The 72,089-nt window shown below is 33.6% G+C and overlaps 7 protein-coding genes across 7 annotated transcripts; 5 read left to right on the forward strand and 2 right to left on the reverse strand.

The window, feature by feature from the left end:
- Window positions 1-1,088: 1,088 nt before the first annotated feature.
- On the forward strand, window positions 1,089-3,626 carry LOC114176617 (probable serine/threonine-protein kinase PBL25). Its single transcript, XM_028061712.1, has 7 exons — window positions 1,089-1,261; window positions 1,345-1,560; window positions 1,809-1,877; window positions 2,273-2,341; window positions 2,541-2,600; window positions 2,691-3,013; window positions 3,122-3,626. The coding sequence occupies exons 1-7, from the start codon at window positions 1,150-1,152 to the stop codon at window positions 3,560-3,562; spliced, it is 1,290 nt and encodes a 429-aa protein (XP_027917513.1). The 5' UTR covers window positions 1,089-1,149; the 3' UTR covers window positions 3,563-3,626.
- Window positions 3,627-4,447: 821 nt separating this feature from the next.
- On the reverse strand, window positions 4,448-10,582 carry LOC114176618 (probable protein phosphatase 2C 46). Its single transcript, XM_028061713.1, has 5 exons — window positions 10,230-10,582; window positions 9,588-10,123; window positions 8,757-9,124; window positions 5,655-5,891; window positions 4,448-5,223 (listed from the first exon to the last, which is right to left on the reverse strand). Exons 2-5 carry the CDS (start codon window positions 9,898-9,900, stop codon window positions 4,963-4,965), a joined length of 1,179 nt encoding a protein of 392 aa, XP_027917514.1. The 5' UTR covers window positions 9,901-10,123; window positions 10,230-10,582; the 3' UTR covers window positions 4,448-4,962.
- Window positions 10,583-11,846: 1,264 nt separating this feature from the next.
- On the forward strand, window positions 11,847-14,986 carry LOC114177989 (CSC1-like protein At4g35870). The gene has a single exon (XM_028063633.1). It carries the CDS (start codon window positions 12,097-12,099, stop codon window positions 14,503-14,505), a length of 2,409 nt encoding a protein of 802 aa, XP_027919434.1. The 5' UTR covers window positions 11,847-12,096; the 3' UTR covers window positions 14,506-14,986.
- An 8,891-nt stretch (window positions 14,987-23,877) lies between these two features.
- Window positions 23,878-27,541, forward strand: LOC114175336 (aspartyl protease family protein 1). The gene is made up of 10 exons (XM_028060116.1): window positions 23,878-24,425; window positions 24,893-25,040; window positions 25,449-25,684; window positions 25,779-26,003; window positions 26,110-26,245; window positions 26,340-26,413; window positions 26,499-26,598; window positions 26,709-26,766; window positions 26,971-27,042; window positions 27,148-27,541. The coding sequence occupies exons 1-10, from the start codon at window positions 23,911-23,913 to the stop codon at window positions 27,378-27,380; spliced, it is 1,797 nt and encodes a 598-aa protein (XP_027915917.1). The 5' UTR covers window positions 23,878-23,910; the 3' UTR covers window positions 27,381-27,541.
- A 16,607-nt stretch (window positions 27,542-44,148) lies between these two features.
- Window positions 44,149-48,742, forward strand: LOC114177251 (aspartyl protease family protein 1-like). The gene is made up of 10 exons (XM_028062525.1): window positions 44,149-44,656; window positions 45,178-45,310; window positions 45,479-45,717; window positions 45,870-46,094; window positions 46,183-46,318; window positions 46,396-46,481; window positions 46,564-46,660; window positions 46,746-46,806; window positions 48,158-48,229; window positions 48,324-48,742. Exons 1-10 carry the CDS (start codon window positions 44,358-44,360, stop codon window positions 48,524-48,526), a joined length of 1,551 nt encoding a protein of 516 aa, XP_027918326.1. The 5' UTR covers window positions 44,149-44,357; the 3' UTR covers window positions 48,527-48,742.
- A 160-nt stretch (window positions 48,743-48,902) lies between these two features.
- On the reverse strand, window positions 48,903-55,241 carry LOC114177250 (pre-rRNA-processing protein ESF1). Its single transcript, XM_028062524.1, has 8 exons — window positions 55,022-55,241; window positions 53,465-54,028; window positions 53,293-53,364; window positions 52,985-53,208; window positions 51,419-51,581; window positions 51,099-51,227; window positions 49,603-50,285; window positions 48,903-49,362 (listed from the first exon to the last, which is right to left on the reverse strand). Exons 2-8 carry the CDS (start codon window positions 54,008-54,010, stop codon window positions 49,062-49,064), a joined length of 2,118 nt encoding a protein of 705 aa, XP_027918325.1. The 5' UTR covers window positions 54,011-54,028; window positions 55,022-55,241; the 3' UTR covers window positions 48,903-49,061.
- A 13,787-nt stretch (window positions 55,242-69,028) lies between these two features.
- On the forward strand, window positions 69,029-71,235 carry LOC114176248. Its single transcript, XM_028061222.1, has 5 exons — window positions 69,029-69,352; window positions 69,431-69,549; window positions 69,664-69,721; window positions 70,167-70,244; window positions 70,804-71,235. Exons 1-5 carry the CDS (start codon window positions 69,175-69,177, stop codon window positions 70,995-70,997), a joined length of 627 nt encoding a protein of 208 aa, XP_027917023.1. The 5' UTR covers window positions 69,029-69,174; the 3' UTR covers window positions 70,998-71,235.
- Window positions 71,236-72,089: the final 854 nt, after the last annotated feature.

Consider the following 72,089-nt stretch of genomic DNA (forward strand, 5'->3'; position numbering starts at 1 on the left):
AAATAGTAATAGTACCTGTACTTAGTGTTAGCCGGTCGGATATATATATATATATATATATATATATATATATATATATATATATATATATATATATATATATGTATATATATATATATATATGCTTCTCCTTCAAAATTCAAAGTATATAACGAATATAGTTAGACTCAAATTAATTGAGGCTAAATCAATCCATCTATGGAAGGTTAACCCGGCTGGAATGGAATCAAATTCTGGAAGATGGGATAGAAAAAAGAGTTAATCCAAAAAAGAGTAAACGGGGCCAATATACAAGATCCATGGATGTTTTAATTAAGGACAAACCAATACTATGTAGACATTATTGGTTTTTTTGGTGCGTTTATAATATTTTTATTCCTGGCAGGGGTTTTCCCCAAATTCATTAGGCCAAATCTTATTTATACATTTATACTTAATCATAGTAGTAGGTTTGTAATCACTCAATAAAGAATTTAAACAAGATCAGTTACTGCAAAAACACAAAAACAAAAGTATGATAATAACATCGATCACGCCATCGCAATAATTAAGCTAACAAATGAGCGAAATATGCGGGCCAAACCAAACACTAAAGGACGTTAGCAAATTGCTATCAAACAAACTTTACCTGGTCACTCCTTAAAACATGGGACACTTACGTTGAAGTCTGTCCGGCAACTCTATTCAACTATGAAAGTATGCAAAAGAACACAATATTAATTCTTGAATAGTACTACAATACTATTGTATTTATGATCCCACGTTGCTTCTTATTAAAAAAATAACAAGCTGCTACACTCATTTTTGTAGCAAATAATAGCTTATTTGTTCTGCTCTCTGTTCGGAAGTGCTGAAAATGGATATGTTTTATGATATGTTCTTCATTATTGTACAATGGATAAATGTCTTGGCTTATATGCCGTCCCAAGATATGACCAAGTAAGCTGAATTGAGAGTGCCCTTTAATAAACAAGAACATGTAACAATATCCTATGTAACATGTTACATGATGGGTCCCACTAGAAGCTAGCAAAAGACATAAATATTAAGGTTGCAAGTTTTGATGTTTACCTCTGTTTGCTAGAGACTTCACCACCTGAAATTTTCTCACAACCACCTTTGGGAAACAGGAGTAGATTTGTTCGTAAGATGTCGCTGGAGTTTATCGCAGGCATTTTCTCAGCAATGGTAGTGGCCTTACTCTACTGGCTCTTCAGGAAAAAGGTCATTCCATTTCTTAAGCAACGTAAGACTTTGAAAGGTGAGTGAACAAACTAACAAATCCAAGTAATTTAAGTAGTGAACAAATCCAAGTGTTTGAAGGCTTTTACATTGTTGCTGCAGGACGGGAACATAAAAGCCTTGAACATGATGCAATATCATTGAGGTGTTTTGATTTTAAGGAACTAGAGAAAGCAACAGCAAATTTTAGCCAAGATTGCTTGCTGGGTTCTGGTGCATTTGGAAATGTCTACAAAGGAACCTTTGAGTTAGAAGGAACACTAGCCATTAAGAGAGCTCATTTTGAATCATTCACGAGTGTGGATGAATTCAGAAATGGTTAGCCTCATTCAAGATAATTCTGCCTGTTTAACTCATGTCAATTCTCATCAAAACTCTCATCATGGTTTTGAAGTTGCAACCGTGGTCGCAAATATATTGCTCCTTTTTGGTCTCCAATCATAATGCAACATCATGTATCTGCAATTTTGATAACTGCAACCACAACTGCAATTCAAAACCATGACTCCCCCAGAAAAGAAAATTCAATTTATTATTCTTGACTAGTATTTCTTTGTTCATGGCAGAAGTTAGGCTCCTTTCAGCAGTTAGGCACAGGAATCTTATTGGTCTGGTTGGATATTGTGAAGAACCAGGTGACTATGACTGACAAAAATTCCCTCTTGATTGTGTAGTAAAAGTTGATGTTCTTAACATCGTGATGATATTTATGGTAAAAGCACATTGCTTTGGTAGTTTATATTCCTTGACAGTACTCAGTGTTGTGAGGGAGTTATTCCCACACAATTTTTTGCTAACTTGGCCTAATTATTGTTAGAATAATAGTTAGAATACAAGATGAAGGGGTGAAAGTTAAGGAGCATTATTCTTATACTGTCATTTAGTCTTTAAATTGAAAAGTCATTAAGGACTTTGGGTTACTTTACTGTCCATACTGCATTAAATCATGTAACATAAGTGTCAAATACGATAAAATGTCTTGTATTTTCTCTAGTCACCTCTATGTTTCTAACAATCATGTCTTGGTCAGAACAAGATGGAGCCAAAATACTGGTCTATGAATATGTTCCAAACGGTTCACTGCTTGAGTACATCATGGGTAAGTTTTCTGTTTATCCTTCTTAAACAACACAATAGTCAAGGATTTTCTTTCAGTTCTAACGTGTTTCTTAACTTGAACATCGTATCAGAAGTACAGAAGACAGATAGAATTAAAACATAGACCAAATTTGATTAAAAGCTTCTACTGTTTATTCGGAAACCACAAATGCATGGCTAAGAATATTAGCTTTATGTAGGAAGCAGAATGAGCTTAACTTGGAGGCGAAGAGTGAAAATAGCAATAGGAGCAGCAAGAGGTTTATCCTTTAAATAAATAATAGTCCCCAGTTGATTTAACAAGAAATCCTTGAATTAACTAAGAATTGCTTTGTTGGTACCTTTTACAGGCATAGCTTATTTGCATGAAGGTGTGAAACCAAGCATAATCCACCGTGACATAAAACCAAGTAACATCCTATTAGGGGAAGGTTTTGAGGCTAAGGTTTCGGATTTTGGGTTAGTAAAATCAGGTCCAACTGGTGATCAGTCACATGTGAGCAGCCAGATTAAAGGGACACCAGGGTACCTTGACCCTGCCTATTGTTCAAGCTTTCATTTGACCAAATTCAGTGATGTTTATAGCTTTGGTGTCATACTTTTGCAACTTGTTTCAGCTAGACCTGTGGTGGATTCCACTGAAAAACAAAGCAATCAACATATCATTGACTGGGTAAGCAAGCAATGCATAATGCCCTTAATCTTCCAATGCAAAGTTTTGTTATTATTGTATCATCATAGTTCATTACTCATTACAACAGATTGGTACATCATGATGCAGGCAAGGCCAAGCATAGAAAAGGGAAGTGTTGAAGAAATCATAGATGCAAATCTACTATGTCAGAGTGAACCCTGCAATATGGAAGTTATGCTGAAGATGGGGCAACTTGGTTTAAGATGTGTGGTTGAAGAACCAAAACATCGCCCAACAATGACTCAGGTGTGTCAAGAACTTGAGCGAGCCCTCAGCTCAGCTGATAGCTTCAACAGCAACAAACAGTTTTCAAAGGGATTCTTTACACCAATTGGCTTATCCCAGCAATCTCCCAAGTCTGAGACTCGGGGATCAGTTGAATCAAATGATTATTCACAGAGCTTTGTTAGTATTGATGGTGTTGGATTTCAGAAATTCCATGTTGATATGGATAGTTTCTCCTTTAAGAGCACTAACTTAAGGTGCCTAGAAAATAATAGTATTAGTATTGACATGAATAGAATGTAATGGTACCAGGTTTTGTATTCATAACAATTTGGAAAGACTGAGATTTCTTCAACAGAATGACAAAAACTCATCACTCTTTTCCTATATTGTCTCATCATTGGTCCAATTGGTAAACACAGAGATGTTCATTCAAATCTCGTTGTCAACGTACGTCTATATGTATCCGTGGATCCAGTTCAGAGGTCTGGAAGTAACTCTCTTTTTACATGTATATATTTGATAGTTCTTTTTCTCTCTCACTGCTACCTTACCAGAAAATTTTAATAAATAAAATAAATGTTAAAAACTACAAGAAATTAAAGAGACAGACAACTTCTAATTTTGCAACTTTAGACGTTTGTAGAAGTTCAGATATTTTAACTTTTCTATAATAACATTATGTGTTTCTAAAAATTTTGCAATATTTTTCATCTGTAAAAATATTATAAACTATTTATTCAGCGCATTATAGAAAATTTTGAAATATGTTAGCTATGTATAGATACTTTGAGGCTCTCCGTAACTTAAAACATTACAACCATAAATCTTTTATTTTTAATACTTTTATTTATTTTTTTTTTTACATTAACTCTTTAAAATATATGTCCTTTTAATACTTAATATTTGATTGTTATGTTTTTTTTTACAAAGTAATTTAACTATTATTTAAAACTTAAATTGTGAATACTTAACCACTTATTAGGAGCTCTTTACTTACGATTGCGACAAGAGCCCAATTTATTTTTCTATCCAGATATTCTTTTACTTCTCTTAAGTCGTATCATACAACGCATTCTTCACCTTAAATTCAAGTCAAGATTAATGCAATTATCAAATTCGATAATAGAAAATCACAATAAGAAAACATTATAAATTATGAAAAATAAAAGATACACAAACATAATGTTACAGAAACATTTGATACTTGAATATAAAATTGCAAAGATAGCATAGTCATCACTTCCGTACCTAGAACTAGATCCAAAATCCATATTCACCATCCTTTTTGTATCAGACATAACCCAAAAGAAATAAGGATAACAAGCAATATGAACTTTGGATACTTATTTAGTTTTCCCATTGAGTGCGATAAACTAACTATGCATTCAAAGGAGTGCACGAACAACTTACAGAAATCACTCCCCATTGGATGAGAAAAATATGAGATGCAACATGATTGCCTCTTAATGATCAAATATTGAAGGTTACCTTTGGCTTTGGTACTCTACTTCCATGATGCTTTACTCACGCAAGCTACATACCCCAAGTCACTTGTTACATTGTACTAAATGAGCGAAAGTTTTTTCAATCTCTGTTAAATTGGATATACAATCTGGTGGTTACCAGAGCTCAATGTCTGCTAAGGATACAACACTACATACAAGCATAACAGATCATACAGCCAGCTTCATCAACCTGAACTAAGTTTCCATCGGTGCAGCACAGGGAGCCAAAGTTCTAGAAGGAAGGGGAACACCACCTCCTCTCACCGATAAAGGAGGACCTCTTACTGAGCTGGCTCTGCTGACAAGATTGGAGTCAAGAAATACAACTACAACTGTGATGTCATCGTGGAAATGCCTGCGGACACCACGATCAATTTTTTTCAAATCAGAGTACCTCATTTCTCTCTTTTTAGCTGCTTCCTGCAAAGCAACTTTGATGAGCCTTCGAGCAATTCCCTGCAAAACATAAACCAGGTAATGCCAGCATCTATCTTTCAATCTTTGGTTCTACTATCAAGTGTTTGAATCTCTTAAGATATCCTCTTTCATTCAAAATTGTGCATTGTAAGTAATTTAAGTCGCAGCTTTTGTTCATATACAAAATGCATCCTATCGATTTTAAAATCCAAGACTGCAAGCAGTAGCATTTACATGAGAGCAAGTTGGCATGATCGTAATCTAAATGAAAACAGCGATGACATAATAGTGCATGGAAACCATGGTAAGAAAATCAAGCACTAAATGCTCCAACAGAGTACATGAATCAACTATTTGAAACTTAATGAAATAATTAGGGGCATGTAAGTTATGACTGGACAAAATCACAGTAACTAAGGAATGAAAACATAAAACAAAATAGAAACGACCATATTGTACATTTATCTTACATTGTGTGGGTTGTTTTGAACTATATCAACGGCATCTTGATTGCTAAGGTGTTCCCAAAGACCATCAGAAGCAAATATGAGAAATTGATCATGCGATTGAAGTTCATGAACAGAAATTGATGGGTCGGAGCTCAAAATTGGCCTCTTAAAACCATCCCGTACACGAAACTTGGCATACAGTGGTTCCTTGTTGAATTCAGCCTTTTTTAGGTATACATCGCCAATGGATCTAGAAATCTGCAACATAAAAATTTCATAACTAAGTTGTATTACACATGATAAGTATATGGTAATGTTTGGTCTAGCTCTTCTCATTATAAGAAGAAAATACGCAAACACATTTTCCAGAAATCTCTTACAAGATCAAGTAGCTTAATTTTATAAAGGAAAAGGAAAACAAGTAGCATTTTAATTGCATGATCAGGTGGGCAGCTTTGGTGTAAGCTGTTTGTACACTGCACGGAATTCCCTAAAATAGGCAGCCTTTCGTCTGCTTATTTATTGTAGAGATTTCGAAGGTTGATAGTTTTTTTTCTACAGAAAAAAATAAAAAGTATTTTTGAAACGTTCACTTGCTATATTTTTGTTTATTGCACTGCAGTATGATTCTAGAATTTTAGCAATAACTACATTCTCCACAACTTTATGCAATGAGATTATTCTGTTCACGGATATTTCCAATGTGTTCCTAGGTCAGACTTGTGTTGATTCAAGACTTGTGGACAAGTATTTGATGGATCAACACATGCAATGAGGATAAATTCCTGGGCTTAGTTTAGTTTTCTATTTGTTGTAGTACGAGTTGGTTTGATGATCAATCTTGTTTAGTCATAAATTGCCCATGATAGAAATATTAATTGGAAGTGTGATCACAGCTTCTTAACACCTAAACAGAACCAAGCACATTTTGTGTCTTAGTATGTTAATCTGTTCTTTATCATTTCGAAAAGCTAAGAAGATTCGTTTAAATAATTAAATTGAGTTTTAAGATATTAAATCAAGTATCTTATTTTGTTTCAATCGATTAAACTTAATATCAATTCATTAAATTGTCCTTGTTAAAAACCTAGAATAGGAGAGAAATAATTTAATGATTAATAATCGATTAAATCAGAAAAGTAATTGATTAATATTTGAAATAATCTTATTTACCTTTTAGGACATGACTTCACTTCAAGACAATTTTTTTCAAGGATACTCAGGACAAAACTTGAGAGATAATTTTTTTGTTTACAGAATCAACAAGTTAGTAATCATTGTGTTGTGGAGTCTTTCATCTCAAGATAAATAAGTCATCAACACCAACTCGTGTAGCTAAATCTTATCAGTTACAAATTCAAGAAATCAGCAGAAGTTGACCTTAAATTTTTGCTTTTATCTTTGAAGGTTTTGTAATTATCAAGATAGGGTGTCTCAAGGTTCTCGTAGCAAGCTTCTACAAAGAGGGTTATCAACTCATCTCGTAGAGCTCAAGAGATTTGGATGTCATTGTTTCTTTTTGTGAACATTGAAAATTAGTGTGAACTAGTGTATATTCTTACTTTTATCCCATCTCATCTTAAAATTACTGCAACCAATAGAATTGAAAATTCATTCATTGCGTAATTACATATTAGATAGGAGAGCTGTTATAGGAGAGCTGTTGAAGGCTACTAGATCTTAATATAGACAATGCTTATTTTTTAACGAAAACGTTTGCAAGAATTTGAAAAAAGGGTTGAAATCTTGTTTCAAATCTAGCTACACAGCAGGCAGCAGCAGAATAGTGATGATATCAGGTCAAGGAGGATGATAGAACTCTAACACCAAGTTGAAATTACAGGGGGTTCGTTTGATATAAAAGAAGAGACAAAAAAGTATATATCCAATTGATATTCATATGACATGATAGGTTAGTGGTCCCTCCTGCTTTATCTTATCCAACAACCATAAAATTGATTTTTTTTTTTAAACTGGCAGAATTCTATCAAAATTTTGATGATTTTTTAAAGTTTTGTAGCATTAATTTATTAGGGGGTCGGGGAGAATCAACAATCCCTAATTATATTACTAGCCTAAGTGAAGTGTTCGTGTAGCACAAGCCCTGCCAAGAACATACTAATATAACAAAACTCAGTAACACAATATATATTGTAACATACTATATATATATATATATATATATATATAGACACACACACATATAAGTGTACAGGCAATATTTCTACCAAAAGAAGATCATAGGTGATGCTTTCATTTCTTAGCTACTGTAATACTATGACAATTCTTCATACCAGTGAATGGGCTGCACATGGCTACCATATAAACTATGATTAAAACAAAGCATATTACTTCAACCTCTCATTTAATTGGTTAAAATTTCAAGAACATTTTTAAGTCCTAGCAAAAAAGGAAAAAAAAAAAACTACTCGTACCTTTAATTTATAAATAATTTAATATCCTAACTAATCTAGTAAAAATAGATTCATTCGCATAGAGGAAAATATATTATTAGTGCTTATACCTCAATAAAAATAATTTAACTAATGAAAGGATATGCTTATACCCAAAGATTAAAATCTATTTTTCCAGTTATTACATGATTTAGGGTATTGCCTTTAGGTAAATCAACTTTTCAATCTCATCTGTAAATTAAAAATGCATTTTAAAAAAACAAAGAAAAATGACTTAAAATGTTATTAAAAAATGAGACCATAACTCGTACACAGGACAGCAAAGCCTATGCAATAGGACCAACTGTGAAGAGTCAGTCTACATATTGCATAATCCAAAAACTTACAAAGAGTCATCATAATCACAGATGACACAATTTAGATATGCATATCTAAAAAGGTACAGGAAAAATGCAATGTATTATTAATAAGTCACATCAGTTTTTTAATAGACCGCAGACAATAAATTAAATTTTCATTTAAAAAACAAAAGGATGGAAGAATTTGGGAAATAAACCGCAGGCAATTAAATAAACTGCAGGCAATTATTAATAAGTCACATCAGTTTTTTAATAGACCGCAGGCAATTAAATTTTTAATTGCCTTGTTTTATAAAATAAAAATAAAAATAAAAATAAACTAATCACCAAGATTCACATGTGAAACTTACCTGTATGAGACCCTTCACCCGCCATACGTTGTGCTTTAGAACCACAATTTTTGAGTCATCAGGATGCAAAGAATGCATCTCCTGTCTCACAGATTCTATGCCCACATTATGCTCAGACGAAAGCTGGATGGCCAAAACTTCCCCAGTCGCTCTGACAACCCGCCCAAGCACAGCACGGGAATCACCAAGGTTAGCAATGTAGAGGATACCACCACAAATCACACCAACCAAACAACAAGATCCCACCGCAGCAATTTGGGGATTCATAGGCCACTGTTTGGTAACCACTGACAAAAAACCTTCTTCGGTGGCTTGGTATGCCTTCCGAATAACCTCCACTGACATGGACTTCTGCTCGGACGCAAATCCTTAAAAAATATGCACAGGTCAACACAAATGTTCACAAGCAACATTGAGTAATGACTTGAACTGAAAGGACAAAACTTATACACACTTTTACTGTTCTCCAATTAAAATTAGATTTTCACCTCCGAAATTTGCATAATCCTTTTAGTGCAAACTTTTATTACGCATATTATCAAGGTGAACCTCTAATTCTATTTGGAGAAAAACAAGAACACCACCAACAGAACATTTTATCTAAGTTTTGTCCAAACAGAAATTCATAGATGCTCCGAGAGCAAGACAATATTCTTGCTTCATGCTATTGAAAATGTATCACATCAATTTATGGGGCCATCAACATCACCACTTTAACTACATTCTATCTGCTATATCCAACAATCTGATGAGATACACATTCAACGGCGTTGAGCACCTGTGAATCTGACTAAAAAATGGAGAGTGAGCATAAAAACTAAAAACCATTACGTTTAAGATGTTGGAAAAGATGATCACAAACGAAGCGCGATGTCTCAGGTCCACCGTGGCCATCATACACACCAACAAAGGTACCATAAGGGCCAGTCTCAAGCAAGCTAAGAGGACCAGACTCAATCTGGCTCTGATCCTCAAGCAAGTTGTTGGCCTGAACAACAGCCATTGAGTATTCACCAAACAAGTGCTGCCCGGCATCCTTGTACCACAGCAGCCCGTCCTTCCGCCCCGTAACCTCGGAACCCTTGCCGTCGGAGGATCTTCGCCGCCAGCAGGCAGTCAGAAAGTCCATCAACCTTGATAGCATCCCTCATTTCACCCCAAAACAACCTCCAATTCCTTCACATCCACAAACGGATGCTCCAATCCCACCCCCCACAAACCCTGCCTCACCTATGTTATATAAATAATATTAAAAATAACAAATAACAACAACAATAATAATATATCTATGCTATGGCTACCACTGAATTTCAAACCCAAACATCAAAATCCGAGAAATTCAACCGCTGAATTTCACAGGAACCCCTGGAAACACAAATACAAGAAACATAAGTGAGCAATAAAGAAGAAAGAAGTGAATAAAGAAATAAAAAAATAAAAGAAGAGCATAGAGTTGTCGGAAAGAGCAGTACTAGGTTACAGAGCGAAGAGAGGAACGGTTATGTGATGCAAGAACGATAGATCTACAGATCGAAGAAAGCGAAGTGTGTGGTGATAGGGTTTTGTGGTGAGTTGACGCGTTTTCTGGTTTGGGGTGGTGATGATGTAGAATAGAGGATAGAGAAAGGAGAAAGGTTGGGATAATTGAAAGGGGAAAAGGGCTTAATGATGAGTGATCGGTGGTGGGAGTGAGTGAAGGATGATGAGTGACCTCAAACTCAAAACACTTTCCTTTTCTTTCTTTCTTCTATTATCTACTCTGCTCTTTCTCGACACACACCGAAGAAAAAGGGTAATCCACACCAACTAACTCTCCCTGAATTTTGTGAATATTACACACCCGTCAATTTCTCCCCATTTTTTTCATTTACTTCTGCTTTTTCTTTAAGCCAGTTTAATTACCCATCATCACCAAAAACTAATTAATCACATCATTAAGTTTATGCTGACTTTTACCTTTGCAAATACACCATATTCAAATCTCACTGCTACAAACAATCAATATTTATTTCTTCACCAATTATCATATATCACTTAATTAATAAATAATATGATAATTAGATTAAATAGTATAATATAAGAAAATGGAATTGGTGAAAGAAAAGAAATCAAATAAATACATTGCTTACTTTATTTTAAAAAAATCAAGGAGAAAATTAACAAATTTTATAACACAAAATAACAAAAAAAAAAATAGAAGCTGACGTTTTAAAAATATATTTTAAATGACGTGTCAATAAATGTTATAAATTACAATAAAAAGTTTGTTAATTATTAAATACATTAAATAATAGTAGAAAATGTTATAAACTAGATGAAAGTGTGGGACGGTTCTGTTGTTGGAATAAAGACATATGTCTCATCAAAATATTAATAAATGTGATCTAGAAAAACTAAGCCGTAGAATATTTTTTGTATTTATTTCTTTGATAACTTTTATACATATCATATATATATATATATAGAGAGTTGTATAAGAGATGCTAATAATAAAATATTATAATTACATGTGAAATATTTAATATACAAAATTTTCTTTCGTGACCGTCAAAAAGATTTTTTAATTTGAATTTAAAATAAATTAGAACCAGAGAATATTTTCATATTCATTTAGGATCTATTATATTATAAAGTGATCTTTGAGTGAAGAGATTTTTAGTGAGAAAAAGAAAAAAGTACCTATTATCTTTTCATATTCATCTAGTAAATGTGATTCCTGGGAATCAGGAATTAGGTTATGAAGCGTAGTGACGTAATTAACTTTTTTGTTAAGTAAAGTATCTTTAAATGTGTATATGAATTCTTATTGTCTTTCATAAACATGGATTTTTATAAAACAAATATACATATTAATAAAGAAAACATATAATAAATTTTAATAATAAATAAGTCAATGTTATATAAAAAAATGTAGAGAAAAAATTTCATACGTGTGATGAGAATATTTCAAAATTAAATTAAACTTTTTAAAAAAGATAAAATAAAACTAACACAAATCAGTTCTAAAAGATAAAAGAAAATATGATGATTTAACCAATAATAAAAAATTGCGTATCCTCTTGTAAGGTGGATCTAACATTATAAACAACAAAAACAGAAGATCATAAAGTAAAAATAGTGAAGAAAACGGAAAGTTTCATGCGTGGCCATCTTCTTCCCGTTTCCTTCTCTTGTTTCCCGTCAATTTTCCTCTGAACCCTAACCCTGACCAAACCCAAAGCTTTAAGCACTCTCCATTCGATCCCTTCCTTAAGCGCAACACCAAGATAATCCATTCTCAATTATACTCATTTCCCAGCAAAACCCTACCGAATTTAGATTCCTCGAACTCTGATTTCCGATGGGAGGAGACCCCCTCCCTCTGCCGCCGTCATCCTCCGGCGATGACGGCGACCCTTTCGGCACCTGGTACGGCAACATCGACTACCTCCTAAACATCTCAGCGATCGGCTCCGCGTGCTGCCTCCTGATCTTCCTCTTCGTCAAGCTACGCAGCGACCACCGCCGCATACCGGGGCCCGCCGCCCTCGCCTCCAAGCTCCTCGCCGTCTGGCACGCCACCGGCCGCGAAATCGCCCGCCACTGCGGCGCTGACGCCGCGCAGTTCCTTCTCATCGAGGGCGGCAGCTGCGCCCTCCTCCTCTCTCTCGCTGTGCTCGCTGTCACCGTCCTCCTCCCGCTCAACCTCTCCGCTGGCACCGCCGTCATCGACGACGGCTTCTCCAGAACCACGATCACGAACATAGAGAAGGGCTCCTCTCTTCTCTGGATTCACTTCCTTTTCGCCGTTGTCGTGGTGTTTTTGGTTCACTTCGGGATTTCGGCCACCGAGGAGCGGTTGAGGATTACGAGGTTCAGGGACGGATACGGTAATTTGAGTGATCCTACCTCGAATTCCACTGCAATATTCACTATTATGGTTCAGGGTTTGCCGAAAATTATAGCCGCTGACAGGGTAGTGTTGCACGAGTATTTTCAGTATAGGTATCCGGGGAAGGTTTATAAGGTTATTGCCCCAATGGACTTGTGTGCTTTAGATGATTTAGCCAATGAATTGTTGCGTGTGAGGGATGAGATTTCGTGGCTGGTGGCCAGGATGGACTCTCGGCTTTTGCCGGACGATGAGCGTGACGGTGGTGTTTCCGAAACCGGATTGTGGGGTTCGATGGTTTGTTGTTGGAAATGGTTGAAGGGTTTTTGTGTTGATTTTATGGGGAGGTTTGGTTATAGTGATGAGGAGAGGTTGAGAAAGTTGCAGGAGCTGAGGGCTGAGTTGGAGAGTGAGTTGGCTGATTATAAAGAAGGGCGTGCTCCTGGTGCTGGTGTTGCGTTTGTTATGTTCAGGGATGTGTATACTGCTAATAAGGCTGTTCAGGATTTTCAGAATGAGAAGAGGAGGAGAATTGGAAAGTTCTTTTCTGTTATGGAATTGCGGTTGCGGCGGAACCAGTGGAAGGTTGAGAGGGCACCCTTGGCCACTGACATTTACTGGAAGAACATGGGGACGCCGAGGATGTCGCTGAAGTTGCGGCGGGTGTTTGTGAACACCTGTTTGTTGTTAATGCTTTTGTTCTTCAGCTCACCCCTAGCGGTGATCACTGCTGCTAAGAGTGCTGGGAGGATTATCAATGCTGAAGCTATGGATAATGCGCAGCTGTGGTTGGCTTGGGTGCAAAGCTCTAGCTGGCTAGCAAGTATTATATTTCAGTTTTTACCCAACGTGATCATATTTGTTAGCATGTACATAGTGATCCCTTCTGCTCTTTCGTATCTCTCGAAGTTTGAACGGCATTTGACAGTGTCTGGGGAACAAAGGGCTGCACTGTTGAAGATGGTTTGCTTCTTCCTTGTGAATCTCATTCTCTTGAGGGGTTTGGTGGAATCGTCGTTAGAGAGTACCATCTTGAAGATGGGTCGTTGCTATTTGGATGGAGAAGACTGCAAGAGGATCGAGCAGTATATGAGTGCATCTTTTCTGTCCAAGTCATGCCTTTCCTCGCTTGCATTTCTGATTACAAGCACTTTCTTGGGGATTTCTTATGATCTGTTGGCACCCATTCCTTGGATTAAAAGAAACCTTCAGAAGTTTCGGAAGAATGACATGCTTCAATTGGTGCCAGAACAAAGTGAAGAATACCCGTTAGAACATCAGGACATAGATAGTAGTCTTCAGAGACCACTAATGCACGACAATGCTTATGACATTGCCAATGGGGATAATGTTGAGGGACAAGATCTTTTTGTTTATCCAATTACTGGAAGCTCACCTGCTCCCAAACAGACATTTGATTTTGCACAGTATTATGCCTTTAATTTGACAATTTTTGCCCTGACTCTGGTATATTGCTCATTTAATCCCCTTGTGGTCCCTGTTGGTGCTGTATATTTTGGGTATAGATATGTGGTTGACAAGTACAATTTTCTGTTTGTCTATCGAGTTCGTGGCTTCCCTGCCGGCAATGATGGTAGATTAATGGATACTGTAATATGCATCATGCGTTTCTGTGTTGATCTATTCCTACTTGCCATGCTCCTATTCTTCTCAGCTCGAGGGGACTCCACAAAGTTGCAAGCTATCTTCACTCTTGGGTTATTAGTCATGTATAAATTACTGCCTTCAAGTAATGATAGTATACAACCAACACTTTTGGAGGGCATTCAAACAGTTGACCACGTTGTTGATAGTAGGCCCATTGATTATGAGGTATATTCACAGCCCAGGTTTGATTGGGATACCTCCCAAAGGTAACTCGGACTTTGATATGCATTGCTTCATGTCATATAAAGATGTCTCTCTTCCCAAACCGGTACGTAACTTAGAAAAAAAAAAAAAATAGTGGTGAGGGATGGGGACAAAGGGCACGCATGGATAGGAAGAAATGGGAAGAGGTTTCTGGTAACTGCTGTTCATAATTTGTTGTAACACTCATTGATCACTCTTCATTCTTCTCCTACCACTTCTTGCCTAATTCCAAAGCTTGGCCTGGATGTTAATATCTGGAATGTACCATATTTTTTTTGTGAAGTTAGTAGCTTTCTAGTTTCTGCAAATTTGAGTTTGTGATATGATACCATTTTTAGAAAGTAGGTCTCCAAAATAATAGGAAATTTTATGGGAATGTCATGTTGGTTAGGGCAAGTGGTTCTGGTCCCATTACCAACGCCTACTTGCTAACAAAATGAAAGCGAAAGCCAAATAATGCCTCATTTTTTATGAAGTATTTTTAATAGCTTGGTATAATTTAGATAACAGACTCATTCACATTGTTTACTGTTACGTTCTTTTTTATATTGAATTAACGGGTTTTTTGTGTATCATTTTTTCCTAATTCGTCCAATATTTTCTATGAGCACAATAGAGAACTATCCAAGTTTTCAAAACCGATTGGTAATTGAATGTTCGCATAAAAAATAATCAAAGTTTAGCAGTTTAACTGTGTTTAAATTAGTATTGACAAAAGTTACTATTATTTTTTTTTCATATATTATTATTGTCTATAACAATATATCTATAAATAGTTATATTTTTTTACCCAGGTCACATATTTATATTTATATTTATCGAATCGATTCATTTTTCTATTTATATAATTAAATCGATTTGGTGTAAATAATAGTTGATAGTTGATTTTGTGAGGGGAGTGAATCAATTCGGTTTATTTTCAAAATTTATTATGGACTTTCTTTTTAATTTTTAACTTTCATTCGAAAATTTATTTATAGATTTCATGGTTCACAACTAAAGGGTTAAATGACTATTTTTGTGTCTGAGTTTCTCTTCATTTCTTCGTATTTTTCATGTGATTTTTTAGAAGGGTTATTCACAAATCAACGCTTACAAATCACTCTAAATTAGCACTCTAAATTAGTTTATCTAAACAATGTTGACATTCACTTTTCTTTTCACACATCAACGGTACCCTTTCGAATCCAAACACAATATTATGATTCACTTTTCTTTTCACATTAACTATACTCTTTCGAATCCAAACACTACATTATGATGTATTTGGATTAGGGAGTTGATTTGAAGAGTCAGAGAAATGATTGTATTATTGTTTAGATCAAGGGATATATTGTGTAATTTAAGTATATTTGAGATAAAAGTTTGTGTATGGTGTGATGGGTATAATAAATTAAAATTTTTCTTTTAATAAATAAAGGTATTTTATTACTATTTTACCCTTTAGAATAAATATGGTATAATTCTAAATTATAAAGGGAAAAATCATTTCAAAATTAAATTCAAGGCTTAATTATGTTTTGGATGCATAATAAATTTGGTAACTTTTAGTTGTGTCCCTATTAAATTGTTGTGGTCTATCAAGTCCTATAAAATTCTAAACTTTTCACTTGAGGCCCTGCAATTAGAGATCTTTTTGTTACCCATGTGACTGTGATAGTTATCTTCTACTCCGATTAAAAATCGTCACATAATACATCATTGCAACCTACCATAATGTTGAGGATCTCTCTCAAGGATTTACCGTTGTATTTACCTAAAATTATTCTTAAAGCTAATAAAAATTATAAATTTATAAAATACAAAATTAAAAAATTAAAAATATATAAATTATAAAATTATAAAATTATGAAATATAAAATATAAAATATATAATTTTATGATTTTCAAAATTTATAATTTTATGATTTTCAAAATTTATGATTTTATTATTTTATAAATTTATATTTTTACAATTTTTATAATCTTATAAATTTATAATTTATATTTCAAAAAATTTTAGGTTTATATTTTATAAATTTATAATGTTAGGTAAATACAACAACAAATCCTTAAAAAATCTTCTAGTTTACAATGATACATTATGCAATGATATTTAAGCAGAGTGATAATGTAAATTGTCACGTCAGATTGATAATAGAAAAAAAATATACCAGTAGGTACTCAATTAAAAAAATTTGAAATTTTATGAATTTACCACAAAAATTTAATAGAGAAAAAATTGAAAGTTCTAAAATTTATAAGATTGAAATCATAATTAAACTTTTTAAATTCAACTATAGTAATTTAACAATGTGTATGGCAACTTTTCGTTTTTTTTTTACTTAACTTTATACAACAACTCCACTGAACTTCATATTACATATAATTAAATATTTCAATTTAATTCTAATAAAATACAAAGGTTATTAAAGCTTAATATGAATTTTTACTTTTCCCTTTTATTTAAGTCAAGTTAAAATGAAATTACAAATTCATTGTAAATGAGTTCTGCATTTCGTAAATTTGAATTCAATATTGTATTATAAGTATGAATCTTAATTATTAAACGGGGACATTTTTATGAGTTACTTTCCTTTTTATTAAGGGACATTCTTCTATTCTTCTACACATTGATTATTTGATAATGAACAATGATATTTTGACTCTTATTTTTTGTATTTTCATCCTTTAATCCTTAATCTTTGATGTGGTTTAGTATAGGTCTAATTAATATACTACGGTCTTTTACTATAAAAATATCAATTACTCATACTAAGTCAGATCAAAAAATAAAAAATGAAAATCAAAAAAATAAGAATCATAATGAGAGTCATAATATAATTTTCCTTCCATAATATCCAAGATTTTTTAAATGCATTTGTTAGTTTTAATGTCATATTACTTTTTATTTAGTTGTAAATGTTAATAAATTGTATTAATTAAGTTAAAGATGTATTTATTGTTTAGTTAAAATAAATTTAAGGACTATTATAAGCCTAAAGCAATCTTAACCTCCTGCATTACAAATAAAAATACACGATTCGATACAGACAATGACCTGCTCCACACTTTCAAATACCCAACCATTATCCTAAAAATTTGTTTCTAATATTTCTTTTATCTCTATTTATAAACATATTTTTTAACTGTTTTCTCTTTCAAGCTCTATGTCTCATATTTATTCTAAACTAATAATTTTTAAGAAATTATCATTAAGTTAAAAAAATTTGTATAATAATATAAACTATTTACTATAAATTAAAAATATAATTCATAGACTAAAAAATATTTATTTATCATAAACTATAGTTATACGAAACTAAAATTTATTTTGTACGACACATGCCAAATACTAATTAAAACGCGTTTAATAATTTAATTTGTGATTGAAAAAGGAAGGTTGCATTTAAATGTTTTGATTGTTAACTTTTGTTTAAGCCACTAATTATTTCTATACAAACTAGACATTTATTAATGAAATAAAAAAATAGTTATAATGAAAATATAACTAGTTACATTAAATGCATAAACATGCTAAGTGATACATGTCTACCCTATATGAGAAAACTGTAAACTCTTGAATTGTACTAAAATAAATACAATATATATATATATATATATATATATATATATATATATATATATATATATATATTGTATTTATTTTAGTACAATTCAAGAGTTTACAGTTTTCTCATATATATATATATGCATTTTAGTAATTTATGAGAGAAAATGAATGGTTTTAAGTATGATGTTGCAAATAAATGTCATAGTCAAAGAATGATGCTATATTCACTAAGAACCAAACAAGTGCAAATTTCTTCATACTTGAGCATGTTTTGAATCTGAATTCATTCTATTATGGCTCCACTCGTCTCTTATTTGTGACATGGAACTTTCTCTCTGAAATGTGTGGCTATACTTTCGATGTAACTGATACTCTCACTATAACCAATTCAACAAGAGGATAAATAGGTTGAATAGCGAGTCACAGGTCATGATTTGCTCTTTTCTTTCACTTCTAACTTCCATTGTTCTTCATCACTTAGGTAAGAACATGCATCATCATCATCAACCAGTGAAAAGCAACCTTGCTGATTTAGGCACACAAAGAAAAAGGGTTGAATCACAACCCCTTTGTCCAAAGCCCAGAAAGGTCTCACCTTCCATACCTGAATTCCTCAAGCCAATTAAGTGTAATAAACACAGGTTTGATTCACTTTCATGATAAAAAGAATACCAACAACACGTTATTTAATGTTTTCTTTACAACATATTATTCTCTCTTTCTCTACATGTAGATTGACACATATGGCATGAATAATTTGATGCTGATTTTTCCTTCGTTTTGTTTTTCTTTTGATCTGTTATTCTTCTCACCAGTCATTCAAATATCAATAATGGAAGCGAAGTTCTCGATATGATCTCCGAAAAGGTTTGGATTTTCTAAAATCAATGGAAAAATAAGTGATTGGTGTGAAAAATTAGATCACATATACAGCGTTATGATGGTGGTTAGTGAATGTTGTTAATGCAGAATCCAGATGCAAGGGAATTCCTATGCAATGGATGCTTGCCATGTTGTTATTCTGGCTCTCCTCCACGCAGAACAGAAAATCCATTGGTTCATGATGTGCAGTTTCTTCACCAAGTTGAAGTTGTTTCACCATTAGCACGAACCAAACTCTCGGATAAATTTGGTTTCATCTCTGCTTCCCCCATGTGAATCACAAAAGATGGGAAGAAAAGTAGCCATGGGAGATAAGGTTTTACACAAATTTTCATAGTGTAGAAGTAACTTTTAACGGAATGATGTAGGTAAGGATAATTAGACTCTAAGTACATGTTCTTAATGTTGAATATGTAAATAGTTATTGTTTCAAAATTATCAGGTTTGAGGTATTATTCACTTTGAGACTTGAGGTTCCACAACATGTTTCAAAAGATAAGGAAGGAAAGGATATTTAAATTATCCTTTACCTTGACTTATAAGTAGTATGAGACATGTTCTGGGCTCATATCTTTTGAGATAAATATTTTTAGAGTCAATTATCATATCCAAAGTATCCTAAGACAAATGGACAATGATATTTTGACAACTAAATTTTGACAATTTTTTCTTACAACTTGAGGTGACATCTTCTAAATAGTTTTGAAATATAAAAAATAAAAAAGTGAAAAATCACTTAGAAAATATCACCTCAAATTATAAAAGAAAGTTTTCAAAATTTAACTATTAATAAATTATTTTCCAAAATAAAATCATGATGGAACTTCAAACTCTTCAAATAGATAATACCTCATGTCGTATTGATCTAGTATCTATCTCATCAAAAGATTGAAACAATTATTATATAGTCTAAGAGAAGAGAAGTAATGTAAATAACAAATCTTGTTGTGTAAGCCATCATGGCAATCTGGTGATTTAGTTAAATACACCATACACATAGATTTAGGTAGGTTTTATTAGGAGTATTATTTTGTAAGTTGCTATTGTTTTATTAAATTTTTAATATATCCTTTTATATTATGTTTGCAAGTATTAATGTTTTTTTTAGGAATGAATTTGAGAAAATAAAAAAATTGAAATAAAATGAAAATAAGATTATTTAAATTAAGAAAATGACGATAAAAAAATTATAAAAAAATAGTGAAAATTATAAAAGTTTGTAAATAATTTTATTGATGTATATAAAAAAAATTTAACAAACAAAAGTCGTAAGATATTCAATTATTTTTTAATAAAAATTATTATTATTATTCTTTATTTTATTATTTTTATAATCTATACTAATGTAATAATTATTGTATCGATGAGTATATTTTATATAAGAATCAGATAATTATATATATATATATATATATTAAGATTTCAAAATTATCCTTCGTTGATGATTATTCGTTAATGATTATTGAGAATTGTTTCTCCATAACCATTTTTATCATGAATAAATTATATACTTTAAATAATTATTCTCTTGTGATTGGATACGTAAATCAGAGATGACATTATCTAGTTATGATAAAATTGTTATTTTCTTTTGTATTTTTATGCTGTTCTTATGTTTTTTTAAGAATTTTATTATAAATGAGTTTATTGATATATATTTCTTTGATGCAGTGTACTTATTTGATTTCTCATTTCAATAGTTTTTAAACATTAGGGATAACACAATGAGTTAGGTCTGACGAGTTAGTTTCCCAACCTATCAGAAAAAATGTGAGTTAGGTCAGGATATTGAACTTGTTAACCAATACCAATCAAATTCGTTTGGCCCATCAGTTCGTTGACTTGCAGGACTGGTTGGTTACGAGTTGACTTATAACCCGTAAGTGATAGAGAAAGTGGGTTGGCCCGTCTGGGTTTGGAAGAATTAAAAAAAAAGATATGCATCATTAGTCTTTCTCTTACTCACTCATCACTCATCTCTCAATCACGATTCACTCATCTCATTTTCCTTCAACCTTGAAGAGAAGGATGCGCAACAGTGGTGGTGGAAGAAGGCACCAGCGTGACCCACGACAGCGAGAAACTCTTCTCTCAGTCATTTCATCTCCCCCAACTGAACGGAAGGAAGCGCAACGAAACAAAGCATATGCTAATTTGGTTTGGTGCTTTGTGGTGTTTGAACTTATAGTATTATGAAATTGGAAGTTTGAAATGAGCTGCAGTGTATAATATTATCATATTGAACTAAAGTGTATATTATAGTTTGAACTGCATTTGTATATTACCATTATAATTTGAACTTTCCATTTACATTATAGTGTAGTTCCAATGTTTCAGATTTGGTTTTGTGTAATAGGAACATCATTAAAATAATGGATGATTTAATTAGCAAACCTATTGAAAAAGATGTCCACGACAAATTAAAGAATTCATCTTCAACTCTAAAGTGTAAGCAGAGTAATCTCTTATTCTTATCTTTTGTGAAGTCAAGCCTGTTAGATGTAAGTTATTTACTTTGTTTTAATTTATTAATTATTATTGCTCTTATATGTATGTTATTTACTTTTGTTTATCATGTTAGGAATTATAAAATTGTAAACTTCAACTAGCAACTAAAATGGAAAAGAATTAACTTGATATATATTTGGACGAGCCTATATTGGATATTCATTTCTTAGAACCTATGGATGTTCTTGAATGGTAGAAGAGTAACAATCAACGTTTTTAAAATCTTGTCCTGATTGTTAGGGACCTGTTAAGCATCCTATTTACTACAATCTCATGAATCAACATTCAACAATGGTTATAAGATTCTTAATAAGTATAGAAATCGTCTTTTGTCAACAAATGTGGAGACAATTATTTGTACTTCTAGTTGGAAGCATAGTTTTGGTGATAGTAAATTGTCTATTATAGATGTCATTTTTTTTTAATTTTCATAAAAAAAAATTATATCCTACTTTTTTCTTTAATTTAATTTCTTTGAAGATGATGAAGAAAATGACAAATATAGAAGAGTGGAGGGGACTTGTTCCAAGGATGCCCTCTAATGATCCTGAAAATGATGAAGATTGACATTGGTCAGTTCAGCGTATTATTGTCTAATGTATTATGTTCAGTGTATTATTATGTCATGTATTTGCTGGAACAAAAAGGTTGAAAAAGTTTATTATGCCTAATGTATTATTTTGATATTAGAGCTCATTGTAATTTGTCCGAAACTGGAAAAGTTCATTATGTCCAATTTACTGTAATGTTGTTTTTTTTGCTGGAGCTAAAATTGTTAATAGGTGTTTTGGTAGATATTAATGTGACAAAACATTTTTGTTTAGGTGGAAGATGTTGATATTGAATTCTTGCGACTGTTGCAGTTGAACTACTTTACCAAGCAATGTTGCAGTTGTTGTTATTGAAGTTGCAACATATGTCCAATAGATGTTTTATTATTCCATGTATAAATTGTGTAGTGGTTTATAAACTCTTGAACACATTTTTTATGTTGAACACATTCATTTCATTATGTAGATGTTTTATGTCTTGCAGTCACTGTTATTGAACTATCAATCATATCATTTTGTGATGTTAGACAATGTTAATTGCACAAGTAGTGAAAAAAAACACATTCTTTTTTAAAAAGGACGTGCCATACAAGCTAGCTCGTTAGCGTGTCAATTCGTCAAGAGACGAGATAGGTTGTGCTTTATGGCTCGTATTGTTCAAACGGGTTGACCTGTCCTAACATATTTTCAATGGGTTAAAAGTGGGTGGGGCCAAAATTGGTCAGGCTTACATGTTTTTTGATGGATAATGATATTTTGACCTATTTTTTTTTTTCATTTTTAACCTACTACTTCAATCATCTTTTAATTATCTACTTTGATATTTCTTTTAGTGATGTGATGTAATTATTTAAGAGTGATTGAAGTAGTGGGTTAAAAGTTTAGTCAAATTATCATCATCCTTTTTCGATCCCTACCAAACACTAATATGGTTAGGACGGGTTGACCCGTCCTGACCTATGTTCAATGAGCTAAAAGTGGGTGGGGCCGAAATTGGTCAGGCTTGCATGTTTTTTGATAGATAATGATATTTTGACCCACTTTTTTTTTTATCCATTTTTAACCCACCACTATAATCATCTTTCAATTATCTACTTTGATTTTTTTTTTTAGTGATGTGATCTAATGTGATAGTCTAAGGGTGATTGAAGTAGTGGGTTAAAAGTGAGTCAAATTATCATCATCCTTTTTCGATCCCTACCAAACATTTATATGGTATCACACTCATGAGTTAAAAAGTTTATCCTAACGAGATTTGTTGTCTGTTGGGTCAAATCATGCCACCCACCCATTATCGAATTTTTATCCGACCATCCATTAATATTTAGTCTCATCTTAAGATGTATATATCTCTATTTATAGAATTGAATTAAACTTAAAGTATCAAAGTCATGAAATAAGTCTATCCTAACAAAATTTGTCTAGTTTCATATGCTATCCAGTTAATATTAAATAGTACATTAATATCTAGTCATGTACACATATCGATTAATGATAAAAAATAATATATAATATATAATTGGATACGAACGTGATCTTCAAAACTTTATAAAGTTAAGTTTATTTCATCTTCTTATCCATGAAAGACGTTTCATCCGTCCCCTCTCCTAGATCATTCTTTCTTCTCAGATAGTTCAAAATAAATACACTATAAAGGACAAACATAAATATACAGAAACTCTGTTTTAACCGAAATTCCATGAACAAGATGGGATTTTTAAAACTGAAAAAAAGTTACATAAAAAAAAAGTCTCTTCCATTTTCAAAAACCCATATTCATAAAATTCATAATAAGTGTATTGTTTTAGAAGTTGAAGCTTGCCATGGTGTATATTTACAGAAACAACGAACAGAGGAGCCGCCATTGGAGAGCTGGAAGCGTTAAAAAATGAAAGCGCGGTGGTGGGACCCACTCACATGGCCCTGGCATTTTCATATTATAAAGGTAGCTCACTCACTCACTCACCCACTCCATACACAGACATCATCACAGTGACCAAAAACGACACTGTTTCGATCCAAGATCTCAGTCACGTCACGCCAAGATCTTCTCTTGTTCCGCCACGCCAAACCCTAGGCTCCACCGAGCAATGCGGGGTTTCTCGGGAGAGGGTTAGCGTAGAGGAGCCAAACGGGAAAATGCTCTCTTTCGTTTTCGTCGTTGTTGTCACCTTTATCTCCCTCTGGGAGTTTTGCCAGTGCCACGACCACGTCTACACGTTCACTATGCACCACCGCCACTCCGAGCCCGTCAGGAAGTGGTCCCACGCCGCCGCCGGAATCCCCCCTCCGCCCGAAAAGGGCACCGTCGAGTACTACGCTGAGTTGGCCGACCGCGACCGCTTCCTCCGCGGCCGCAAACTCTCTCAAATCGACGCCGGCCTCGCTTTCTCCGATGGCAACTCCACCTTCCGCATCAGCTCCCTTGGATTGTACCTTTTCTTCTCTTTCACTCTTCTTTTGTCATTATTATTTAAAGCTTTATTTTTCAAGAATTTAATTTAAATACAACCTGTTCTCTAACCATAAAATGATAGGAAGATAGAATTTTCTTAATAATTATGTTAAAACCGTTTTTAATTCGTTGATAATGTGAAAATTTGTGTATGAATAGTTGAAAATTAGAGGCTTCTTTTAATTTAAATCGATTAATTATTTCTTTAGAATAATTTAGTTATCAGTTTAATGAAAGGACAATGGCTTAAGGTTTGAATTTTGAAGGAGAGTCGCCATGTTCAGAAAGAAGAAGTTGTTATTTAGATGTGAATAATTTTTTAGTTTGACCATTCATTGTTAATGATTTCGGCGATGTTACGAATTTTTGTCTGTAATGTTTTTTCTTGGAGATTGGTTCCTGGTTTTCTTTAACTTTTTCTTTTTCTTCTGGAGATTCATACAGTTTGCATTATACGACAGTTGAAATAGGGACACCGGGAGTGAAGTTCATGGTGGCGCTTGATACCGGAAGTGACCTGTTCTGGGTACCCTGTGATTGCACAAGATGTGCTGCTACTGATAGCCCAGCCTTTGCTTCGGCCTTTGCTTCGGTACGTTTTCTTTTCCTTGTTTTTTGTGACCGAAATGAAGTTGTACCTATAGTATATTGTTGTTGATTATAGGGTTTTTCTCTAATTGGCTATAGTTTGTTTAAGGGCGTGTTGCAAGAAGAATACTTCTTTTAACATTGCATTGAATAAATGATTTTATTATTAGAAAAAATGTATGTAGGTCCCATTCAATTACCTGGGCCACAATGTATTTAGTGAGGTTCTCATGTGATCCACCCCAGTAAATGACATTTCTGCCTTTCTTTTTCCCTTTTTTATTCCTCGAGTGAAAAAACATTTTAAGTGCTAGCTTTCTAATATGAGGAAGATGGTTATTACGTTCTAGATATGCAAGTCTTGTGTTCTGTCACCTGCTTTGTTTCTCTATTAAAAACGTTGTTGTTGCAGGATTTTGACCTTCAAATATACAATCCTAATGGATCTTCAACTAGCAAGAAGGTTACTTGTAACAACAGTCTGTGCACGCACCGCAGCCAATGCCCCGGGACATTCAGCAACTGCCCCTACATGGTCTCTTATGTCTCTGCTGAAACGTCTACATCAGGAATACTAGTGGAAGACGTTCTGCATTTGACAAAAGAAGATAATCACCATGACCTTGTTGAGGCAAATGTCATATTTGGGTTAGTATCCTTCATTGTTAAATTACCAAAACTAGTCAATGTTACACTTATCTGAGTAATTTTTAATGATGATGATGCATTACATGTGTTGCAGATGCGGACAAATTCAGAGTGGGTCGTTCTTAGATGTTGCTGCTCCCAACGGTTTGTTTGGGCTAGGTATGGAGAAAATATCAGTTCCTAGCATGTTATCTAGGGAAGGATTTACAGCAGATTCATTTTCCATGTGTTTTGGGAGTGATGGCATTGGAAGGATAAGTTTTGGGGACAAGGGAAGTTTTGATCAAGACGAGACACCATTTAATCTGAATCCATCACAGTAAGTGGTAATTCCCTGTTACTTGCCTCTGATTGTATGAAATTAAAGTAACATTAATTGAATGCAAAGATGGCTTACATCTCCTATGCTCGGATACATCTTGCAGCCCTACCTATAACGTCACAGTCACTCAAGTCCGTGTAGGAACAACTCTAATTGATGTGGAATTCACAGCCCTCTTTGATTCTGGGACCTCTTTCACATATTTGGTTGCTCCAACTTATACGAGACTTACTGAGAGTGTAAGTACTTGAAGTACTAAAACGGTATAAAATATCCTTACATTCAGCTAGATGTTCCTCATGGACAAAACTTACCATAGTTTCTATATTGCAGTTTCATTCCCAAGTACAAGACAGGCGGCGTCCATCAGATTCAAGAATCCCTTTTGAATATTGCTATGACATGAGGTTATAAAACTATTGGAATATTATTTAATATTATTTATTTTAGTTTTTCTTTCAAGCTCTAAGTATTCTTTCTTATGATGGACAGTCCTGATGCAAACACTAGCCTGATTCCTAGTGTAAGTTTGACTATGGGAGGTGGAAGCCATTTTGCTGTTTATGATCCAATAATTATTATCTCCACTCAGGTGTTAGTTCTTGCTGGATTGTTCTTCAAAATAAGTATACAACAATTGTGTTATCTTTGAGGATATATACGTATAACTAACATGATGTTCCTTCCCTTGCCATTTTACAGAGCGAACTTGTATATTGTCTAGCAGTTGTCAAAAGTTCCGAACTAAATATCATTGGACGTAAGTCTCTTCTACTTTCTGAATCAAACTAAATATGAACGCGTCTTGGTAACAATTTGGTGTCTACTGTCAGTGCACCATTACTTCCTTTTTTTCTTAAAAAAATCCAGTGATGCATGCATTCTTTATATGTTCATTTTCCAGCCCATGATTCTAAATGATCATAATGATTGTTTACACCTTAACTTCTGATGTTTATTGCAGAAAACTTCATGACTGGCTACCGTGTGGTATTTGACCGAGAAAAACTCGTATTGGGATGGAAGAAATTTGATTGTCAGTGTTTATTTTCATCTCGTGCTTACCATTCCTCTATGCTAAATTTTGTAGCCATACTTTAATGCCTAAGAAACAAATTTTCACACTTTGAGCCCTTAACAGGTTATGACATGGAGGATCGCAATGCCATCCCTATAAGACCACACTCACATGCAGATGTACCTCCTGCTGTCGCTGCTGGGCTTGGTCACTACCCTGCCACGGATTCATCCAGAAAGTCCAAATACAACAACTATCATAGCTCAACTGCATCATCACCATCTTCACATTATACGCATAATTCACTTCCAACTTTCCTGGGATTTCTTGTGTTCTGTTTTGTTTATATTCCGTAATCATTCATTTGTATGGGCCGGTGGTAGTTTTTGATCCTACGTGTTGATATAAGAGTATGTTGATATAGTCCAGTCACGAAGAATTTATGTATGAATTTTACTCTCACGATATAAAACCACATTGTAAATCAGTAAATGCCATTTGCATTATATTTTCTCTTCCCAATTGTTATTCTCTTACTTATCCAAGGAGAAGAACATATATATACTTTCATAGTTTAGCTAGCACCCATAAGTTTATGAATTTATTTTATTGAAACATTTGAGTCCATCCAGCAAGAAACAATTGTGATGGCGTGTAAAGTAGATGGTTTTATTTCAACATCAATCCACGAGAGCATGTTTCTGATCCGCAAGCTGGGACAGAACACCTAATCCTCATTACTTTAATTCTACCGAACCTGTGATCCGTCTCCATCACTGTTTTTAACCTTTGATTTCACTATATTTTTCCATGCGTGTATTTTGAATGGGCCTCAAAAAGTAAATCTTTTGCTAATTGTACTAATTATAACATTTTTAGAAGTAAATCCTTTTTTATTCTCAAATAATGAAAGAGTACAATGACAAACATCAACAATCATTGAATGCATTTCTATGTGCACGGCTATAGAACCATAACTAATTAAAATGTTTTTGTTAAGAATAGGCCTTAACTTGGTTATCAAAGTAAAAGTGTTTCACTGATTTAATTGTCGAAACTGGTTTTCAATGTTCCTTTTGCAATATTTTTGAGAGAGAAATACAAAAAATAGACAATAGTCTCTTAGGTGGTGTTTGAATTAGGGATTAGGGAGTCAATGTGAAGGAGAGTGGATGAATGAATATGAGTAGAGATGTCAAAAAAATTTGTACCTATATGTATCTGTAGATAAAATCTGTAACGGGTAGGAAATTGATATTGTAAATAGATACCCACATACGACGGGTATTTTTTATACCTGCATGTTAACGGAGCGGGTACGGATATCATAGTATTCGTACCCACTCTAATTTAAAATTAAAAAATTAAAAAATTGGTGTTAAAAAATCTTTATTTCTTTATAAACTATCATTCAACACTATTTAAATATTTAAATGGGTTATTTGCACTTTGTTTGAAATTTATGAATGTTATGCATTGTATTTTTATTTGAATTTATGGTTAAACTATGTTGCTAAACATTAAATTTTTCTTTTGTAAATAACTGCGGTGGGTACCCGTGGATATTCGTAGATATTTAAAAAATATGTGGGTACCCGCATAATGAATACTCGCACATATATGGATACGGGTATTGGACGAATATTTTTCCATCGAATAGGGTACGGGAGAACTACTACTCATACCCTACCCGCCCCATTGACATCCCTAAGAGTTTGTTCACTTGAACAGACGGTAAGGATGCAATGATTTGCAAAGATGGATATAAAAAAATGTCATGATGTCATGTTCACATTACATGATTTCAAAGGAAAAGCTACAACGAATTTGCAAATTAATTCTGAAATCTCATTCACTCTATTTTACAAAGATTTGAAATGATTTATAAGCATTTTACTTTTATACCCTTCTTATATTTTATATTTATATATAATAAATTAATAATAATAAATAATATATATAATACTTAATAATATATTAATTATTAAAAATTTATATTATGATTAATAATATATTTACTGATATATATATATATATATATATATATATATATATATATATATAATATTATTAATATCTATAAATATGTATAATAATTGACAATAATTAAAATATTTTAAAAAATGAATAATATATATATAATTATTATTATTTTTAATATTTATATATATATATATATATATATATATATTAAAATATTGTTAGATTTTAATATTTTTAATTCATCTAATAATTATTTAATTTCATTTTTATTAGTGAGGGTAATTTAGTAATCTTTAAATTTTATCTATTAAAATATTTTTTTAATTTATCACATCACTCATATCACTCACTAAGTTTCATAAAATTTATCTCCAAATCCATTTACTTTAGTTCCTAAGGCTTTGTTCGCATGGAGCGATCATTGTAGAGCACCGATTGTCGAGGATGGATTTGAAGAATTAATTGCATTCATATATAGAGATTTGTAAGAGACGAAATGCAGAGATTTGAGAGATGTATCACTTTTTGTATCTCATCAAAGTAGTGGTGCAGATTTGAAGGAATATAGTAACTTACAATAATATCCTCCTAAATTATATATATAATAATTATTAAAATTAATAATATATATTTATAATAATAAATAATATATATATATATAGTAGTTAATAATAATAAAAATGATAAATAATAATGTATATGTATAGTAATTAAATATAATAAAAATAAAATATATAATAATAATTATTATTATTACTATTATTAATAGTTTTAAATAATAGTAATTATTATGAAAATAATAATAACAATAATAATTTAGTTTAATTTATTTTTTATTGATTTTTTTAATAAAATTTATTAAATAACAATTTTTAAAATTTAATATTTTTAACTAATCTAAAAATTATTTTATATATTTTTCTCTCAAGGACATTTTAGTAATTTTCAAAATTTATCTATTATAACTTTTTATTTTTTCTATCAATTATTCAAATCATTCACTAACTTTCATAAAATTTATCTTTAAATTCATTCACTTTATCATCTAAATCCATCCAAAAAAAAACACACATATCCATCCATACAAATTCACACAAATCTACACAAATTCATCTTCAAACTCTCTTCCAAATTTATCTCTCTATGTGAACAGAGCCTAAATTCACTCTAAATAACACACATATTCTTCCACTTATATCAACCCAAATTCATTCTCACACTCTCCTCTAATTTTATCTTTTTATATGAACACAACCTAAATGTGAGGGGATAGAGAGAGAATTGTGGTGTTGTTTAGATAAGAGATTTGTGAGAATTTGTGAATGATGTGATATATGTACTAAATTAAAAAATTATTTTAATTGATAAAAATATATTATTACAAATTTACCCCGTTATAGAAATGTGAATAAATTTAAACTAAGTAGTATATATTTTATTAAAATAAAATTGAATTTCTTAATTGTAATGAAAAAATGTTTAAAATGGAAATATATAAAAATAAAATTAATAAAAAATTTTGGAATAAATTTAAAATCATTTTCTAAACCAATTTATTTTATATCATTATTTAAATTAGTGTTAATGTTCATTATTGTTATTATTGATATTAATTAAAATTAAAACTAAATTATAATTTGTTATTATTAATATTAATTCTGTAACTAAAAACCAATGATTTGATCCAAACAGAGGCTTAATCTTATTGTACCAATTATAGTTTGAGTTTGGGTTTAATCAATGGTGCTCTTACCTTTCATCCTTTCTCCAACTTTCTTCGCAGTCTCAAATGCCTATATAATTGAAAATATTAATGTTTTGTTTTTTAAAATTTACTATTAATATCACTCATTTACCATACACGTAATTGAAATTTATCGAAAATTTTAAACATTCAATTAAAAGAAACACAAATGGTGGAATCTAAATAAAAGTTATAGTTAAGAATGAATATACGAAATTGCTTTGTACACTCCCATACCTACTTTCCGTAACCCTATAAGCTTTAAAATCCACACTTTGCCCTTTCCTGATTAAATGCAATGAAGATTCATGACTCCATATATGTTCTTTCTTCTTTACCAAAGTTGCGAGATGATGCAACTTTAAGATCAAGAGTTTGGCACACCAATTAAGTGAATCAACATGTTGTGAAGCATCAAGCTGGGTAGATGTTTGAGTGAGAATAATGAGGTTCACAATTTAGTTTTCAAACATCCTTGGGCTTCTAGTTTCGATTTTTGGTTTGTGAATTTAGTACCAAAAAAATAGTGAAGTTTTGGATTTTGTGTAATTAGAATTATTAATGTTGTTGGACACGTAGGGATGTAACAAAAACATTGTAAAATCTGTACCTGTAGATATATGCAGATAAAACATGCAACAAGTAGAGAATAAATATTGAAAATAGATATCTAGATAATTGATACGAGTACTTTTTATAATATTAACACATTAAATTTAAATAAATTATTTTTTATCAATTAATTTTAAAAAATCTTCATTTATTTATAACCTATATTTACATTTTGTTTGAAATTTATAAATATTTGAATTTATAGTTAAAAGTGTAATGCACTTTGTTTGTAACCTATCATTCAACATAACATGATGTATATATTTTTAAATATTATTATATTTAAAAAAATGTTAGTGATTGTATTTACTATATGAGTAAATAGGTTTGGACAGTTGAACTTGACTAAAAGAATAGTAGTTTTTTTATAATATATATAAACTTCGTGAAGGAGTGTATATATTTTATTTTCACGTACTAGTAGTTTTTGTTGAATAGCTTTAGAGTAGATTATGAGTATGTATTGACTTCAGGTGTTGCAAATAATGTGATTTTATTATAGAAAAAAACTTCATCCTAACATTTTATATCAGATTTTTTTTTTTCATGTCAAAAAATTGTCAATTCCACAACTTGTGATTCAAATTTTAAACATTTATTATTATATAACGTAATTATAAGGAAATAAGAACTAAAACAAGTTTTCAACAAAGTTTAGTTAACATAATTAAAAATTAGGTTTAATAACATCTTTTTTCTCTATCTATATTTATACCTATGTACGAGGGAGATTCCTCTTTTTTTATGACCACATTTACTTTCTAACTTTATCCTTTAAATAATTTTTATAAATTTAAAATAATAATTTTATTAAATATTACTTTCTAAGTGACCATTTGTTTAAATTTAACAATTTTTTTTCTATTTGAACGTTTTTTAAATTTAATCATTTTTAAATTAAAAAATTAACTATAAAATAAATCAGAATAAAATTATAAAAATCATTTATATTTAATTTTATAATTATAATAATAACAATAATAATAATTTTATTATTTGATATTCTTGTAAAAATAATGAATACAGCGTTATGCGTGTGTGTTTTCATTCGTTATTTAATAATGTATTTATATATATATATATATATATATATAAAGAAATATCTCATTTTAGTGTTTATATTTCTATTCTCAATTTTATTCTTTAATAATTTTTTTTTCAAAATTAAAACAATTATTTAATATTTTTACTTTTTAAGTAATTGTTTGATTAGATCTAACTGTTTTATTTTTTTAAATTCCTCATTTTAAAACTAAAATAAGTATTTTTAATAAAAAAATTATCTACAAAATAAATAAAAGAATATTTATAATAAAATTTAAGAAATTATTTATATTTATTTTTAATTTAAAATAATTTATAATAACCATCTTAAATTCATTGAAAGAAAATTTTCAGCGGATTAAACTTTTAAAGGTAAATAATATATAACTTCACCAAATACATTTAATTTGATCACAACGTGTACAATGCTTTGTTTCCGGGGATTACGCGTAGTCATCTCATTCTTCTTCCACACCGTGTTGCAAGTCTCTCTAACTTTTCCACTAATAAGACACTCATTTTCTGCATTCTTTTCTACACACGCACTACTCATTCAAACTAATTTTCAAAACTTCAAATATCTACACAAATTATATCTTTTTCTCACAATATATTGACTCAGTCAACTACATCTTTTTCTCACAATATATTTACATTATTAATTATAGAAAGAAAATAAAGTGATAGGTAGTTGTGAATCATGTTTTCTGGGTCATCCGAAAGCGAAACCAACCATGATTTTTTTTTCTTAATTGAGTTAAAATAGAAAAATATATTTAAATTTGATCTTATTTATTATCGATGTGAAATTAATAACAAAAATAAAAATACTTATAAGAAAAGTCTTCGATAAGTATACATTGTATATAATAACTCTACTTACTTCAGTTGACTAAGACTCAAACCTTCTTTTACACACAATTTGATCATCAATTCATCTTTTCTTTCACTACTTGCAATTAGGTTGATGAAATAACAATTGATCTTCAACTCAAATCTTATTTATGTAATAATCTTTTATTCAATTATATAATTAATAATCTTATTTATATGAATGAAAGGTGATGGTTAAAGTTGAGGCTTGTTTAGGTTAAGGTGTGAGTGAATTAAAGAAACACATCAAAATAAGTGATTGTGAAGGTCAAGTCTTTTTGTTGAATAGATGATAAGTCACCTCCACTTAGTTCTTTGGTCATTGTGTTCAAATTTCTTCACTTGAGTGGATAATAAAATGTTTAGCTTATAAAATTTCATTAGATTAATTCGTTTACAATAAATTATAATTTTTTTTTACACTCAAATCTCATGTAAGATAAGTGTTACATCTAAAGAAGAGGTATAAAGATATGTATTTCTTCCTTTTTTTTTCATTAACTACACGTTATTATTATACTTTCAATGTAACAATAACAAGATAATATGGGAAAATTGTATTTATCACTAATATGCAAAGAAAATTTAGAGAATATGAGAGTGAGTATTACAGCATATCAAATTACATATGTTGGAGAACTAAAAAATATATTTTTATTAGGCCATTGAAAATCAAATTGATTAAAACATACAATCAGAATTTTATAAAATAAAATTGATAAACAATTATGACTAAGTTTTTCCAACTTGTTTTTTTGTCTTCAACTAAACAATTTAGTTTGTTTTATAGCTTCAAACTTTAGAATATATGACACTAGAGGACAAGACGTAAAACACACACTATAAGAAAAGTTCAATTTTTCTATTAATTGATTTTTGTCAAAACATTACTCATGAATGGAGTTGGATATACTGACAAGTTTTTCCCTTTATGCTTGTACAGGCGTTGTCGTATAAAAAATGTAATTCATATAATTCATATTTTAAATGGACTTTAATTTTTTTTAAATTATATCACTCTCACAAAACTTATGGGTGAAATAATTGTAGTCCCCATAATTTTAAGTAAAAAATTCATTATAATTTGATTTAAAAGAGAAAAAATGTCTATCTTTATGGAAGAAAAGTTTAAAACTAGAAAATTAAAATTTAAAAAAGTTGATCTAAATTAGTTTGATTTAGCTTCTATTTTATGTTTAAGTGGAATTATATGGTATATTTTTATGGTTAATTGGGATGGATTTTTTTGAATTAAATATGGAAGCTCTTTGGCAATGATGGAAGCTCTTTTGGTGCAAATGCCATGAATGAACTAATTGTCGTTTTCATCACTCATTCATTCATGCATCACAAAGAGAAGACATAAACATGAAGAAAAACACAAATCCTAAAAGAAAAAATTGACACCACAAGCAAAAAGACTGGGTAAAACAACTTCACCCATCACAATCACCAACACTAACTCTAAAGTATTGCCACTTGGTTAAAGTGAAATGACAAATTCACAATTCGTATATAGAAATTTATATAGTAAGTGAATAGTTTAGTTGCTTTAGCTTATTGCATGAATTCAATTATTAATTATGTGACTGTAGTCAAGTTTTAATTATGTGAATTTGGTATTTTAAATATAAAAAATGTCATTCTACTCTCTAAATTTTAATTGCAATAGTTATATTTTTCTTATACTTTGATTTTTTTTTAATTTGAATTTACTTACGTGATTTTATGGATAACAGGTTTGAGATTAAAGTTTAATCCTTTGAAAATTAGAATATTATTAATAAGAACGCGATTAAGAGATAAAAGTTTATTAGTTATTTATAATAAAATTGAGTCATCCGCAAAGTCAACAGTACTCCACATCAATCAACTGGTATAAAGTCTAATCTTATGTTTGGATGGAGCATTTCAACAATGTTTAGAAATTAAAATGTTTTGTATTTGAATTGCTTGTAATTAAATTCCATTCATTTTTTAAATAACTTGTTTGGATAAGGAAATTAAAATACCTGACATTTCAATTTCTTGTTTGGAAAAAAAATTGAATTTATTGTGAGATAAAATTTAATTTTAACAATATTTATTTTACGCTTAATTATGTTTTGAGTTCATGATAAATTTGAAAACATGCTCGACAACCCAGATGGGTCAGGCATACCCAACTACGCAACCGGATTGGTTAGACCCGACGACCCACCTAAGCTGGATCGACTGGGAAGCCCAGACAGGCTGGATGGCCCGATGATCTAGAGGCCTGACAGCCCATACTGCACAATTGTGTCGTGAAGTTCGCCAATATGGCCCGGTCCAACCCGTCTAGGTCACTGGCCCAATGCTCCAGACGGGTCCAACGACCCGAACGGGCTTGACAATCAAGACGGGCCCGACGAGCTGGACGGGCCCGAAGACATGGACGGACCCGACGAGCTGGACGAGCCCGACAATTCGGACGGGTTTGACGACCCGGACGAGCCCGTACACCTAGACGGGCCCGAAGACCTGGACGGGTTCGAATGCTAGGATGGGCTCGAGGACCCGGACGGGCCCGACAACTCGGATGGGCCCAACGACTTGGACACATCTGACGACCCGGACAGGCCCGACGACCTAGACGGGCCCGACGAGCTGGACAAGCCCGACAATCCGGACAGGGCCGAATACCCGGACGGGTTTGACGACCCGGACAGCCCGTACACCCAGACGGGCCCGAAGACCTGGACGGGTCCGACGGCTAGGATGGGCTCGAGGACCCAGACGGGCCCGACAACTCGGATGGGCCCAACGATTTGGACACATCTGACGACCCGGATAGGCTCGACGACCTAGACGGACCCGACAACTCGTACGGGCCCATTCAGAACGTCGGGTCCGTCCGGGTCATCTGGACTGTCCGGATAGTCTGGCCCGTACGAGTCGTCGAGACCATTCGGGTAATCGGGCATGTCCAGGTCATCGTTCTCATCCGGGTCGTCGGGCCCATCTAGGTCGTCGAGCCCGTCCGGGTCGTCGGGCCCATCTGGGTCGTCGGACTCGTTCGGGTCGTTAGGCTTGTCCGCGTTTTCGCGCACTTCTGGGTCGTCGGGCACGTCTGAGTCGTCAGGCTCATTCGGGTTGTCGGGCCCAATGATTTGGAAGGGCTAGTTTGGGTCGTCATGCTCGTTTGGGTCGTCGGGCTCGTCCGGGTTTTCTGGCCCGTCTAGGTCAGACCTGTTTGAGTCATCGGGGCCGTCTGGATCGTCGGACCAGTTTGGGTCGTCAGACCTGTCTGGATCATCAGGCCCGTTTGGGTCGTCGGGCCCGTCCGGTTCGTTGGGCCCGTCTGGGTCGTCGGGCATGTCCGGGTCGTTGGGCCCGTCCGGGTCGTCGGACCTGTCCGGGTCGTCGGGCCCATTCGGGTCGTCGGGTACGTCCGAGTCGTCATGCCCGTTCGGATCGTCTAGAATGTGAGGTTGAGTGAGAAGAATTTCAAATTTCACCTATTTTGAGAGTATTTGAATTTCTACTAATTTAGCTCATTGAAATCCTTCAAAAAAATGCTTGATTTGAAATGCTTTTTAATTTCTCTATCCAAACAAAGCATTTGATTACAAAGAAATTTAAATTCTTCAAAAAAATGAATTGTTTCATTAAAATACTCTATCCAAACACACTCTAATGTATTTAATTAACATGATTAAAACCTAGAAAATTAAAATTGCATTAGATAATTTGAGCAACTAATTGACACAATTAGAACATATAAGAGAAAATTGTAACATCTCGGATTAGTAAAACTTTGTATAACATTACGTACGTAAGTCCACATAAATATATTATAATATTTCTCAAAAGTATATGTATAAAGTATTACAAAATATAAGATTTATAAAAGATAAGAGGAATATTGTGTAATAAAAAATTAGTTATACAAGTTAGTTGATTACATCTACTTTACTCTTCACTTAGATCACTTCAAGGTTCTTCATCCGTAGTATTTCTTCCTCCCATGTAACTCACGATCAAAAGAACACAATCACAAAAATAAGGTTAAGTTAGTATATTTAAAAAGGAAAATTACTTATAATTTAAATTAAATAATTAATCAACAAGCAATCACATACAAATATTTTCACTCCAATCATACATTATAATCTAAAACATTACAATAACTACCTCCAGAGGATTTTCACGTATTGAGTCAGACATCAAATATTATGCCTTGTCATAAGGATCCCAATAGCATGTTGGTTTGTAAAAAAACCATGGCTTTCCTCTACCCAACCTTCATGTATGACAAGGTTAAATCACCCATTACAACTAGAAAGGATTCCTTTAGAACCAATTCCCGTCATAGAAACTTCCATCGACTCTCACTAACAATATATCTTACTCATCGATGGATCTTGACCAATAACTTTGGCGAAGACAAAATAATGCATTTAAAATTTATGTATTTACTTCCTGACACTAATAAAACAAAAAGTTATATATAAACCTCCTCAATTGTAAATCTTCGAATCTGAAGAAAAAAAAATCTCTAATTGAACAATGGCATCATTCATATCATACTTCAAAATATGTGAAGAAGTTAAATTTGTGTTGTAACATCCCTATTATTATTTAAGCAAACGAGTTGTTAATCCAAAACTAAAGAAAATTTGATTGAAAAACTTTTCAAAACTGACTTCGTCTAATAGTTGAAATAAAACGTTCTACTGATATTATCGTCCAATGCATATTATTTCACCTATAGAAAGTAAGATCTTTTAATAAACAAGGATGGCAGTTAAAAGTATTTCAAAGAAAATTAATTAACATTTAAATTTTTTTAAAGAAAAATGTTCAACTTCTAGAGCAGATAGATCCTTACTCACTCTATCTTCACTGGTAGCTTCTCTTCTCATTTTATAAAGAAGGAATCTATAATTTTATTATTCATCAATATAACTTTTTTTTTTAAGTTTAAGATTGAAATATATTTTATCAAAATCTAATAAAAAATCAAGAGACGTAATTAGTAAAAGAAAATTTTATGATAATTAAATCACAGTTGAAAATTGGTTATAAAAAATACATAAGGGATAACTTTTCCTTTTATGTTCATAAAAACTAACTGCACAAAAGATTCATGATAGACAAAATAGTATGAAACTAATATTTCACTATCAATTGATACAAGAGAGAATTATTTTTTTCTTTAAAAATATAACAAAACTTATGAGAAAACATGTGAAAGTGAAAAATGACTATAGTTAATGAGTAACTCGAAAGACAATGAAAGAGAAAATAAAAAATATTTTATTCTTTATTGTATTTAATTTTATATTTTATTATTTATTAACATTAAATAATGTATTTTTTAAAGAAATAAAAATCTTTCTATTATCTATTTCTCATTGATTCCTATTATATACTACATAGAAATTAAAAAGAAAATTATATTACATAGATTTAAAAAAAGTTAAAAATAATCTATCACTTATCTTCTTCTATATGAGTTGGAATATCGTTTAGAGTCTCCATAATCTCTTTTTGAGTCTACTAAATAAACCTAACATATGAGTGAAATTTTTTCTTCCTTGAAAGTCATTCCACATTCATCGTATTCAAAATACATATCATCTCATTCAACATCTAAACATCCCTATCATTCATCCAAATATATACATATAACAACAACTCTTTCAATACCAAACAACACATTAAATTCAACAAACTTCTGTCCACCAAAGTTTCGTTCAGCACAACTCAAACAGGGGAGTCCTTAGAAGAGCCCTTAGAAGAGTCAGGCCAGTACAGGTTATATGGATAGTGACGGAACTTGGATAAAAATTCCAGGGGTGCCAAATTAAATTTTTTTATATATAATTTTTTTAATTAAATAAATAAAATCTTCATTTTCTCTACTTAAATCATTTTTCCACATTAATTCACTCTATTCGAATTTAATGTTATTCAATTAATTTATTATGTGTAACAAAATTTGTAATGCAACTCATATACATTCATAAAATTTTACAAATTTAAACTGAAAACTCAAAATCCCTAAGTTTCATAATTTGTAATTGTATTAATCTGAGGAAAACTATAATCGGGTTTATGCCAATTTCATAAAAGAACTCCTAAAATCTTGATTAGAGTTCATACTAATTTGGAGAAAATTTAATTTGGGAGAAACATCGTAATAGGAATAGGAGAATCATAAATATAAGATACATAAATCACAATAGAATACTAATGTTGATTTATGAGATATATTGTGATAATGCATCTCTGAGTCTCTTTATTCTTCAATCTCTTTTATCTTTCTTTCTACTCTCATACTTTTTTATGTACAAAGACAAAATCCTATTCTTTTTTATTAACGAACATTCATCAAATTAATTTTTATTTTATTTTTTAAACAATAAAAATACATAAATAAATAATATATAAATAAAATGATAAAAAAATTTCAAAACTTAATATATATATATATATATATATATATATATAATAATATATAAAATACATATATAATATAATTTTAAAATATATAAATTATATATAAAAAAATTAAAAACTTTTGGGAGAGTCATGGCTCCCCTTAGTCCTAACTAAGTTCCACCAATATATATGGAGACAGTGGGCAGGAAAGCACAAAGTGAGAACACCTCTAAACCTACCTCCCAGAATTTTAACTCAATAGTTGTGCTCGTAGTCCCTTGATGGTGTCCAGCGCCAACAAGTCAGTAAGCTCACTGACTTTGTTGCGCTCAACGGTACTGAAGTTCCACCCAATGCAAGTAAAGTTAGTGCCCATTGTCGAAGTGGCGCCCAACAGCGTTGTAGAGACGCCCGACACTACACTAGAAACTTGGAATTTTTTCTATGAATTTTAATTGATCAATTTGACTCTTCCTGCGCTATTTACTACTAAATGTAACTTCTAAGATTGCATTTAACTTTCTTTTAGCTCAATAAGCTCCAATTCAATAAATCACATGTCTCATCAATGAATCCTCATCAACAGTCAAAACTAAGGTTGCCAGTCCAAAATGCACCCTCTATACCAATTTAACAAAACTAACTAATCTTTAAAACAATCCCACATTAAATAGATTACACATTTCAACCTTAACATAACAATCACTACAATTCAAACACCAGATCACTTTCACCACAACATTCAATTCATAACTCAGCTTTAATAAATCAAATTCACAATAAAAACACAGTTTCAAAACAAATGACATTAATTTTTTAAATAACTAACTTCTTTTACTTGATTAAGAGCACAAAACATATTTTCATCGGTCTCTAAGCACCCATATTCATAGAGAAGGCAATATTTGTACAAGAAAGAATCATATCATTGATTTGATCATGGCCAAATTGAACAAAAATTCACCAAGAGCTTCTACACCAGACATGCAAGTATAAACCATATACATGCAACCCTACGTACAAATCAAATAACTCTAAGAGAATCAAAAGAATAACTTACTCTATTTAACAAAATGATCAGATGAAAAGGTAGACCTCGTCACTCAGAGTGCTACCTTCAAACAGATAGGTAGAGAGTTAAAAAATGTAAAGAGAAGGTAAAGGAAAGTAAGAGACTTTTCTTAAAAAAAATATTAAATTTTATAAAATTAACTATATTTAATTTATTTCTATTTATATTAAAGTTTTTAATAGTAAATTAAACAATTTTTTTTATTATAAAAGTCTTATCTCATTTAAAGAATTTATACACATAAATCAATTAAAAATTATTAAACAGAAAAATTATTAAAAAACAAAGATAATTCCATAATTTTTTACATAAAAAAAATTAGTATAAGAAAGAACAATATTTTCTCTTTTTCTTGAACTATATGATATGATTAGAAAGAAATATTCTTAAGTGGAATTGAAGTTGAAATTATGTTGCATTTTTATCAATTTTAGTTTTGAAGTTATTGATTGTGTCACGTGCACGTTGCTTAGAATAACTGTTACCAAACCTTTGACATTTCATTGATGGGCACGTGACTTGATGAGTGAGATAGTGCGTAGAGAAATTAAAGAGAAATTATTATGCATAAATTCATTACTACCAAAATTACAAAACCAAACCAGTATTATATTTAGAATATAAATATAAAATCATAATCATTATGTGATGTAAAAGCTCATCTAACTATTTGATTGATATATTAATTAAAATATATTTAAACTGTTAGCTCTATAAAATTAAGATGGTATATTTTCTAGTTTATAAAATATTTATTTCTGTATATTTTCAATAGAACGACACATGCTTTTTTAAAGCTATATCTATCTTTTTTTTTCATTTTATTTAAAAAATATATATTGGCAAAAATTTAAATAAAACCTATGAAAATTAAAAACTATAAAATGTATAATTCAATTTATTAGTTTTTATATGAGGCTTAAAATAAAAACCATAACGATTTTACCTTTTTACATAATCTTAATTAAGAAAATTATATTCAATCAAATAAGAATAATAAAAAATTATATACTTTAACTCCAGTTTATTTTATAAAATCGATTTATATAGTAAAATTTGCCTATATTCTTATATTACAATTTTTTTTCTTTGATCGATATGAAATTTCTAATCTATCATTTTTAACACTGAGATATATAGATATTTGAATATTTAACTACAAATGTCACGATAGATCAAACAATAATAAATTTTATTATAATAAGTTTTTAAATACTTTAATCTTTGATATTATTTTTAACATATTTTAAGTATAATTTAATTTTATTAAAAAATATAAAAATAAAATTTATATTCACCTATGTATTATAAATTCATCTTAATTTATATATCATGTAAAAATAATTTATACACCAAATAAAAAATATTTATCAATGGAAAGTAAAAAAAAAAAAAAAAAAAAGTTATGGCTACATACAGGTTGACTTGTAAAAGATTTTTTTAGCAAGATGGACTTGCACTTTGGTTGTACTGCTTACCATTAATTAAATAATAAATTTGATTTGATAATAGAACTTCTGTTGACTTGATCTAGTCCTTCCACCAAACCACAGAAGTTACCCAAAGTTATTCTATTATGTTGACATAAATTATTACATGATTTAATTACTTGTATAGTATTTAGTTTGGGACTAGTGTGTTAAATAGGTACCCGATTTTAAAAAAATGTCAATTGCATCTTAACTTTTAAAAATTACTTCAATTAGGTCTCTTCCAGACAGAGTTGACTAACGCCCTTAGTTAACGTGTCACGTGTCAATTTGTGGTTTTTTTAATTTTCTTTTTAAAATTTAACTTTTTTTTTAATTTTTAAAATTATTTAAAAAAAATTAAAAAATGCCACGTGTCAAGTCCTTGTGTGACACGTGGTATTGTCAGTGCCACGTGGCAGTATCACTATCAGATAAAATATTTTAATTATTAAAAAAAATTGGGACAAAATTGAATCAGATACACATACTTAGGTACTAAATTGAAACAAAAAGACATATATGGGGACTAAATCGAAATCAACACAATAACATCTGATAGTGATACTGACACGTGACATTGCATTGCCACGTGTCACATACAGGGACTTGACAAGTGACATTTTTTTTAATTTTTTTTTAAAAATTAAAAAATTAAAAAAAAAATTAAAAATTAAAAAAAATTAAAATTTTTTAAAAAAAAAATAAAAAAACCATAGATTGACATGTGGCACGTTGACTAACAACTCTGTCTGAAAGGGACCTGATTGAAGCAATTTTCAAAAGTTTGGATGCAATTGACACTTTTTTAAAATCGGGTACCTATTTAACACACTAGCCCCAAACTGGGTACTATACGAGTAATTAAACTTTATTACATTATAAGAATTATAAAAAAAAAATCGAATACTTATATAGTTCTATCATTTTTTTATATACTCTTTTTGTATTATATGAAAAATGTCTTTTTCTGTATTTCTCAATATACCTGATTAAAAATATATTTGATAATTCTCAGTCAAAATACATAAAAAATATATCCAGAATTTGAGATGATAAAATATGGCTTTTAACTAAAGATCAAGTTGATCTTTAACTATTATTAGCCAATAATGTTAAGAAAGAAGAATTGACATTCAAGCATTGAAACATGTTAATCACGAAGAAAGTATGCCGAACTTTGTTTATAATAAAGTCAAGAATTTAAAATTGTAACTTTAAATAATTTCACTTAACCAAAGGAGCAATACATGAATTTAAAAAATATATATGATTTGCATTGAGTTGATAATAACTTTATCGTCGTTTAAATAAGAGTATTTAGTAATTTTATATTTACTAACTTTATATATATCTAAAACAATAATTTCATGTAAAACTCAAAGGAAAGTTGCATTAACTCAACTATAAAAAAAAATGATTAAATATATTTTTTATCTCTTAACTAAAATTTAAACAAAAATATATAATAAATTATATAAATAACTTAAATATTATTATAAAGTACTATTAAAATATTAAATAAATTTACTTATTTTTAAAATTAAAAAATTAAATTAAATTAAAGTTTCAAAAATCAATTAATTTTAATTTTTAGTTATAACTAAGAACCACACAAAAAACATATGTAACTCAAAAATTATAGATGCATTTTCTTGTTTCTATAATCATATACACCATGGACACATTATTATAATTTATTTAGTTAAAAGATTTACAATAATGATTGTAATCATCCAATTTTAGCTAGATAGTAACACAAATAAATAAGAATTGCTAAACAAGTTATCGTTTACTTTTATCAAATAAATAAAAACCTTAGCTTCTGATTAAATTAAATTGAATTAATTAATGAACATAATAAGGGACCCATATTTGACGTGTCGAGCCATCCCCAAACGGACACACACAAAACAGTTGAAACTTTTGTCTACAGCTACAACTCTGTAATCCTTGACCAAAGAAACCTCTGTTCTGTTCGCGTCGAACACCATAAACCATACATAAACCATATCTTCTTTGTCATTCAACATTTTTCATCAAGATTGAGGAGCACAACAAAATTTGAGGAAAAACTAAGCCACATAATTTTCCACCCCACACAGAAAAGTGTTAGCTTGAACAAGTCATGGGTTATGGGTGTGTGAGTTTGGCATGGGTGATGTTAGTGGTGATGTTGGGTTTGGCTTCGGAGAGTTGTTATGGTTTGGGCACATTTGGGTTTCACATAAACCACAGGCTCTCGGATCCGGTTAAGGGGATTCTGGGCATTGTTCATGATCTTCCTCAAAAGGGAACTCCTCAATACTATGCTGCTATGACCCACAGAGATCGAATATTCCGGGGTCGGAGACTCGCCGCCGATCATCTTACGCCGCTCACTTTCGACGCCGGCAATGACACTTACCGGATTCCCGCCTTTGGATTGTATGACAATTCTTCACCCCCACTTGTCAATTTTTCAACTTGTATTGCTTTCTAAAAAGTTAAGTTTTCTGGGTCAGTTTATGTCAGTATTCAGCCTCAAATTATGACCCTGGAAGAATATTTGTGCTGGGAAAGTGTAGATGTAATTTTCTTTGCTTGAAAAGTTCTAGCACTTTCTGTATTTTAGAGTGAACTGAACTCTGATGCCAAAGGGTTTGTCAGTTAAAGAAAAAGGTTTGGTTTAGTTGTTATTTTGATACTTGTTCACATTTTACACTTTTAAGAATCGCTCAATCTATAAGTGTAATAGCAGTAAGTTTCAATATCTGAGCGAGCAAGTTTTATTGCCTTTTGGTTTCTGAACGGTTGAATTTAATGTTCTTTTTCTGAAAACAGTTGATAACAGAGAGACTAAAACTGATTAAATTTGTTCATCCAAAAACTAAAACTTAACATTTTACGTAGTTTCTATGTTGCTGTTTGTATATACTAATAATATTTCCTCGTTATTTGCATTTCAGTTTGTATTATGCAAATGTTTCGGTTGGGACACCACCTTTATGGTTTCTGGTGGCGTTGGATACAGGCAGTGACTTGTTTTGGTTACCTTGTAACTGTACCAGGTGTGTGCCCGAATTGATATCAAGAGGAAAGGTATTCATATTTTTCTACCCTAATCGTCTGTGTTTGATTTTTCATGATCATTCTTGGTTAAATGGATTCACTTTTCCTTTCTCTGCACTTTCTTTATGAATCTTGAACAAAACTAGTATATTTTTCATACTCAATCATTATCATCATTTTCCTTCTTCAAATTGGCAGATAATTAAACTTAACACCTATAATCTTGATAAGTCATCGACAAGCAACACAATTTCATGCACCAACAGCAGCTATTGTACACAGAGACAACAGTGTCCATCATCTGGCAGCAGTTGTCGATATCGAGTTGACTATCTTTCAAACGATACTTCAACTAGGGGGATCTTGGTAGAGGACGTGTTGCACTTAATCACAGATGATGATATAACAGATGCTGCAGACACAAGAATTATTTTTGGGTAAAATACTGAAAATACATACTGAGTGTGTTTACATTTGAAGGTTCAATAAACTCTTGGCCAAAACCCTTCTCGTTGATTCTACAACTACCATTCAAATACTGTTTTCTGTAATCACCATTTGATTCTTGATATTGATTAATCTGCTGCAGTTGCGGCCAAGTTCAAACTGGTGCATTTCAAGATGGGGGAACTCCAAATGGCCTATTTGGACTTGGAATGGATAATCGATCTGTTCCAAGCGTCCTAGCCAAAAAAGGGCTCATCTCAAATTCCTTTTCAATGTGTTTTGGAGATGATGGTGTTGGAAGAATCACGTTTGGTGATACTGGCAAACCAGACCAAAGAAAAACACCATTCAACGTTGACAAATTGCAGTAAGTGGATGTTTGTCTGCACACTTTACAACAGAAGCAACAAAAATTCTTGTGTCTAACTGTGCTGGTGCATAATTAAACCCTGCAGTCCAACTTATAACATCAGCATAACCCAAATTGTTGTGGAAGATCTTGTTGCTGATCTTGAGTTTCATGCAATATTTGACTCTGGTACCTCGTTTACATACATAAAGGATCCAGCTTATACACGACTTGGTGAGATGGTAAGTAATCTACTACACAACAGTTTTTTAAGGATTAATGAGTTCCAAACCATAAGCTGTCAAAAATTTGTTTGCAGTTCAATTCAAGGATCAAAGAAAATCGGCATTCATTTCAATCACCTGAATCTGTTGTCCCTTTTGAGTACTGTTATGACATAACGAGGTGATATTGGGTTGAAAGCAACCATTAACTTAATTTTGTTTTTGAACAATGAATCAGAAACTGATTTCTACTTTACCTGCAGTCAAAATGAGACAATCGCAGTTCCCTCTGTGAATCTAACGATGAAAGGTGGAGATGATTATTATGTGACGGATCCCATAGTAGTAGTTGTTAGTGAGGTGGGAGCACAAAATATTTTTCCAATTTTATGCTATCTAATCATTCTAAACCTTCATAGTCTCATTTCCTCTTTGTGGCATGCAGAAGGAAGGAAACTTTTTTTGTTTGGGAATCCACAAGAGTAACAGCATCAATATCATTGGACGTGAGTATTTAACTCCAGAATTATTTTGTTTCTTCATAGAATTTATCATCATCAAATTTTGCATTCGGAACCTTCAACCATTGTGCCTTTTATTAGAATAACAGCTACAATTAGGAACATTCATTTAACACATTGGAACAGTTTATTTAGGTATAGACACAATATTTTTTGAAAATAATATTCTGATAACTAATTTTTAACAAATTTTTCTTAAATTTTCAGGTGTCATCATTTAAATAATTGTAAAATATATAAAAATGAAAAAAATACAAAAACGGAAAGTCACATAACAAATCTCATCTCGAATTATAAAAGAAAATTGTCAATTTGTCAAAAAATCATCTTCTAACTTTTTTTTATAATGTCATGTTTCGACCTATACCCAAGGGTCCAAAATGAGTAAAACTAAATAAATCTGATCAATTGCCTTAATATATCAATTTAATGTTAGATACAGACTTAAATTTTTTCTGACCCTCATTAATATTTTACATATGGCCCTCCATAAATTATTTTGGTCCTGAATAAATAGTTATTTTTGTTTTGATTCCTATCATTTGCATCTATCTATGAAGTAACAAGGCTGACTAGTATTGACTTATTTTTTATGCTTTTGGTCCCACTAAATTTTTTCATGTTTTTTTTTCTTAAGAATTTTCTCTTTTTTTTTTCCTATAAAATTTGTATTGTTATTCGGTGTCCTGTAGATTTTTATTTCTAATTTGGTCCTATCGGTTGTTTGTCAGTTATCCATTAACTGGTCAATACTCACATAATTTTTTTTTATTCTAGTGTCTTATATTCGACAATGAAATAAAAAAATGAAGAATCCCAAAAAAAAAATCCTATACTTATTGATATTTATCCATCTTAGGTTTCATCGTTGAATAATGGAAGATTAAAAGAAATAAGAAATGCAACCCGTAGTCAAGGAGAAGAGAAACAGTATTTTTTTCTTTTAAGAATTATATATATCATCTTACTTCAAAATAAGTAATATTAATGTAAGCGTATTATATATCATGTGAAATCATATACTTTAAGTCATAAGAATGTTATTAATACACAATGATTGAAAATTGAAAATTTTGAAAACTAAACAAAACACCAAGTTGGTTTCAGATCATACGAATCCCTAATCCATCCTCGAAAACCAATTTTAACTCATAAAACACAAACCATGAATGGGTTTGTGAAACGGGACATGTCATGAGTATCACAAGTTACAACTACAGCATATTTAGTTTCTGAAAATCATAAATCAAGATTTAGACCAAGCATCAACGTTTTTTTTTTTTTCTGAACATGCACACAAACTTGCAACGCTGATTATATTTTTATGTTATTGCAGAGAACTTCATGACTGGTTATAAAATAGTTTTCGATCGTGAGAACATGAATCTTGGATGGAAAGAAACTAATTGTGAGTATATTTCATCTCTTCAACGTTTGAAGTGGGTAATTTATTGGTATTCCACACTGTTCTGTTGTTAAACAATGGTATATGGTGTTGTCAGGTTCTTATGATGACGTGCTCTCAAATACACCACCAATTAGCCCATCGCCTTCTCCTGCTGTTTCCCCTGCTGTTCCTCCTGCAATCGCTGTGAATCCCGTGGCGACATCCAGTCCCTCTATTAACCCACCTAATACATCATTCATCATTAAACCTACTTTTACATTTATTTTCCTCCTGCTTTCACTTTTGGCCATTTTTTGACCCATAAAGTGTTATTCAAAAAGTAGTAGTTTTTTTTTCCATTTTTAGTTTACCACACGAGAAGCATTTTTGCTTTACTTTTTTTTTTCAGTTATATTGGTCTCTGATGGACTTGTATATAAGAACCCAGTATAGATGTAAACTTGGGAAAATTCAGTTATACGTTACTACATATACATGATTTGGTGAATCAAATTGCTCCACAATTACGACTTAGACTTGATATGTGCAAACTTAGCGAGATAATTAATTATTGTAGAAAAGACCAGAGGTGAAAACTCTTACCGGTTAATTTGTATAGGAATGCAATCAAATCTAGATTGACAACATACAACTATAAATGCTAATATAATGATGGGGATCATGACACCAAATGGACGCATTTTTCAAAACTAATTATCAAACTCATTAATTTATACCGTTCTACATGTAGTTTGGACAAAAATATTAATGAAGCATTCTAATTATGTGGATTCAAAATTTCAAATGGGTGATTTGGACAGGAAAAGTTTTTCCCCTGCTGGGCTCTGTAGAACTACCGCCTCTTTTTCTTCATGTCTTTAATATGTGATTTTTCTTCTTTCCTTGCCTTGCTACCAGAGGGTAACTGAACTTGCTTTGCTTTCATCTTAATCGATTTAACCAAAGATGATATTTCATATTTATCTTTCTTTGATATCGAAACTTCTAATGGTTTTTCCTCACCCTCTTTAACCATGCCAGAATCATCTGAAGACAATTGCATTCCTTTTGGTTTTGTAGGCTCCCTTTCCGCAGGTGGATCCGCACTATCCTTTTGCTGCTTCTGTGCTAGCTGCCTGGCATATGTCGCACTCCTGCAAACACCCACCATTATATTAGAAGAAGTTAAACATATTTCATTTAGATTGTTGTTTACTCTTGAATATTAAGAACCTCTGAAATGATTTTTTTTATTTAGTTTTAGTGTTATAAAATTATGATACTATATTTTCTTTGAATGTTACGAACTTTGAAACAGAGTCTTGATCAGTTATTTGTCTGATTTTAAAAACATTGAGTAGAACGTAAATGTCAGCACATAGAACAGAAAATACCTTTTAAATTGTGGGTCGGTGGGATCAATTGCATAGTTTGAAGAGAAAAGAGCTGAAAAACGTGGATCATCAAATGCATTACTTGGTATTTTTTCCTCATCAAAAGCATTCTCCTTCCTTTTTCCCTTGCCTTTTTTAAATTTTAGATTATATCCCTTGAGACCAGTATCTGTCCCCTTGTCATCAGCAAGCAACAGTTCAAGCTCCTCTTTGCTCACTTTGTCTTGGGGCTTATGTTCTTCGTCTTCTGTACTTTGTGCCTTTTTCCTCTTCTTGACTGAAGGCTCCTCGACGAAGAAGTCATCTGCTTCTTCAGTTGCCTCTTGATCAGTATCATCGCTATCGTCATCAGATGAATTCTTTGCTTTATTTTTCCTGGCCTTCTTTTTCTCACGTTTCTTCCTCAAATATGCATCCCAAACTGTTTCTGATTTTTTATCCTTCTTTTCCAATATATGTTTGCTTAAATCTTCCAAACCTGTATTGAAGGTGACCTCCATATCCTGTACGTTATCGTGTTCACCACCTCCATCTGAATCATCACCAGATTGGAGCAAAGCACGGTATTTAGCTCGTTTTTTTTCTATTTTATCAGGCTGGTCATCTGGCTCACTATTAACCTTACTATCATCACTTTCACTATCATCAGAATTTAAGAGTTCCTTCAATTCCATCTGAGCTAGCTATTCAAGAGGAAGCAAGAGGAAGGGAAAATAAGAAAAAGACCGTTTCAATTTGAAGCAAAGTGCAAAAAAGATAAATACAGAAAATACATATAACGTAATATGGAAGAATATCCATGCTTCTCAATTTCAGATATGATGTAGATAAAAAACAAATAGACATGTGTAAAGGATACACAAGTATACGGTAAAATAGTAAGGATAAAATGTTAGCATATATATATATATATATATATATATATATATATATATATATATATGCTAACAGATACAACAGATACATAAAATTAGTTAAAGACCCGTCATACATATATATATATATATATATATATATATATATATATATATATATATATATATGTTAGCATCTTCTGTATCTGTTGCGCATGTTTCCTTCATAATATGTATGACGGGTCTTTAACTAATTTTATGAATATGAAAACCGTGTAGGAATGACCATATAAAAGATGCAAATACTCAAGACCCAGAATGAAACAACGCAAGCCCAGAATATAAAATGGATAAAACTTATGCACAACAGATACAGAAGATGACGCCCATAGTTTGGTGGCCATCCCCAAAAATAGTCTACCAACAGGCCTAATATCTTTTTTTCAAAGGTATTTTTTGAAAAGAACACAGCTGCTATAGCATCAACAACAGCTGGCAACTTAGTCTACTACAGCCGTTGCACTAAACCACTCCACCATAGCAGCCCCTGTAGCAGTCTGGGACCGCTCTGCATTGCTAACTGGTATCGTGGTTCTATATAGTGCACTATTTAAAACTTTGATTACTACAAAGCTAGCTGACCTGCTCATCATTGAGATTCCGATTCAGTATCTTTGAGCGAAGAGGTTCTTCATCCTCCCAAGTAAGGGTAACGTCACTGTGCTGAAGTGCCCGAGAATAGAAATCCTTACACTCGTAATTTGCAGGCACCTAAGAATACAACAGAGTAAAAATTTTTGCAAATTATTGGTATACAGCATAAATACATCATAAGTAAACATGTGTGCGAGTGCACACGTATATAGACCACATGAATTGAAAGTCCACATCAATCAAATTTCTAATTGCATTTTTTAATCTGGCATACTACTGGAGGTCAACTGCAATCGCATCTTAAATACCTCAGTAGCAACATCCCGAGGTGGGTGTTTGAATTCCATGTCGTCTGGGATAAACCTTAAATCAAGTGCATTAGATGTCTGCATGAACTCAACCCCATCACATTCCTTGTAAATGTAATCTGCTGTGGCAATTGAGTTGCATTCCACCACAGCAAAATAGTACCTGGGGAGAAGAGAAATAATAAAGATTAATGTGAAAAGAAGAAAAAAGATAAAAAAGGAACGTGAATCACATGGTAAACATGTGTATCTTAAAACAGTGAACGATGTGCTGAAAAGTTTCCTCAAGTTAACTTAGTTGTACGCTGTGGATCCATGTATCTATCAGCAGAACAGTTTATTTAACACATGTTGCATATCAAAAGGTACAACAATATAAATAAAGGCATACGAGACATCAGACATGAGTGAATAACAATGTGTTTCTAAGGCCTCCAGCTCTAGACACCCACCCAACTAGATCATCACAACAAAATGCAGGAATGCCAATATGCTCGGTTGGAAAATGATAGTCTCAAGAATGAGGTATCCAAGGTTCTCCACCAAAACTTAGTTTCCCTTGACATTATACCGTCATCAAGAACTCCAGAAGCACTTTATGTTGATTCTGGCACCATATTGGCTCTGCAAGGCCAAAAGAGGCTAAAATCTGTCCCGTACACCCCTCATTGTGGAAATCAGTTAGACTGTATGCATTTAGTCCAGTATTGAGAACAGAATCAGCAGCTACAAAACGGGAATCTAAGGTAGCATTTCTCTGGGTTACTCATACAGGTTTGCTTGCATTGGAATCTCCCCAAAAGTTCTCTTAACGAAAGCACTAATAGGCAGGATATTCAAATCCAAAACAGGAGACTATAATATTAATGTAAGGTGTAATGCAAATACAGACAGACAAGACCTAATGATCCCATTTGCGGAAGAAAATTCCACAGCCCAACCAAGGCAAAAAAGAATAAAAACAGAAACATGCATAATCCCCACCTCCCTCACCTCATTCTTCCCTTTTAAAATACTCTTACTTATCTAACTTGCTAGCCCACACCTCTTGGGCTCCATTTGGGCTACGCTTTCCCACCTTCAACCTACAAGAGTAAACCTGAAAAATCTTGGACCTAGTCTTAGCTATGTGATGGATATTTGGATCATGAAACCCATTAGCTTTCTATGTGTTTTGGGGAGCTTAATCCCCATCAACATGCATGACATTAAAACACTATTGATCACACCGACATGAGGCTAGATTACAAGAAAAATGGAAAACGAAGGCAGGAGGTAAAAATATGTAAAGGTCTTGTCATCATGATCATCATCTTTAAACACTATCCTTCAGCTTAACAATATCAGCATGTAAAATATTCCACCTTTGAACATTAAATCAGAAGGCATACCTATTGATGTAATGAGTTCTTGAAGGAAAAAGTACTAATAATTTTACATTAAATGATAGAACAACTTTAAACTTCTAAAATTACTGAGTTATATTTAATACAATACAAGTTGATAATGCATTAGACAATTATAGCTATTTAGATCACAATACAAGTGTTTTTTATAGTTATTTACCGCATCCTACTCTTCTCATATGCACGAAGTTTCTCATTGTCAATGTCATCATTGTTGTTATCTTCATCACTTTCATCATTTTCATCATCAAATAGACCAATAGGTCCATGAATTTCCTCCTCTTTCATACGTTGAAGGCCAAACTCGGATGGATAGATAGTTACTGATTTGATCAGTCCATTAGGTGGGAGAAATGAGCTTAACAATGCATACAAATCAACAGCCTAGCCAAAAACAAAAAAAGCGATATTTTAGCCAAACATTTTAAAAAATTCTCGTATGCACATTATACTTGAAATACATAGTACCTTAACAAACCTCCAGTCCATGTTAACAACAGCAAGCCTATGTGTTTCTTTTTCAATTTCTGCTATATCTTCCTGTCCACAAAATAATAATAATTCAAGAGGGCCAATCCGTGTTATATACAATGTCACACAACAAAGATGAGAAATTTCAAATTTAAATGCAATACAGTACCTGGACATCAGATGCTTCTTCCTCGTAAACTACCTCATCTGCACCTTCATCTGTATCTGTATCTGAAGCAGACTCTGACTCGCTGGCCTCTTCTGACTCAGCTGACGACTCAGATTCACTAGTCTCTTCCAACTCAGAACTTTTATCACTCCCTGGTTTCAACCGATTGGCTTTCACCAATTCTTCTTCAATCTCTTCTTCCTCATCACTACTCTGCTCTGTTTCCTTTTCATCAATTTTGTAGTAGTGACGCATAGAACCAAGTTGAGAGGTTGGTTTGTTCTTGGGCTTTCCCCTCTTGTCAACAGGAGCAGAAGAGGGCAAAAAACTCTTGTGAGTGAACATGCGGTTGAAGCGAGAGTCAATGGCAACCTTCGTTTCACGCTTTGGAGCCTCCCTAAACCGAGGATCTGTGTGAGCCTTTGCATATCGAGGATCACTGATAACCTTGCCATCATTTGGCGCAGAATGTTTTGAACTCAAATTATCCTTAACCTTCCTCCTTTTGTCCTTTAGGTCCTTCTCCTTTGCTTTTTTTGATCCCATTTATGCTCTAGTTGGACACTGTAAGAGAAAAAAGAAGGCAAGGATTAGGAGACAATCAAACTTAGATTCTCCCTCCCAAATGAAATAAAAACTACAAAATGTTGCATTGCCAATATTTTGGAAATGAGCTAAGTATGGGCGTGGTCCATTGTAGTGAACCCAAAGCTCATAAGGAAAATAAATATACAACATAAATAAAGTGCATGTTTCAAAGAAAATGTATGACTCTGTTATCACAAAAAATCAACAATGCTCAAATATGCATAGTTCACAAAAAAAATTAGGAAACCAAAAAGGAAGTTAAATAACACACATAAATTATAAAATTTAGAGCAATCAATCAATAAGAAATAGCCACATAGACGGTTCAACATTGTAATAAACAACCAAATAAACCCTATAAAGTGAAAACCTATAAAACTAAAAAAAAAGCAAAAAGCGGAGTGGAAAATATATGCAGTCTATAAGCACAGCATCAGCTCCAAGCATACATAAAACCTGAAGACAACTCATTCAAACAAATAGTATGTTCTACTACTTCCAGCCACTCTTAAGTGTCTTTTTTACTGCCACTGTTAAGTATCTTAAACAACAACGAAAATTCCTAATTTACTTTTACATTAAAGACAACAAAAGATAAATAAAAAACACTTAAATTCTGCAAACCAGCTGCAAAAAAAATTAAGCTCGTTGGTGATCATTTAAAGGCAACAACAATAGTCTCTTTCAAAGCAATTTTATCAGGAAACAAATGTCACAATTGGTAATAGGATCTACAAAACCCAGTTAAAAGTGCAAATGGCAAATGGTTCCCACCCAGTTAAAAGTGACAGAAAGAGAAGAATTGGTTGACAGCACCGCAGAAACGGGCTTTCGGGAATAAAGAGACTAAACGAATCCCTGTTTTTTCAAGTTTAACTACTAATTGAATGGCAAAAATGATGGTGTCGAACACATTGAATCGCAAAAATTGGGGAAAAGAAGAAGATGATGGTGCCGGCGGTGAAATACCTTGTTCGGATGTTCCTCGGCGGTGAAGATGATGGTGCCGGCGTTAATTTTAAACTGCAAAATGTGCAGCAAGGGTGAGGTTCGGATGCGGCGGGGCGGCGTCTAGGTGCGGCAAAGTTGCGTCTAGGTGCGGCAAAGTTACGTCCAGGTGCGGCGATATGAGGTCCAGGTGCGGCGAGGTGCGGTATGCAGATGTTGTGTTAGGGTTTAAAAGGCAAAGGAAGAGGGAATGGAAAGGAATAAAAGAACGAAAGGGAAAATAAATAAATAAATAAAAAGTTATTAAAATTATTTGTTTTTCATTATTTGTATCTGAAAAATATTTAAAAAATAAATAATTACATTCATTTGTTTAGTAATGATTGAAAATAATTTGAAGTGTTTTTCTGATATTTTAAAATAAATCTTTGAAATCTAATTAAAGTTAAAAAATATCTTCGTTAATCGTTATTAAATTCATTGCTCAGTTATATTAATCTTTGGTGGCAGTATATGATCTTCGTTAAATGTTGATACTTTTGTAGTGAAAAAAAAAATACTATCATTTATTTGTTAAACTTTGTTTAGATTTAAATTTAAAAGATATGGTGTGAAATACTAAAATAAATTCTTTTATACATTTTATTTCATTTTTTATTTTCTTTTTACTAATTTAAACATGGTTTGGAGATAGTCTATCATAATATTAAAATTATTTGTTTTTAATTATTTGTATCTAAACAATATTTAAAAAATAAATGGTTACATTCATTTATTTAGTAATGATTGACATAAATTTGAAGTGTTTTTCTGACAATTTAAAATAAATATTTGAAATTTAATTAGTTAAAAAATAACTTCGTTAATTAAATTCATTGCTCAGGTTCTATTAATCTTTGGTGGTAAATGACCTTCTGTGAAATGTTGATATTTTTGTAGTGAAAATTAAATACTATCAATTATCTGTTAAACCTTTTTCAGATATAATTAATATTATGTGAAGTACTAAAATAAATTCTTTACAACATTTTTTCTTCATTTTTTTTTATTTTTTTACTAATTTAAACTTGGTTTGGAGATAGTCTATCGGATATTAATATATTTTGATCTTATTTTTAACTTATATTTGGATGTTTATAATTATTTTATGATTTTTTTAGTATTTTTTAAAAAATTAATTTTTATTATTCTTTTGTCATCTTTTAATGTTTTTTTTTGTTTACTATTGTAGAGAAATAAAAAGATCATTGTCTAAAATGAACCCTACCCAAATATTTATGTATATCATAAAGAGACTCTCGTGTAAATGAACCCCGAAGACTCTTACGTAAGAGAAAAGTCATGTCTTGTAGTCTTCAATTTATCAAAAGTTATGAATATAACAACTTACTTTGATCTTGACATGTTAAACTGTGAGGACTTAAAAAAATAGTCAATATATAACATTATAATACATAAAAAAAATATAAATAAATTATTATCCTTATAAACTTAAATTTATATTTGTACAATTTATAAAGAAACTCTCTTTTAGACCACAAAATTACATATAGACTAACATAATAAGAGATTAAATTACCTATTTTTATCCTCATAAAAATTTAAAATACACATTTTAAGACAATATAATTATAAATGATTTAATATATTCATAATACTATTCCGGCATAGGATTATCCAAATGAAGATAGCAACTTAAGAGTTTGGAAAATGTAACACCCAAAATCTCAACTCATAAACCTTAAATTATTATATAAGTACTAAAAATGTCAGACATTTCTATATCTATATAGAATGCATTTAAAAACTATTACAATCCCTTAACATTATATTTCAAAATGATATCTTCTAAACATCTTAAAGCAATTTTAAAATAAGATAAATAAGTTTCATACAGTTTTCCAAAACAAAGATGAAGACTTCGTCTTTTAAGTTATCACCATCCTAAGCCACATCATGGATTGGCTTCCAACTCCAACTCACGTATTAAGTATTAATATGCAGTTATCCTAAAAAACAAAAAGCAAACAACATAAGGAAATAACATAAGGGTAAACTAATGTATTTAAAAGAAAAGCAAAAAAAAAAAAATATTCATATCACAAAAGGTCTGAGTTAAAATTTTGTACTAAGTTTATTTTCTTATTTTCTTAATTATATAAAAGAAACTTACAAAATGAAACCTTTTATTTAAAAAATATTTTTTGAACTTTTTTATGCAAAAATATTTATTAAATTGTCATAATTAATTTCATTTCATAATTTTTTTAATAGATAATAAGGTTAATCTGTTTAATATTTCTTGAAACATTATTAATCTTAAGTAAGTTTTATTATCTTTAACTTTAAGAAACTTCTTTCGATCGAAGCAAGTGACACGGAAATAATTAATATTTTTACATAAGCTATATATATTTCGAAAATAATATATTCTTTTATATAATTATGAATGTTAATTAGTTTATATTTTTCAAACCTATAATTTATCTTAAGATATTTAATTTTGAAAATAAATTAAATCTATCAATATCCAACAAATTATCATGTTTTAAAATTTTTTTAAGATTTTAATGTTTTTCTTTGAAAAATGTACAATATCTTCCTCCTTCTCAAGTCTCAACTATATCACAAATGTAACGTCCCATTTAATTATTAAACGAAATTAAAGGAAACGTCACGTGATAACAGCATAACAACGCAGTCCTGGGGTTCTCACCTCACCCCTACAAAACTAGGCACACCACGATGCCAACAAAAGCAGGATAGCTGTTTAACTAAAAGTTTACAATCTAATAACCACGAATACAGGGGGCCATAGCCCTAAAGAAACATGAAAGAAAGACGTTTAAGATCTAGCCCAGATGGCTAAGTAGCGGAGTCGCCATTCCCTTGTTGCCCATGAGAACCTCGCCCATCTGCTCCCATCAACCAAGTTGATGATCATCGCAAGAGAGAACAGCCACATACATCACAACCATGCAACAAAACGGGTAAGCTAGAGCCAACAACATATTCAACATGCAATCAAATATATTTTCATCATCTCATCCACATAGCAACCAAACATGTTATGACTCTTCATTCAATACACTACGACTCGACTCGACTCATCCGGATATGTACAACTCGGTCGGATTCAGCGGATGCTTGCACTTGTGGTGGATACCTCTGCTCGACCCTGAGCTGCTCGATCCTGAGCCATGTGTTACCAATGTTACGATGAATCAAAATCTCTCCCACCACAAGGTTAGCCCTTAATGAGTTTCAGGCCTCCTGCTACTCCCACCACCAGAGTCAGTCCGCTCTAAGTGAGACTAACTGGCTCCTCGGAGCGTCAGGATGCAACCTTACCTTGAATCCTTACCTAGTTATACCGATGGGGCACCACCATGAACACCCACTAACAGGGGCCATGGAATTACGTCCCGACCACTGAAGCGCAACCCCGAAAGTCTCACTTAGAGACCCCAAGGACTTATGCACTGACACATACAGGACACAACCGCACAACCCAAATGATATTCACCACGCATGTATATGTTAATTGTACCGACCTTTAAGTCAACGCCTTTCATGTTCCAAGCTCAACACATTTCGCCTCATCATGAACCATTCATGTACCAAGGACTTCCAATTCATATCGTTATCATGCCTCTCTCATACCAACCCTTTCAATACAATCTCATGCAAAACTCATGTCAACCCTTTATACATAATTCACAACTTGTATTTCTCTATCATACCCACACATACCAAGCCTTTAGCACAAATACTCAAAACCAAGCCAATATTATCCATACAAAACCAAAAAGAACATCACACATCACATTGTCTCGCCCAGCACCTCGCTTAGGCTGGAGGGTCTCGCTCAGGCGAGACGTGCTCACTCAGGCGAGCCTCCCCCACGCCTAGGCGAGAGCACAAAAAACAAGGGCATGAGTAACGAGGGATCTCGCTTAAGCGAGATCCCTCTCGCCTGGGCGAGTTGCCTGCTCGCTCAAAAGTTAAGCGAGTCGCCTGGGCGACCTTTCGTGCAAAAACTTAGGCGAGCTCCCTGTTTCATCTCGCCTAGGCGAGATGGACTCGCTTGGGCGAGATTGACAGGTCTCGCCACTATTCTTCACTGTAACAACCATGAAAACGAACCAAACCAGCATACAAAGCATTCTCATACACCAATTCGAAGGATTAAATCATACAACCAGAAATCAACACCATTACAGACCAAAACTACTGGAAAACAAGAGTTCTAACTTCCCGTACCTGGAATAAGCTAGTAAACGACCCAACACGCCCCCAACACCGAACGCACGAGCACAGCAGCTCAAGAAGCGAATGACAGAACTGAAAAGGTAGCGAAACAGAAGCACGATATGGGTTACTTGGGACCCTAGCTGTGAAATGAACGAAAGGAACAATGGAGACGGAAAAAGGCTAGCACAGTACTTACATGGAGTAGAGCACAACTTCGAGCTAGTTTGAAGATGGCGAAAAACCTAACCCTAGCAGAGCTCTTTGTGTGAGGGAGGAAGGGTTGACGGCTGCTGCGTTTCTGTGAGAATGAAAGTGAGATTGGGATTAGGGCAGACCTTAGGACCTTATACGTTGGGTCGGCCTTAGGCCCACTAACTTTAGGGCAGAAAAGTTAACATATTTAAATGGGCCTTACATTCCCTCCAACAACAAAAATTTTCGTCCTCGAAAATGAAAGACTCACCAGGTAAACAGATGTGGATGTGATTTTCTCATGTCCCCCTCTAACTCCCAAGTCGAGTCACCCGTCCTCCGATCCCAGATGACTTTGACAAGACTGACGGTCTTTCCACGACGTTCCTCAACCTTGCTATCCTCAAGAGCGATGGGTGGTACTTCCACTGTGAGATCTTCCCTGATCTGTATATCTTCGGCTTCTAACACATGAGCTGGGTCGAACACGTACTTCCTCAGCTGAGACACATGAAACACTGGATGAAGGTTCGCCAACTGCGGGGGTAACGCTATCTCATAAGCTACTGGCCCTATCCTCCTCGTGATCTGATACGGGCCAAGGAACTTGGGCGAAAGCTTCCTTGAGCGGAGAGCCCTTCCCACTCCCGTGGTTCGGGTCACCCTCAAGAATACATGGTCTCCCGCTGCAAACTCCAAAGGCCTCCTCCTGCGGTCCGCATAGGCCTTCTGTCTACTCTGCGAAGCCAACATCCTGTCTCTCACCATCCTCACCTTCTCGGTGGTCTGCTCTAACAACTCAGGTCCAACCAGCACGGCCTCTCCATCCTGATACCAACAAAGAGGAGTCCTACACCTCCTACCGTAAAGAGCCTCGTATGGCGCCAATGCCAATGCTCGCATGAAAGCTGTTGTTGTAGGTGAACTCTATCAAATGCAATACTTCGTCCCAAGCGCCCAGATGATCCAATATACAAGTTCTCAACAAATCCTCTAACGACTGGATCGTTCTCTCAAACTGACCATCGGTCTGAGGGTGATAAGCTGAACTCATGGTGAGCTTGCTACCCATAGCACTCTACAGTGTCTGCCAAAACCGGGATGTGAATCGTGGGTCCCTGTCGAAAACTATGCTCGAGGGCACTCCATGAAGTCTTACTATCTCCCTAATGTACAACTGGGCCAACTTGGCCATGGACATCCTCAAGTTCATCGCCAACAAAAGTGCACTCTTGGTCAGTCGATCCACTATCACCCAGATGGTGTCATGTCCCCTGAAAGTCCGTGGAAGATGAGTCACAAAGTCCATGGAGATGTTGTCCCATTTCCACACTGGTACCTCCAACGACTGTAGAACGCCACCGGGTCTCTGATGCTCCACCTTCGCCTTCTGACACGTCAGACAGGCGGATACAAACTGAGCCACATCCTTCTTCATCTCCTGCCACCAGAAAGTCTCCTTGAGGTCCTGGTACATCTTAGTCATGCCAGGATGCAAGCTAAGACGACTCTTGTGTCCTTCCTCAAGGATCAACTTTCTCACCTCAGCATCATCAGGTATACATACTCTGCCTCGAAACCTCAGTATGCCATCATCACTCACGACAAAGTCTCTGGCTTCCTCTGATCCAAGTTGTTCCCTAACTCTGTTCAGACTGGCATCCAATAACTGCCTTTCTCTAATTGAGCCCAAGAAGTCACTAGATATATTAAGAGTACTACACCTAATGGACTCGGACCCCAACTCCACCTGTATCCTCATGTCTCTGAACTTCTCTAGTAGTTCCACTTCTTTAATCATAAGGTGTGCAGTGTGTACCGTCTTCCTGCTCAGAGCATCTGCCACTACATTTGCCTTCCCTGGGTGGTATAGGAGCTCGAAGTCATAATCCTTCAGGAATTCCATCCACCTCCTCTGTCTCATGTTCAACTCCTTCTGATCAAACAAGTACTTTAAACTTTTGTGGTCGCTGAACACCCAAAACTGAGCACCATACAGATAGTGCCTCCAGATCTTCAAGGCAAAAACTATAGCCGCCAATTCCAAGTCATGAGTGGGATAATTACGCTCATGTATCTTAAGTTGCCTCGAAGCATATGCCACCGCCTTCTTTTCTTGCATCAAAACACAACCAAGTCCAAGATGAGACGCGTCGCAGTAGACTTCAAACGGTTTCCCCACATCCGGAATTACCAATATAGGAGCACTCGTCAATCTCCTTTTTAACTCTTGAAAGCTCTCCTCACACTTGTTCGTCCAAGTGAAGGGTTGGTCTTTCCGGGTAAGCAAAGTCAGAGGCGCCACTATCTTGGAGAATCCCTCTATGAATCTCCTATAGTAGCCCGCTAACCCCACAAAGCTCCTGATCTCTGTGGTTGATTTAGGACTTTCCCACTTTATCACTGCCTCGACCTTGGCCGGGTCCACTGTAATCCCCTGGGCAGATATCACATGCCCCAAAAACTGAACTTCGTCCAACCAGAACTCACACTTGGACAACTTGGCATACAGCTGCTTCTCTCTCAAAACACCAAGCACCAACCTAAGATGTTCTGCATGTTCCTCCTGAGTCCGGGAATAGATAAGGATGTCGTCTATGAAGACTACGACAAACTTATCTAGGAAAGGTCGAAAGATCCTATTCATGTAGTCCATGAACACTGCGGGAGCGTTGGTCACACCAAACGGCATAACCACGTACTCATAGTGGCCATACCTCGACCTGAAGGCTGTCTTCTGCACATCATCAGCCTTTACCAAAATCTGATGATAACCCGATCGCAAATCTATCTTCGAGAACACCGATGACCCATGCAACTGGTCCATCAAGTCATCAATTCTCGGGAGCGGATACTTATTCTTGATCGTCATCTTGTTTAGCTGCCTGTAGTTCCCACACAGACGCGAACTCCCGTCCTTCTTCTTCACCAACAACACTGGTGCTCCCCAAGGTGAAGTACTGGGCCGTATGAACTGTTTCTCGATCAGGTATTCTATCTGTTTCTTGAGCTCTACCAACTCTGCCGGAGCCATGCGGTATGAGGCCATCGAGACCGGGCCTGTTCCTGGGACTAGATCGATAGAGAACTCCACCTCTCTACTGGGAGGCAACCCTGGTACCTCCTCCGGAAACACATCCACAAAATCCTGGACGACTGGTATCACAAACGTCGTTTCTCCTCTCTCCACCTCCATATGTGTGAAGATCATGTAGCACTGCGCACCGTCCTTTAGTTCCCTCATAACACCCTGGGAGGACACCAACTCATGCTCCTCTGAGTCGGGAAACAACAACTTCTTCTCCCGACAATCTATCAGAATGCGATTAGCAGAGAGCCAATCCATCCCTAAGATCACTTCCAACTCCTGTAGAGGTAGGCAGATTAAATTCACCCTGTACATGCGCCCCTCTACCTCCACTGGGAGCCTAGCACACAAGGACGACGTCCTGACCAAACTCGACGCCGGAGTAGACACCGCAAGCTCACACTGTAGCTCGCACACCGGCAAATCCAACCGTTCCACACAAGCAAAAGACACAAAAGAGTGTGTCGCTCCAGAATCATATAACACACAACAAGAAGAACCAGCTATCATGCAACTACCCATAACCAAGTTACCTGAGCCTGATGCCTCAGCCCCTGACATGGCGTACACTCTGCCCGTCGCCTGAGGCCTGTTGCCTCTGTCTCTCCCCTGATGCTGTTGGGGTGCCTGAACTGGAGGGCGTGTCGCTGCCCTAGAAAGGTTGGGGCAATCCCTCCCAAAGTGGCCTTCCTTGCCACAGTTGTTGCACCTGCGGTAACCCTCCCTACGTGGACAAGCATACCTCGGGTGGGGTCCTCCACATGTGTAACACTGCACTCGACCCTGCTGAGGAGGAAGACCCCTAGACCCCTGAGACTGATGGTGTGGTCTATCATATGGTCTCCTCCGCTCCTCATGTCTGGGCTTGGACCCAGATGGTCCACCGATCCTCTGAGGTGGCTGTGGCTGCTGCGGGCGCTGGCCTTCCACCTCGCGCTTCATCTTCTCCATCACCCTGGCCTTCTCTACCAGGGCGGCAAAGTCCTTGATGGACAAAGGTGCCACCATCAAGTGAATATCTCCCCTGAGGCCGTTCTCAAACTTACGGCATCTCCACTCCTCATCTAGTGGCAGTGTATAGAAGCGGCTGAGATGCTTGAACCTCTCAGCGTACTCAGTCACGGTCTTCCCTCCCTGGGTCAACTGGAGGAATTCCACCTCCTTGGCGTACCGGATGCTGTCAGGGAAGTACTCTGATAGGAATCTCTCCCTGAAAATCTCCCATGACACGGGCTCATCCCTCTCCTCCAGGATGGATCTGGTGCTGCTCCACCAATGCTCCGCCTCTCCCGTGAGCATGTACACAGAGAACGCCAACCTGTTCTCCGCAGGGCACATCTTCGCATCATAGATGCGCTCCAGGTCCTTCAGCCATTGGTCTGCGGCGTCAGGACTAGTCTTCTCGTCAAACTTTGCCGGGTGGTGCTTCAGGAAATCCTCTAGACTCCACTCCCTAACAGCAGGTCGTGGTTCAGGTCCTAACACAGGGGCAACCGCCCTGTTCTCCTCCAACTGGCGGAGGGCCTCCATGTGCTGCCGATGAGCATCCTCAGCAGCTACTCTCGCAGCCTCCATTTGCTGCATCACAGCCTGCTGCTGCTCCAGCGACGCCGCCTGTCGCTGCATGGATGCCTCATGCTGCTGCATCATCGCAACACTCTGTTGCGTCATAGCTGCCACCATCGCCTCTATGGCTCTGGCGATATCTGGTGCGTCTCCCTGGGATGATTGAGAAGCTCGACGAGGAGGTGCCATAGTCCACTGGCACACAGAAAATCACTTGGTTAGGCTTGATAAAGGCATGAATTTTAACTAAACACTCAAAGACACACAGAGGAAGCTAAGCGGACAACCCAAGTCCACAGACCTAAGGAATGACCGTTCTAATACCATAAATGTAACGTCCCATTTAATTATTAAACGAAATTAAAGGAAACGTCACGTGATAACAGCATAACAACGCAGTCCTGGGGTTCTCACCTCACCCCTACAAAACTAGGCACACCACGATGCCAACAAAAGCAGGATAGCTGTTTAACTAAAAGTTTACAATCTAATAACCACGAATACAGGGGGCCATAGCCCTAAAGAAACATGAAAGAAAGACGTTTAAGATCTAACCCAGATGGCTAAGTAGCGGAGTCGCCATTCCCTTGTTGCCCATGAGAACCTCGCCCATCTGCTCCCATCAACCAAGTTGATGATCATCGCAAGAGAGAACAGCCACATACATCACAACCATGCAACAAAACGGGTAAGCTAGAGCCAACAACATATTCAACATGCAATCAAATATATTTTCATCATCTCATCCACATAGCAACCAAACATGTTATGACTCTTCATTCAATACACTACGACTCGACTCGACTCATCCGGATATGTACAACTCGGTCGGATTCAGCGGATGCTTGCACTTGTGGTGGATACCTCTGCTCGACCCTGAGCTGCTCGATCCTGAGCCATGTGTTACCAATGTTACGATGAATCAAAATCTCTCCCACCACAAGGTTAGCCCTTAATGAGTTTCAGGCCTCCTGCTACTCCCACCACCAGAGTCAGTCCGCTCTAAGTGAGACCAACTGGCTCCTCGGAGCGTCAGGATGCAACCTTACCTTGAATCCTTACCTAGTTATACCGATGGGGCACCACCATGAACACCCACTAACAGGGGCCATGGAATTACGTCCCGACCACTGAAGCGCAACCCCGAAAGTCTCACCTAGAGACCCCAAGGACTTATGCACTGACACATACAGGACACAACCGCACAACCCAAATGATATTCACCACGCATGTATATGTTAATTGTACCGACCTTTAAGTCAATGCCTTTCATGTTCCAGGCTCAACACATTTCGTCTCATCATGAACCATTCATGTACCAAGGACTTCCAATTCATATCGTTATCATGTCTCTCTCATACCAACCCTTTCAATACAATCTCATGCAAAACTCATGTCAACCCTTTATACATAATTCACAACTTGTATTTCTCTATCATACCCACACATACCAAGCCTTTAGCACAGATACTCAAAACCAAGCCAATATTATCCATACAAAACCAAAAAGAACATCACACATCACACTGTCTCGCCTAGCACCTCGCTTAGGCTGGAGGGTCTCGCTCAGGCGAGCCTCCCCCTCGCCTAGCCGAGAGCACAAAAACAAGGGCATGAGCAACGCGGGATCTCGCTTAAGCGAGATCCCTCTCGCCTGGGCGAGTTGCCTGCTCGCTCAAAAGTTAAGCGAGTCGCCTGGGCGACCTTTCGTGCAAAAACTTAGGCGAGCTCCCTGTTTCATCTCGCCTAGGCGAGATGGACTCGCTTGGGCGAGATTGACAGGTCTCGCCACTGTTCTTCACTGTAACAGCCATGAAAACGAACCAAACCAGCATACAAAGCATTCTCATACACCAATTCGAAGGATTAAATCATACAAGCAGAAATCAACACCATTACAGACCAAAACTACTGGAAAACAAGAGTTCTAACTTCCCGTACCTGGAATAATCTAGTAAACGACCCAACACGCCCCCAACACCGAACGCACGAGCACAGCAGCTCAAGGAGCGAATGACAGAACTGAAAAGGTAGCGAAACAGAAGCACAGTATGGGTTACTTGGGACCCTAGCTGTGAAATGAACGAAAGGAACAATGGAGACGGAAAAAGGCTAGCACAGTACTTACATGGAGTAGAGCACAACTTCGAGCTAGTTTGAAGATGACGAAAAACCTAACCCTAGCAGAGCTCTTTGTGTGAGGGAGGAAGGGTTGACGGCTGCTACGTTTCTGTGAGAATGAAAGTGAGAGTGGGATTAGGGCAGACCTTAGGACCTTATACGTTGGGTCGGCCTTAGGCCCACTAACTTTAGGGCAGAAAAGTTAACAGATTTAAATGGGCCTTACAACAAACATGTATAGTTATTTTAAGATTAATTAATAATAAAAATAATTAAAAATATTATTGTTTTTCTCAACTCGATAATAAGTTTTTTTCTCTCCTAAACTTAAATTATTTTTCTACTTACCCAACTTATGCTCCAATTAATTTATTATTCACCAAAAAAATAAACCATAATCTAATAATTATTTTGTAGAATAATTTCAATTTATCATCAAAATATATGCAAAAAACCTTTTGAAACTCGTAAATCGAAAAGTACCGAAAAACAAAATTAGGTAAAAGAAATGCATTTTTAATTTTAAGAAAATCTAAAAGAAAATAAAAACAACAGCAACACAATTATAAAGAAAAAACATACTAACTATAAATAATGGGGATGAAAAAATTAGTACGCATGGATAAATATGAGATTCAAGGAATGTAATATGTCAAAACCCTGAAAATAAAAATGCTCTAGAATAAGAAAAGAAGGATTGGCAAGAGAAGTCATACATAGATAACAAAATACAATCCAAATCGATTATAAGAGAATAAATATAATTAATCATTATCTTTTTCATAAACAAAATTATAATTTACTACATAAATGTTTTAACTCATTGATTATCATTTTTAATACTAATAAAAAATAGCAAACACTATAATAATTTAATTACTTATTTTTCTCAAACATAATATTATAATTAATTTAATATAGCTATATTAGTAATAAAATATTTGTTAAGGCTATTTTTTTCTTAAACACAAATTTATAATTAATTTAATAGGGCTATATTAGTAAAAAAGAAATTGAGGTTTTTTGTCTTAAACATTATTTTATAATTAATTTAATTGAGAAATATTAGTAATGAAAAAAATAAAGTCTTCTTTCTTTAGAGACATGAAGTGAGTGTTTTACTTATTTTACCCTTGAGTTCGCCTTGCATAAAGGGTGCTAATATTATTTTGTATAGTTTTATTCTTGTTTAAATTGTGTATGTTGATCTTTGATGTAATGGTTGGATTGGGTGATTTCAATTTGCTTGGTTGAGTTATTTGTGTATTGAACATAGTTGTAGTAGAATTGGTATCTCGTTAGTGAGTATCAATGATGAATATATAAGTTGTATTGTATTTTTGGCTTTTAATGGTTATTTTAAACTGAGATGATACTGATTTTGATTGGGATAGGGGATAAACAATACCTATTAGAGCTGCTGATATAGTTTGATGGTATAAAATATTGTTTGCTTACCTAATTTTTTTGTTTATTTATGGTTTTCCATTTAGGATTATCGTATGTTATATGTGAGTGGAGAATAGTAAGTAGGAGGATTGTGAAGCAATGAAACTCTTGATGGTCAGATAAAGTGTAACTTATGCATAGGTATATAAGTTTTGTATTGTATAGATCTCACAACTGTTGAATTATTGAAAACACTTTATATATTACTAGCATAAACATAGGTGCCATATGTGTACACATTTTTTAAAAAATGCATGATATTATATTAGTAGGTTATGATATTGTAATGTTAAGTTAATATACAAAATAAATTTATATTTATTAAAAATAAAGTGAAATAAATGAAGAAAATATGAGAAAATAATTGTTGATCAATAAGAAATAAAAGAAGGAGAGAAGATAAAAAGTTTTATAGAAAAAGTGTAAAAGTAACCCTTCATTCTAAAAATTTAACAAATAATTATATTGTAAATAGTAAAATAGAAATTATGAAATGTGGACACAAAAGAGAGAATTGACTTTATATATAATTATAGATGAAAAATGTATCGTTATGATTCATGGAGAATTGTAAATACATATTATATGTTTATGTGATTGTCTAACATTTTTGTTTAATTGTTTAATACTTGACAGGGATGACAACTAATCATGTCGAGTACGAAGAGTGCCTATCCACAACCCGACCTATAGCAAAAAAATTTAGTTGTTACCTGTCTCGTTACTCATAGAGTACTTACTTAAAAATTATTCATAGATAAATGTGAATACTTGTATATATTTAAAAGTATATATTTTATCATTTTTTTAAATAATAATTTAATTAACAAGGTAAATATACTAAATGAAAATATTACGAAAAATAGTCATGTTAACAACCATATCTATGATTCGAGTAACAATCATGTCGCCCTATTAATAACCGAAAGATTCAATCGAAAAATATAAATTTATTGAATAGTAAACCATAAAATTTTATTGTGGGTTTAATTACAATTTTTCAAATTATCATTTAGTTAAATCTTAATCTAATAATAAATATTTTGTATTTAAATTATTTTGTTCTTCTAAAATTTAAGCAAAGCTTTTAGATTTTTATTAATAAGAATGATAGATGAGAGTTTTGTGTATAAAATAGTTGTAACATGTGGGTTTTATAATTTCACTATAATTTTCTTTGTATTTCTGATATAAATTTCAATAAAAATATTTTTTATTCCCAAAACAGTGTGCTGGTGGTGACCATGGTAACAGGTGGCTCGAGCATAGGGCGCCGCTACACTTTGCTGCATGTACCTCACATCCACGCTATCAATCTCTTCCCATAGAGCTATGTCTTTTTATTTAATTTCATTAATTTTAATTAATAATAATTTACTTTTACGATGTTGTTGGGGTCTCATTCTTCTGGAACCAACCCCAATCTGCACTGAACCGTGAACTCAGCACCACCTTTACCGCAACCACCGTTACCGCCACCACCTTCTTCTTCTTCTTCCATTCCATGGCGTTCGCTCACTACCCGCTCGCAGTTCCCGTTGAACCCTGCGAATATCCAAAACTTCCCATATCCAACCCACCGTTGTCGATTTCCTCACACTGTTTAAACCTCTCTTCAACTTTCCGCCCCAAAACTCACAACCCCTCACTATTCCCCAGGCTCCGAAGGATCGCTCAAAAAGGTAGAATTTTCCTTCTTTTTATTCAATGGTTTTCTCTTCTCAAAAATCGCTAATTTCGGCATTTTGCTTTCGGTTCAGCCAAGGCTAAGCCGCAGGAACCCGAAGTCAGTGTGGCAAGTGATGCCTTCACGGAATTCAAGCATCTGCTTTTGCCCATTACGGATAGGAATCCCTACCTCTCTGAGGGTACAAAACAAGTGGGTAGCTGTGATGCACTTCAGTTTTTTTTTTTTTTTTTTCATTTTTGGCCTTGGCTTAATTTGTGCATTTGTTCATCAAGTGCTGACTTGGGGTTGGTATGTTTTTATTAGGCCATTGCAACCACCTCGGCTTTAGCTAAAAAATATGGAGCTGACATTACAGTTGTGGGTATGTTATTGTAACTTGGCATGTGCTTGTGTGCATACCTACGGTTGGTTTTCATGAGAAAGAAATATGAGGATAACTTTTCTCTTTTGAATTAGAAGATTTATATTATTTTTGTTAGGTTTTGTCCAGGTTGAATTGGGTGACTTCTTGTGAAGGATAAGTACCAAAAAATTGGAGAATATTTGTTCGAAGTGAAAAGTTTACCCTTCCTTCCCTCCTCCTCCAAATTTACACTCCCAAGCATAGGGGTTGTTGTGTTAAATTTATGAAGGGGAAAATGACTTACATTATTTTTATGCATGATTTGTAGGGGGGTGTATTTGAATTATAACTTATCTGGGAAAATAGTTTATTCTTTAGGCACTTTCAGATACTGTTTCTTTAGAATTAAGCTGAAACTAAACATAAAATGCAATTGGGTTTATGCGCTTTTTATGCTTTGCAGTTATTGATGAACAGCAGAAAGAGTCACTGCCTGAGCATGAGGCTCAACTATCCAGCATCCGTTGGCATCTATCTGAAGGTCTGTAATAGCTATTTTCTCTGTTTAGTTTATTACATTTTGGCTGTTGATACCCTGCAAAGCACAATACTATATTTTCTTACTCTGTGAGCATTACTTTATAGTGTAATCATATTGTTCGGGTGTTTTGTATGGAAGGTTTGGTATGACTATTTTAAATGAATTGCTCTTAATGGTCTTTATGAAAACTTTCCTCTTAACAGTATGATTATTTTATTTGAATGTTTGTTGTATAGCAAATTTGCAATGTATTGGTGATTAGTGTTTTTGTGCAATGAATGACTATTATATAAGAATTGCTGTAAAATGCTCTTTCTTAAAATTTGGATTTTGACTGCACCATCTTTGAACACTTGATCGATCATCTAAGATTATGTTGAATATACAAGACAGCTAGTATAAGAGTTTCACGTAGATTGAAGTCATTATAATATAAGGGGTGTTGGAGTCTTATTCTCATCAATTTTGATAACATATTGATGCCATAAAGTTGAACTACAATTAAGGATTTGGCAATTGTTGTTCAATTTACTTGTTGTGTTTGATGATAAAAATACAGGTGGATTGAAGGACTATAACTTGCTAGAGCGGCTTGGTGAAGGGAGCAAGCCAACGGCTATCATTGGTGATGTTGCTGATGACCTTAACTTGGATTTGGTAGTTATTAGCATGGAAGCAATTCATACAAAGCACATAGATGCAAATTTGCTTGCTGAGTTTATTCCTTGTCCTGTCATGCTTTTGCCATTGTAATTTGCATTGTTTTAAGATAGGGAGCGGTTTTTGTTTCATCCCTTCTGTCTTCTCTCATGCAATTTGATATTCCATCGTGTTTGTTTAGCATTTGCTACTCCAGTTTCAGGGATGTACATATGTGTGTGCTGAAGCACATCTAAATTTTATGTCTGCAACCGGTTAGAGTTTTCTTCTGGGGACCAAATTTTCAAGAAATGATAATTATGGGAGGAATTTGGATCCTCTATCTGAGCTATTGGAATGTTGTTCTGATATTTTAAGTTTTGGATGTATCTCTGCTTGAAGATACCATTTGAAAATTTCACATCGTTAAGGGTCATTGATCTCCCATGTTCTCTGTTGAACACGGTTCATAGATATTCCAATTTCACTTCAATGAATCTGATTTCTGGTTCTGGAAAACATATTTACTTTGGTTAAATCTGCTATTTATCAATGGTGAACATTATTCGTGTTTAAAACTTCAATTTAATTCTTTTCACTTTTTTCTCTCATCTGTAATTGGACTTCAAATCTGAAGTTTGAATCGCATGAACCCGATCTCAGAATGAACAGTGCTAGTTTATGGAAAACATTTGGTGAGAACATTTGGCAACATTGACTTACATCTTTTGAAAAATGATGTTTTCATTTTAATTATGCAGTTCTATTTTAAACACTTTGGCCGAAGTAAAAAGTGGTAGAGAAATATTTTTTTTTTCACACTGAATTAAGTTGTTTATCTGAAAAAAATGGAAATTCCTGAAATGTCTTTTTATAATACTAACTGATTGATGATCTTGTTCAAAATGGAAATTTCATTAATCTAAATCGGTTTGCCTTTCAGGTTTTTGTTTGAATTTTGTTCTCATATAAATGTAAAAGTAGATATTATTTCATTCAAATGCATTAAATATACGTTTAATGCAATTTAATGTATATGTTTTTAACAACACTGTAGCAATTGACATAAATGGTTATATGAAGGTCAAATTGAGGACCTATCTTTATTTCTGCCATAAAAAATAACGAAAACCTAATTTATGTTCATAAAGGTAGGAGAAGCACAAATGCAAATAACCCTAATTTATTTTGTTGACCAAGTTGGAT

The sequence above is a fragment of the Vigna unguiculata genome, chromosome 3, assembly GCF_004118075.2.
Source record: "Vigna unguiculata cultivar IT97K-499-35 chromosome 3, ASM411807v1, whole genome shotgun sequence".
Lineage (NCBI taxonomy): Eukaryota > Viridiplantae > Streptophyta > Magnoliopsida > Fabales > Fabaceae > Vigna > Vigna unguiculata.

Coding starts and splice junctions, on each gene's coding strand:
- LOC114177989 (XM_028063633.1), top strand. CDS start 12,097: ATGGGAGGAGACCCCCTCCCTCTGCCGCCGTCATCCTCCGGCGATGAC.
- LOC114176617 (XM_028061712.1), top strand. CDS start 1,150: ATGTCGCTGGAGTTTATCGCAGGCATTTTCTCAGCAATGGTAGTGGCC. Junction 1,262..1,344: donor GCAACGTAAGACTTTGAAAG/GTGAGTGAACAA, acceptor TTGTTGCTGCAG/GACGGGAACATAAAAGCCTT. Junction 1,561..1,808: donor TGTGGATGAATTCAGAAATG/GTTAGCCTCATT, acceptor TGTTCATGGCAG/AAGTTAGGCTCCTTTCAGCA.
- LOC114176618 (XM_028061713.1), bottom strand. CDS start 9,900: ATGCTATCAAGGTTGATGGACTTTCTGACTGCCTGCTGGCGGCGAAGA. Junction 9,125..9,587: donor TCTTTTCCAACATCTTAAAC/GTAATGGTTTTT, acceptor ATATTTTTTAAG/GATTTGCGTCCGAGCAGAAG. Junction 5,224..5,654: donor TTCAAAACAACCCACACAAT/GTAAGATAAATG, acceptor TATGTTTTGCAG/GGAATTGCTCGAAGGCTCAT.
- LOC114175336 (XM_028060116.1), top strand. CDS start 23,911: ATGGCCCTGGCATTTTCATATTATAAAGGTAGCTCACTCACTCACTCA. Junction 24,426..24,892: donor CGCATCAGCTCCCTTGGATT/GTACCTTTTCTT, acceptor AGATTCATACAG/TTTGCATTATACGACAGTTG. Junction 26,246..26,339: donor ATACGAGACTTACTGAGAGT/GTAAGTACTTGA, acceptor TCTATATTGCAG/TTTCATTCCCAAGTACAAGA.
- LOC114176248 (XM_028061222.1), top strand. CDS start 69,175: ATGGCGTTCGCTCACTACCCGCTCGCAGTTCCCGTTGAACCCTGCGAA. Junction 69,353..69,430: donor CCGAAGGATCGCTCAAAAAG/GTAGAATTTTCC, acceptor CTTTCGGTTCAG/CCAAGGCTAAGCCGCAGGAA. Junction 69,550..69,663: donor TCTCTGAGGGTACAAAACAA/GTGGGTAGCTGT, acceptor TGTTTTTATTAG/GCCATTGCAACCACCTCGGC.
- LOC114177250 (XM_028062524.1), bottom strand. CDS start 54,010: ATGGGATCAAAAAAAGCAAAGGAGAAGGACCTAAAGGACAAAAGGAGG. Junction 53,365..53,464: donor AAGAAGCATCTGATGTCCAG/GTACTGTATTGC, acceptor TTTTGTGGACAG/GAAGATATAGCAGAAATTGA. Junction 51,228..51,418: donor CTCGGGATGTTGCTACTGAG/GTATTTAAGATG, acceptor TTGTATTCTTAG/GTGCCTGCAAATTACGAGTG.
- LOC114177251 (XM_028062525.1), top strand. CDS start 44,358: ATGGGTTATGGGTGTGTGAGTTTGGCATGGGTGATGTTAGTGGTGATG. Junction 44,657..45,177: donor CGGATTCCCGCCTTTGGATT/GTATGACAATTC, acceptor TTTGCATTTCAG/TTTGTATTATGCAAATGTTT. Junction 48,230..48,323: donor TGGATGGAAAGAAACTAATT/GTGAGTATATTT, acceptor TGGTGTTGTCAG/GTTCTTATGATGACGTGCTC.